Source organism: Megascapheus bottae, chromosome 10, assembly GCF_031878675.1.
Source record: "Megascapheus bottae isolate mThoBot1 chromosome 10, mThoBot2.hap1, whole genome shotgun sequence".
Lineage (NCBI taxonomy): Eukaryota > Metazoa > Chordata > Mammalia > Rodentia > Geomyidae > Megascapheus > Megascapheus bottae.
Window position 1 is genome coordinate 7,217,101 of NC_143518.1, and position 72,089 is coordinate 7,289,189.

Below are 72,089 nucleotides of genomic sequence, written 5' to 3' on the forward strand. Positions count from 1 at the left end.
GGACTGGCAAAAAAGAAAAATAAACCCACTTTAAAATAAAAAAAAATATCATCTCCTTTGCTGTCCCTTGGTTATCTCATATTGGTATAGTATCTCACTTTGTTATCTGATAAATTGAATTTATTTGTATTTGGATATTTGAAATTTGATAGGGAAGGGGGGAAAACCAAGACGGATGGGGGGGGGGAGGGAAACGGGTACCAAGACATGTGAAAGGGTATCAATGTATGTGAATTAATGCACCTTCTATCTGGCAAATATCATGTAACCCTTTTACTAATTACAATAAAAAAAATAAATAAAAGTCAGACACTGCAATCCAAAAAAAAAAAAAGAAAAGATTTCATAGGTGAGCAGCTGTCTTGAGGTCACAATCTCTGAAAATAAAATAAAATAAAATAAAATAAAATAATAAACCCTGTTTCTCTGACCTCAAGAAGCAAAAGCCTTTATTGTAAAAGGAGAACATGTCTGGCAACATGAATGTACGTTGGAGTGAGAAGGACACTGTGTACATTACCCTCTGCCAGGAACCAGAGCAACAGTATTTGTTTCCAAGGGATCATTTTTGTTTGTTGATGGTCTGGGGGGAATTGAACTCAGGACCTTGGGCTTGCTAAGCAGATGCTCTTACATTTGAGTCATGCCTCCAGCCACTCTGTGCATTGGTAGTTACCCAGGTAGGGTCTGGCTTTATGCTCTGCTGTCCCGGGCTGTGATATTCCTGTTTGTGCTTCCAGTCATGGCTGGGGATGACAAAGCATGAGAATTACCACACCCAGCCTGTGTCTGAGATGGAATCTCAACAATTTTTTGTTTCCTGTTAGTTCTCAGGAGCTCTTTCTCTCACTTGTTTTTTTTGTTTGTTTGTTTGGTTGGTTGGTTGGTTGAGGTTTTTTTTGTTGTTTTGTTTTGTTTTTTGCTCAAACTGGTGCTCGACCTCTTGTGCCACCGCTCCACTTCCAACTTCTGATGATTAATAGGAGACAAGAATCTCATGGATTTTTCTGCCCAGGCTGTCTTGGAACATCCACCCTCAGTTCCCAGAGTAGCTAGGATTATAAATGTGAGCTACCAGATCTGTCTTTACCAACTTCTATGATGAGGATAGCTTTGATGCAGAATCTCCTAATCTCTGTCTCCCAAATAGCTAGGATTTGGCCATACCCAACTTCCTAGAACTTTATAGTGCTATAGACCTCACTGCAGCCACTCAAAGCACCATTCTTCCATTTCTCATGTCTGATTTTCCAGCCCTTTGGGGTATTTTTCCCCTGTTTAAACCTGACAAAGTATAAATTATTTTTCTCTTTTGTAAGCAATTGTAATTGTAATTCACTGTATCTGACTATAATGAATGGTAATCAATTTCCCTGAGGTTTAACTGATTGCTAGGGCTCTACATTGTTTATACTGAAGAAGGTCATCTGGGCAATTTCTTGCAAAATGTACACTGAAAGCTCTCAAAGGGAGGACAGAGGAACCAGAAAGCTGAGCATTTGGGTGGAAAGTTAGTGGTTAGTGATTGCTGTGAAATAGTAAGTAGGGGAAATTCATCTTGGCTCTTTGTAATTTTTAAACTTTCTCATTCTTTCCCTTCTGTCAAAAACTCTTTGGGGGACAAGAAAAGACTGACCAACAGGGAGAGGGGTGGCAGTGACAGACAACAAACGGAAGGACCGCTGTTCACATCACTGAAGAATAAACACAGTCACATGCTTCCGGGCTTCACCTTCCCTTGTGAGACTCCAGTCCTGATTTACATAAGGGAAGGATGTGCACAACAAATGTGCATCTGAATCCCTGAGAAGCTCTCGGGCCAGTCATTTTTGGCAGCTGAGCTCTATAGTTTTAACTACTCACGAGGCTGAATTCTGAGGACTGGGGTTCAAAGCCAGCCAGCACAGAGAAGTCTGTGACTCTAATTTCCAGAAACTGAAAGAAAAAAAAAACTGGGGCTCAAGTAGTGGATTGCCAGCCTTGGTCAAAAAAGCTAAGGAATGGTACCCAGGTCCTAAGCACACAGAGACAGACAGACAGACAGACAGACAGACAGACAGACACACACACACACACACACACACACACACACACACACATACTGGATTCCTTTACTCAAGACTGTAATCCTAGCTACTTAGGAGGCAGAGATAAGAAAATCCTAGCTTCAACAGTCATCTGAGACCAGAGAAAGAGACATGTATTTTTCCTCCTAAACCTCATTCTCATCAATACTTGCCAGTAGACTAAGATCTAGTTTGATTATTTCCAGTGAATTTCAATAGACTATCATTTGGCTATATCAGTATAAATTCTCTGTGTTGATTCATCCAGATGGCGTCTTCCTTGTTGTTTGATGTACAATTCATAGGATTGAAAGGAGGGAGTCCTCAAATACACAGATGAAGGACTGGTACAGGCAATCCATGCCACTTCTTTATAGCTTTCCTCTTTGGAACATTATTTTGACTTTTCAACTAATTGCACAAGAGACAAATAAAAGCATTTAGACAGCTTGGTATATAAATCCCATACAGATATATTGTATGCTCTCACCCAGAATATAGCCAGCCAGTTTACCAAATCTGCACTGAATTAGCACACACATGTAAATATCGTGACTCTGTGCCTGCTGCTAAGCAAGGGGACAAATACATCATGCTAGCAACTAAGAACTTGTGAAATATTTAATGAAACAAACATGAACCATAATAAGTTAACAAAAAAAAGCCAAAATAAGAGATTTCACAAATAATTTTATTCATGTCAATGTATGTATCTGACACAGTATCCATGTAAATACAATCAGCATCAATTAAATTGATTTAAAAAATTAAACATTAGGCCGGGAGTTTGGCCTAGTGGTAGATTGCTTGCCTAGCATGCATGAAGACCCGGGTTCAATTCCTTGGTACCATATACATAGAAAAAAAGCCAGAAGTAGTGCTGAGGCTCAAGTGGTAGAGCTCTAGCCTTGAGAAAGTCCAAGGACAGTGCTCAGGCCCTGAGCTCAAGCCTAGGACTGGCAAAAAAAAAAAATTAAACATTAAATAATTTATTATTTGTTATTAGGTTTTTATAATTTATAATAATATTTATATTGCTAATTCTTTTTGTAACTGTCAATATAACTATTCATACATGGTTAATAATTAAATGCCAGATAAGTAAATGTCCACTTTATTTTAAAAATCTTTACAAAAGTATTGTTTAGTCACATTGATGTCATGAAATTCCATTGGAAAACACAAACTCAGAAACTTCTCTTAGAAGTATTTTTTCTTAAATAGTACTGTGATTACAAGAAGAAATGAACAGATGTTGGTATGCATTCTTGTGTGGTACTGATTTTAAGTAATAGGAGTCAATATTCAGAAGGCATTGCTTGTTAGGCCAGACTTGACCACGAAGGAAGCAGGGCCACCTACATTGCTGGGGTTCTGAAACCGGAAGTGAAAAGCTCTTAAGGAGAGCCATCAACGACGTGGGTGCTGCTGGCTCACACCTGTCATCCTAGCTACTCGGGAGGCTGAGATCCAGAGGATTGTGACCAGCCTGGGCCAAAAAGCCTGTGAAACTGCAGCATCTTCAAAATAACCAGCCAAAAATGCCACGCTGTAGACATTATTCAAGTGGCATAGCACCAGCTGAGCAAGTGTGAGGGCCTGAGTTTGAATCTGAGTACTGGCAATCATCATCATCATCATCATCATCATCATCATCATCACCATCACCATCATCATCATCACCATCATCATCATTATCATCATCATCATTCTTCCTCACAAATTGAATGCTAACATCAGTCTGCAGAAATTATTATTTAAAATACAAATTTTAAAGTTAGGATAAATAGTTTTAATCACAGACTCAATCAGTCAAGGGAACAAACAATTAGCACAATATGAGTGAAAATATTGTGAAGATTTTACTACCATGTTGATTTTATCATATATTTTCTAAGTGCCATCTTCTTTAGAAATAATAAATCCAGAACCTAACTAAGCATGTTTAGAAAAAAGGAAAATGGAAGGCAAAATGAACTCTATTTCCAGAAGAATCATAAATTAACTTTGGAAATTATTTCTTGGGTGTCTGTGGCCAGCCACCTCTGGATATGCTTGTCTTCATTGGCAGGTCTGGAGCCAGATGGACCCCCCCTCATTCTAGGCTTGAGTGAGTGACTCATTCTGGACTGCGTGGAGGAAAAAGAAGAATGGACGCCTTTATCACCAACCCAGTGAAGCCTAGGTGAGATTCCTCAGCCTCACCTCGATTCTTTGATATGAGAGAATCTGGAAGAACTCATCTTCCCGAAAACTTTCTCTGACTCTCTTGTGCAACTCAATAATTCTTTATCTTGGCTGCTGAATGGTCTGTTCCATCTATAAACAATTGTGCTGGTCAGAACCAACAAGGAGAGACACGGTGTTGGGAACAGGTGCTACAGGTGTTCAACAGGCTAGCAGGCACATTCCTTTCTTATTGCTCCCAAGATACACACACAGATTTAATGGCTTAAAATAGCGCAGTTTATTGAGTGAAGTCTGGGAGGTCAGGGCTCAGAAAGTGGCTTCCTGGCTTCTGCATAGTCAAATCAGTGTTTTCTATTAGCAAGCATCAGACATCCCTTGTTTATAGGCTTTAGGTATTAAATTGATTTTTTTCATTATGTATCTTGTGGGTATCATTGAGTCAATGAGCCAAATTTTGTATTGCCTCCTACAACAGATCATAGCACACATTCTTCTAATTGTTTAGAGACAAAAACTCCTGAAGTGTGTGGCATGGATATTGAGCTTGTGCTCTTCCCCCACTGCACATCTCTGATAAGATCTGTTTAGCTTGTGCTTTAGTTTTCTTCATTTGCTATAAAATGAATATGGAAAATGTAGTATGACAAAAAAGATAAAATGCATATCGAACTTGAGTCACTTTCATACCCAGTAAGCTGAAATATTGTATAAGCAGGAAAATTTTAACATAATAGATTACAGAACCAACTTTAAAATCTGGCAATATTAGTTTGTTGTAGTCTCTGGCTTTTCCTTCCAGGTTATAGTATTCAGTGCTGTTTGAAAGTTTTCTAGTCAAACTTGAAAACTCTGAATCAGAAACGGACGCTTTAACCATCTAAGTTTGCCTACTGTCCTAAACCTCTGAGGTTATTTAAACCAAGCCCATAGTATTTTTGTCAGGAGTGAATTCCATCACAAGAAACAACTTCCCTAGTTCATTCATAGGAAGCAATTCATTGTCTGTGGAGGTTCTTATCATAAGACAGTAGAACTCTATTCTCATCTGAAAACTCCACTTCCAGAGCCCTAGACGTGTTGATACTTTTACCTCTTCCCATGAGTCATGCAAATTCTTATTGGTGTCTAAAGCTATGTAGGTTTTCAACTTTCTTGGGTCAGATATATCAACTGAATCCCTATTTGTAATTCTATAAATTTACTTCTTAAATAATAGTACCAGAAATATGAAATTACTCACCCACCAATGGCTAGAAAATAAATATCTTAGTAGGTGATAAAACAACATTACTTCTATTGCAGAGCTACCTTTGAACTGTTGAGGAACCAGCCATATAATCAATGAGAAGTACTATTCTAAAGGGATTTTTTTTTCTCTGAAAAAATAAGTCTCAACAGGAATAAAACACAGTGAATCATGTTACAAACAGATGCCATCCAACTTTGCTGTATTTATAGGGAACAGAAAGTATAGCTTTAATATCTTAAGATTCTTGATCACTAGAATGGTAAGTAAGTATTGCCTTCAACTCAGGGACTAGCAGCATTTATTCTTAATGTGACAGCCAGAATCTGTAAACTTTGAAACCAGGCATAGACATTACCTCTATATGACATCTTCCAGTCTAAAGTAGCTTTTGTCTGTGCTATAAATCTGTTGTTTTATGTTATCCCCTTTGTCTATTATCTTAGCTATGTCTAGATAACAAAGCAGTCTCTAATTATTTACTGCTTCCTGTTGAACTTCGAGGCATGATGAGAGATTTTTTTTTTTCCTTCACAAACAGCTTCTGCTTGTCTCAAATTCTTGCACAGATTCCTTTTCTTGCCCAGCCTTCCCAGAGTTCCAGAGAGCTATGACCTTGCTGTGGAAATGGATCACCCAAATTTTCTCCATATCACCAGGAAGGATATTTCCTTTTCTCATTATTAGTGATGAGAAATTAGCACATTGATCAAAGTAGCACATTCAATTTCCTTCAGTAACTTTTCTTGTGCATTTACAATTTGGATAACTTATTGCAAGAGATTTAGTTTTCAGACTATTTCAGTTTTTGTTGCTTTTCTTTTTCTTTTCTTTTGTAACTAGAGCTGGAACTCAAGGTCTGGGCTATCCTTTAGATTTTCTGCTTACAGCTGGCATCCTATCACTTGAGCCACAGCTCCATTCTTGCTTTCTGGAGGTTAATCAGAGATGAGATAAGCTATCCTGTTCAGGATAGCTTCCAAGTCTTCAGATTTTCACCTCCCGAGTACCCAGTTTTTGATACAGCTTCTACATTAAGTTCAGTCACTTGTAACTTTTGGTTTCAGTGGAGAAACATTGTTCTTCCTCTTATTTGAACACTTTGTTTCACGGTATTAGTTGGCCTAAATCCAAATTGTTGTAGCTCAGGTAACAAGAAGGCCTAAGGGAAGAGAAAAATGGAGAAATAGGTATTTGGTGGACAATCAGAACCATACAACATTTCTATGTTCAGTTTGCTGTCTTACATAAAGGTAACTCATGGCAACTCCAAAACAGTTGCAATAGTAATATCCAAGATCACTAGTCATAGCTCATCACAATATAGAAATAATGAAAACAACTTGAAATATTACAAAGACTATGAAAATGTGACACAACATGAGCAGAGGCTGTTGGGAAGTAATACTTGTAGATTGATTTAATACAAGGCTATCATGAATCTTTGGTTTCACACATACACACACATACACACACACACACACACACACACACACACACACAAATTACTATCTGCAAAGTGCAGTTAAGCCAAGTGCAGTAAAATATGGTATACCCATACTTATTTCAGGAGCATTATATATGCATCCTAGTGTTTACAATTTAGTGAAAAGTAGTCTTAGAGGTTTATTTTGTGCTTCCTCAATAGTTTCATAAACTGATAGTGAGTCTGCCAATGGTACAACTAAGGCAAAGAGGATATGAATTTTATCCACAGCAATTACAGATTGAACTCAGTAGTCGCAGGCTAGGATGCTATCCTAAATTTACAATCACAAAAGTATTTAACAAGTGTAGTATTATTAATTGTGATATTACTTATAATAGTGAATGGCTATAAATAAGCCTAATTCCAATCAGTAGAGATCAAGTTGATAAATTATGATACTGTCATACTATGCTACATGTGTCCATAAGGAAAATGAAGAGGATCTCTACATTACAATAGGCTGTACTCATCAGGGTTTATTAAGTGAAAAAAGGAAAATGAATGTACACAGCAAAGTGTGCTGCCAGAGTGTTCCTTTGATTAATTTCGCTAATGATCACATGACCTGCCTCCATGCAGGTGACTTATAAACTAGAAATAAAGCTGCCCTGAGAACTGTCAGTGATAAACATTTCCATAAATTCCTTTTCTATATAGTCAATTTCACCAGCATGCAGAAGAGGAAGCTGTCACAACCAAAGGTATCTGGATATATAAGAAGGCTTCTTGCAAATACCATGAATAAAAAAACCTGTGTAAAAATACTTTCTTGACAGGATCCACCCTGGCATAAGTTTCTAATTATATCTTATAATTAGTGGTAAAAAATGATAGTTAAACATTTCATTGCTCTAAGATCTGCTTCAAGGCTATTATTATAGGATCCCTTATTGGATGTGGTAAAATTTTTATATTTTAAAAAGTGTTTGATGTGCCTATGACATGTAGTAATGTTAATAGCTCCTGAGTCTAACAGCTTTAATGTTGAGTTTGTTTCACAGTCCTTGTATGGAATTATAATCTGACCAATGATTATTCATTAATACCAATAAACATTTGATTACAGGAACAGTATGCTTCTCGTCAAAGTTCAACTTGGTACCACAGTCTAAAAGCAGTGATTAAAATCTCTACAGAATTCTGTTTCTGAGTAGAATCATGAGATAGATTAATCCTGAATTAAGGACTTCCATTCCTATTTTTTTTGCTCCTTGTGAAGAGTAGTTGTAATGGGAGATAGCATGTTTATGCCCTTACCTCTGTGATAATAAGGTGTCTGACTTCTCCACTAGTGCCTTGATCCAAATGAAAAACTACTATGCCATGTGGAGAGGAGAAATGCTACCTTTCCTTTGGATAAAATCAATTAGCAGATATCGATCACTTTCCATCCCTCCCCAAGGCCATCCATAGGGAAAGATGACTATGTAGGTAAGGAGCCTACCTTAGGATGTCACAGTCATGGGCTCTCTGAAGGAAGTGTGGTCATGGCTCACGCATGGCTATGCTGAGGAAACAGAGCATTCGTAGTTCATTAAGGATTTGAGTTTCAGAGAGCTAAGCAAAGCATTCTTTTATCATTGTCGTCATCATCATCATCATCATCTTTAACTAGTTGTCAAACGGGTTTCAGTTCTACATGTCAGTTTGTAAGTACAACGAATCTCAGTCAATGTTACCCCTTGCCATATGGCCCCCATGATTTTCTTTGCCTTGTAGGTTCAGAGATCAGCTCCTCCATGGTTCTTATAGGTCCTTATTCTTTTTTTGCCAGTCCTGGGGCTTGCACTCGGAGCCTGAGCTCTGTTCTTGGGCTTTCTCAAGCTAGAGCTCTACCACTTGAGCCACAGCAACATGTCCAGCTTTTTTCTTTCTGTGTATGATGGTACTGAGGAATCCAATCTAGGTCTTCATGCATGCTAGGCAAGCACTCTACCACTAGGCTAAACTCCAAGCCCTAGGTCTTTATTCTTAAGAAGAAATTTAGGTATGTCAGCATTTTGGAGAGATCAAAATTCTTAACATATTTCACCCCACCACTCACTCCTTTCCAAACAAAGTCAAGCTAGTCGGCCTCTAAGATTTTCACAAGCACCAATCGTGGTGCTGTGGATGAGTGTAGCATCATTTGAGATCTTTCTGAACCTCTTGCCTCTCATCAATTTCCCCATAATCCAAATGGTGATTGCTTCAGTATTTCATTACTAGACTTCAGGAGACAAATGGTTTGAAAGCCCAAACTCAGAATTCTTAGGTTACAATGGGGGAAAACCATCCTGGGCATAGGTACTTACTTATATTAATTTGATCTACTCATCAAACAACTCTTCCTCAACACAGCTGAAGTTTAGTATGGCCTGGAAGAGGGTTAGAAAGGAAATTTCAATCAGGAATGAGCAAGAATAGAAAAGAACTTATACATAGATTCAGTCACAATATTCTTTATTTTCAAACTACACACTTTTTAGTTCAAAAACTAACATTTCTAAAATTCTTTTTTCTTTTAAAGGTTTGTTTATTTTTTTATCTTCTCTGGTTGATGTACAGAGGGGCTACAGTTAATTTATCAGGTAGCGGGTATATTACTTCTTGAACATTGTTACCCCTTCCCATGTTTTTCTACCCTTTCCCTCCCCCCACCCTCATACCCCCATCTTGTTTTTCCCTTACCTTCCCTTTTTCAAATAAAAAAATAAACATATATACAATATTTCTATATTTCCTAAGAAGAAACTGATAAGTAATACTGCATTCAATTAAGAGGAATATTTGTATGTACCCATTTGTTATTTTGCTATACTAAGGTTTCAACTCAGAACCTCATGCTTGCTCAGCTGGCATTTTACCACATGAGAAATGGCTCCAGGCCAGCTTTTGGCTGGTTGTTTCAGAAAGGAAATCTCACAGACTTTTCTTCCAGGCAGAGTGAATTCCTATGATCCTTCAGAGCTGAGCAATGGCACTGAACAGAATATACTCATTGCTCTTTATTTTAGCTAATGATGCATTCTTTAACTTGTAATATTACTGTCTCTCATTGGACAATATTATTGGTTATTGTCACTGAGTGCATATCCATTTTTACTCAGCTATCTTTGGTAGTAATTAAAATTAATACAAAAATTCTAGACAAAATAGAAAGACAGTCATGGGTGGCACTGAGGAAGGCACACAGTACTCTTAACAGTCTCTGACTTCCTCTTTAAGATGAATTGCAGATCTTCTATCCATCTATCTATCTATCTATCTATCTATCTATCTATCTATATCTATATATATATATAAATGGCATCCACATATGCTCAGTAAGTTAAACCATGTCATATTTATGGTTGTAACTTATTCAGTATTGCTAAAATGTTAATTTCAAGCATTGGGATGATGTTAGAAAGTCCTTGTTTTTTTTTAAACCAACAATGTAGTATAATGAAGTTTTCATGGTTAATTTTATTCATTTTAGAAGCCTGTCCTTATTTTAGCAGTAGTACCTTTTCTTTGGAATATTGGAAAATCTTTTTTAGGAAGCAATGAGAGATAGTAATTATTATATGTACTTAGTGCTTTTAATTTGACAAAGCAAAAAGCTGGCAAGACAATGCTTCCTCCCCTGATTCTTCTATTATAGTTTACTCTTATTAAAGATCTAAAGGCCTAAGACTAACTAAATTCTTTTTCTATTTTGTAACTCAGAGACAGTCAGATTCAAGCCAAGACAGAAAACAATACAGTTTCAAAGACAATTTTCAACTTGTACCTAATTTTGAAATAAAATACTCAATAATGAGACCTTTCTCCTTTTAACTCACAAGATATTTATTAAGTGGAAAGATTTGCATTTCTGAGGAAAATTCAAAAGGATTTTTTTATTTTAACATTTTATTGTAATTAATAGAAGGGTTACATTATATTCACCAGATAGAAAGTGCATTACTGCACAAACATTGCTACCCTTTCTCATATTTTTGTCCCCATTTCCCTCCTCCCACTCCCTCCCCTTATCTTGTTTTCCCCCCTTCCCTATCCTAACAAAAGGATTTTTTTTAATCACCTATAGGAAAGAATTTTGGGGTTGGGAGTTTTTCCTGGTGGTAGAGTGTTTGCCTATCAAGCACGGAGACCCAGGTTCAATTCCTCAGTATCACATACATAAAAAAAGCCCTAAGTGGTGCTGATGCTCAAGTGGTAGTAGAGCTCTAGCCTTAAGAAAGCCCAGGGAGAGTGCTCAGGCCCTGAGTTCAAGTCCCAAACTGGCAAAAAAAATTTTTGGTGTTTGTGTTACTTTAGAATTCTTTACAGCACTTTCAGAGGAGCAAGCTCAATAATCTATGGTCTTGTCTTTGGAGGGTTTTTTGTTTTGTTTGTTTGTTTGTTTGTCAATCCCAGGGCTTAACCTCAGGGTCTGGGAACTGTCCTTGGACACTTTTTGCTCAAGGCTAGCACTCTACCATTTGAACCAAAGCACCACCTTCAGCTTTATCTGAGTATGTAGTTGGGTGGAATCAAACCCAGGGCTTCGTGCATGCCAGGTGAGCTCTACCACAAGGTTACACTCCAGGCCCTGTCCTTGGAGATTTTTCTGTGAATCAGTAGTTGGGATTAACCAGATGTCCTGTTATGTAAGGAAATAATCCAAGGTCCAAGAGGCAAAGTTTATTGTTTCAATCCATACAACTAAGTATTCATGTGCACTTAAAATGTGCGCTTAAAGGAAGAGCATTGGGGATAGGGGGGATGCTGCCATGAAAGTGTAATTAAGTGCTCTACAATGTTTCACCTTTAGATCTTTAGTGGAATACATGTTATCTTTTCCTTTACATGCTTTCTCAATACACAAGCCTTTAGAATCTTTAAAAGTGTTCACAAACTTTAAATGGCCAAACTGAGAAAAACCTTGAGTTATTTTTTGTTTGTGTATATGTTAGTCCTGGAGCTTGAACCCAGGGCCTTGTCCCTTAGCTTATTTTGCTCAAGGAAAACCACATCTCTACTTCCACGTGTGCGTGTGTGTGTGTGTGTGTGTGTGTGTGTGTGTGTGTGTGTGTGGTTAGTTAGAGATAAGTCATGGCTGACACTGAACTCAGAGATTCTCAGATCTTAGACTTATGAGTAGCTTCATGTTATTTTCTGAGATAGAAAATAGGCAACATTTATACTTTCTTATTTTGAAATATAGATGTAAATATCAACTTAAGCTCCCACATCAATATTATTCAAAACTTTTTGGTAAAACATCAAGGCTTTCTAAGAATAGAGAGCTTCAAAACAGAAGTATTAATATACATGTGTGTACATGATAGATTAGCCAGACAGATACACACACACACACACACACACACACACACACACACACACACACACACACACAAATCCAGAGATACACAGTGGCCAGTCCTGGGGGTGAACTCAGGGCCTGAGCTCTATGCCTGAGCTTTCATGCCAAAGGCTAGCACTCTACCTTGGAGCCTCAGCTCCCTTCACTTTCAGCTTTTTGGTGGTTAACTGAAGTCTCATGAACTTTTCTGCCTGGGCTGGCTTAGAAAGGAGCCTGCCGGACAGGATTTACAGGTGTGAGCCTCCAGCTCCTGGCTCCACCTGACAAAATTTGGAAAATACTTCGTTTAAAATAAAACAATTTATTTTTTATGTCTCCTGAAGATACTTCAGATACACCCTGTCTTTCTCAGACTCTATTTTTGCTTTGTCCAATTCATAAATTCTCTCTTTATCCTGTGTCTCTCTCCACCATTTGGATTTGGTGGTGGTTTGCAGCGTTTCCTTGAGCAGCAGTATGCTCTGTTTCGTGGAGAAGGCCTGTTATGGGACATACTTCCACCTGGCACCTGACCATGTCTAGGGCGATGTGTCCCGCGTCCCTGTCCTGTCCAGTGGGGCTGTCCTGTCCCAGGTTCAGGCGTCCGCAGGCAGAGGGAACAGGCGCTGCACGCATCCCGATGGGGCGTGCGCGGGTGAATCCCAAGGGCTCTGGGCGCCTGCGCCTCCCGCTCCCCCAGGGCCAAGCTTGGCCCGGAGCCCGGAAAGCAGAGGGAGGCGGGCAGCAGAGACTGTGGGTTCTGCAAGAAAGTAGCAAGGGTCCCGGGGCTCTGAGCTGCCGGCGGTGGAAGCAGCGCGCAGTTGGCACCCACTGGCTTGGAAGCTGTGGACGGGCCGGGGCGGGACGGGCGGTGCTGCGGGGCCCAGGGGCCTTGCGTGACCGCGGGCGGGTGGAGACAGGAAGCAGCTACCTTTCTCCGCGCATAAAAACGTCCCAAAGGAACTCGAGGGCTTCCAGGACTTCTGCAGCCCATTGAAGGCAGGGACCAGAAGGCGTCCCAGGTAGATTCAGCTGGGCCGGGTTCCCTCCCAGAGGCGGAGGGTGGGGACGCCGGCAAAAGGCCGGGCTGGATCGGGTTGGGGAGCCCCGGCCCTGGGTGCCCGCGACTGTGGATTCGCAGAGGAACTCGTAGACGTGTTCCACAGCCGCCCTCCCTGTCTGAAACTTGGCCCCTGCATTCGTGGGGGCTGGACGGGGCGAACCTGGGTGACCACCTTTGATTCTCTTTCGCAGGTTATCTCTGCCCAGAGGCTGTGGGGCGCTGCAGGTGGCAGTGGTGAGGAGTGAGTGAGGAGGACGGGGGCCTTCGCCCGCGGGGAAGCCGGCAGAGGAAGGCACCTGGTACCCCAGGCCCGCCGCACCCATGCTGCTGTCTTGGCTCTCGGGACTCGGGGCCGGGGTGATCTTCCTGCGCTTTGTGCAGGGACGGCTGTTCCCCTACTTTTGGGATGATTTCTGGTTCCTGCTGAAGGTGATCCGCCTGGGGGTGAGGTTGGGCATGTACAAAAGGAGAGGAGAGCTGGTCACCGTGTTGGATAAATTCCTGATCCAGGCCAAAAAGCGACCCGAGAAGCCTTTCCTCATCTACGAGGGAGCCATCTACACCTATCAGGATGTGGACCGAAGAAGTAGCCGAGTAGCCAATGTGTTCCTGAGCCATTCCTCCCTGAAAAAGGGGGACACCGTGGCTCTGCTGATGAGCAACGAGCCCGACTTCGTTCACGTGTGGTTCGGACTGGCCAAACTGGGCTGCGTGGTGGCCTTCCTTAACTCCAACCTCCGCGCCCACTCGCTGCTGCACTGCGTCCGCACCTGCCAGCCCGCCGCGCTGGTGGTGGGAGCAGGTAGAGTACCTCCGGCTCTGGGTCTGCACGCGGCCAACCCATCCGTCTTCTCCTGTCTCCTCCCCCTGGTTCATATCGAATCCTTGGCAGGTGGATGAGAAATGGCTTTTACAATTCTAGGGCCCGTGGGGTCGTATCTTCCATCATTCCTTATGTAGATTAGCAAATGATTAAGGTACAGATCAGAAAATTTACGAAATCTCTGCCTTCTCCACTGAGGAGAGGCGAGTTTATCTCTTCTCCATTCCATGCGCAAAGAACTCAGAGAGACAGACAGGAGCCGGTTCTCTAGCAGTATGTTTTGGGTTTAGTCAGAAAGTTATCTTGATTTCATTACAGAATAATTTCCTGCTTCTAGTAATAACGTTATCAAGGATGATTGCAAAACAGATATTTTCATCTGAAGTGCATAAATTCTTATCTTCATGTGGGATCTTACTTTATCAAGCTCAGCCTCTGTCTGCCAGCCAGTGGATACGTTCCTGCAGACGCTGGGATCTTTTTTCTCTCTTCTCTTACTCCCATCCGTGGGTTAGCCAATGTCTTGGGGTTGTGGTTTTGATTACACTGAACTATGAGTAGGAGTCTCTGGGTTAGTGACTAATTAACCAAGTAACTAGGAATATGGGCTGCTCAACAAAATGGAATTGAAGCATGAGAAATGATACTTTTTGGGAAATACAATCTGACTGATTCATAGTCATTCTTCTTCCTTGAGAGGGGAGAAAACATGAGGAAGAGGATCCCTGGTGAGAACTTTCATCAAATATTTAAGCACTTTAGATGAATAACTATATGCTAGTTTCTCTTAACGAGTCTCAGATTAAGAGAAGTATGGAAAATAATGTACATTTATACTCAATGATATGTACAACATAGTCTTTCCCCAATGTTCAGGAAAGGGCTATCGCTCTTTCTAGTTCTCTTTGTCTTCCATCTCAGCACAAGGCTGATAAAGTGGAAAAGTTTCACGCCAGAAGCACTGACTTCATCTAAGGAACCAGGCAGTGTCCCTTTTGAATTCTTTGTTCATTTTTTTCCCCACTCCTGTCTTCCAAGATTGCAAAAAGACTAATTATACGCTTATTTTAGTGCTCTGTTAGTAATTAGTAGGGGGAAACACCAGTCATACAGAATCTTGATGCTGTGGTGTGAATGCAACAGGAAAAATTAGCAAGGTTCACTGATGAGCCATACTCTGCCCTTTCATGCTACTCAGAGAGATTTCTGAGTAGCTAGGATTACAGTCCTGAGCCATTGGCATCTGCTTTTTATATCCTCTTTATCCACTCATTTCCACATACAAAAGAAAACATGTGAGCCAGGCGTTAGTGGCTCAATCATGTAATCCTAACTACTCAGAAGGCTGAGATCTGAAGATCATGCTTCAAAGCCAGCCAGGAAAGAAATTCTATGAGACTCTGATTTCCAGTTAACCACCAGAAAACCCCAAGTAGAGCTGTGGCTCAGTGCTAGCCTTAAGCACAAATTTTCAGGGACAATTTCCAGACCCTGAGTTCAAGCCCCACAAGTGATGAAAGAAAAGAAAAACTGTGATATTTATCTTTGTTAGACTTATTTCATATAACATGATTATCACTATTTCCATATATTTTCATGTAAATAACATTTTATTTATGGTTGAATGAAACTCCATATTATATATGTATACACATATATAGATGTATATATGGATATGTATATATACATTGTTCTATCTAATGTGCATCTGGACTGATTCCATAGTTTGACTATTTTGAACAGTTTTGGGACAGACACGGATGTAAAGATGTCTGTAAGGTGAGCTGTTTCTTTTGGATATATTCTCAGAAGTTCCATACCTGGATCTTGTGATAGTTGTACCTTTCATTAACATTAATTAACACTGATTAGCATTCCCACCTACAGTGAAGTTGTGTCTGGCCTTGCCTGCACACCCACTCCAGCATCCCACCTTCTCCAATATTTGTTTTGATTGGTTTTGTTTTTTCACCTTGATAATAACCATTCTGACTAGAGTGAGTTAGATACTACAGGTCTCATTTGCATTTCTCTCATGGCTAAGGTATGTATTTATTGGCCATTTGTACTTCTTCATTTGAAAAACATCTGTGTAGTTCCATTACCATTTGTTGATTGGATTATCTGCTACTTTGGTGTTTAATTATTTTGACACTTATATTCAAAGATAGCCTATTGGGTAGGAAAGTGAATCAAACCATCTAGACAGAGATAAGACTGAAAAATCTGAATTTCATCTGTGGTTTTCACAGTGTAATTATGAAGATTAAATGAAGTGGCATTGGCAGGCTGGCTGAATATTTTGGAAACAGTAGATCCTTGGTGAATGCAATTCACTCTTATTATCATGATAAAGACATCCTGGAGCCTTTTAAACTTTTTAAAATTATCTCTAAGTAGGTCTAAAGATCAGCTCAACATATATAGCACTTTATGAGCACAACGCATCTTGATCAAGGTCATTTCTCCATCACGCTCATCTTCCCCAACCCCACATTTCTCTACAAGTTCCCGAATTCATCCTGGATCTTTGAATAAGAGCTCTCATTTGAACGTTGCTAGTCCATCTTAACCTGATGGTACACATAATAAATACTACTACACAGCTTGTCTGAAATAGGGCCTTAAAAACCTTATGTTTCATGAAGTGTTTCCTTTCGGAAGTTATCTAGAATTGTTTTTAAAGAGATTATATAGGTAAGGCCATGTAATATCCTTTGTGACAGGTGAAGCTTCCCTCAGGGGTTGGTATCTGCTATCTGTTTCAGGACCAAGTCAGCGGAAAGGTATCGCTTAATCTACTAGGCATTACCATTATGATTTATGGCAATGCCAGCTGCCACCATTCAGTCAATGCAGCTTGTACGTAAGCCACTCCTAGTGGCTGTGAGAAGCACGTAGACATATTTTGGAAACTGATGGAAAGAAAGTAATTCGCTTGTTGAAGATAACAGCTTAGTAACTTATAGAACCAGAACAAAAAAAATGCAATGTCTGGTTTAAGGCTTTGTTGTACTTTGTAGTCTTAGCATTTGGAGGTTGTCAATGCCATTTTAATGTAATGGTGAAAAATAGGCACCCAGAAAATAATAAAAATAATGATAAATAATAATAATAATCAGGTATACTCAAGGGGTATACTTAAAATGATTCAAGTCACAAAGTTCCACAGCTAGTTGGCTAACAGATATTAATGTCACTTTGAAGAATAATCTAAGAACTAAGTTGTAAGCCAAGGATATTTGTTTGGTTCATCATTAGTTCTCAGGATATAGCACTAAAGAGGTATTTAATAACTATATACTGCTTGGATAAATGGATGAAGGAGCCATATGAACACTTGAGAACTTTTAGTTGCCTTGCAAACTTTTGCTGATAACTTGTGCACCCTCTCAAATTTGGTCACCAATTTTGAGGAAGGAGATCTGATATGATTTCTCTGTTTTTATTTGATATCAATATTAGATGCTAGGAATCTGCATATCTACTTTATTATCTCTACTTTCTCAGTGCCCCAGATATGAAATAATAGTTACAAACAGATACCTAAAAGTTATATATTTGCCTGAAATCTCTTGCTCTGGATTTGAAGGTATTTTATTTCTTCACTTAAAATATTTTAGATTTCCTTTCATGAGAACTATAAACTTGTGTGTATATACTCAGGAACGTATGCAGCTGTGTACTGAGTTTTTGTGAACTGTTAGATTCAGTCTGTGCAGAGTTTGGGTTAACAATCAAGCCATTATACTTCTCCAAGTCATTTTTAATCATAAAGGCAATTACTTTTTAAAGATAAAAATGAAAGATTAGATGAGAAATAAAGATCCTGTATTTTTTACAGAAAATATAGTGCATTGAGATACATAAAATAACTGGCTTCTGCAGAATGACCTGACCTTCTTAGATTCCTGTGATATCCTTACATAGTTTTCAGCAACTTTAAAATTTATACTTGCAGTAAGTATAAAATGGTCTCTGTGTGGTATCGTGTTTCCATCTTAAACTCCATAGGTTAGACTACTTTGACCCAGAAGGAGACAGTAGGTTTTACTAATTCAAAAGTATAGTCACAAAACTCGATAGAGGACTGAATAGTATACAGTGGCTTAGACCTATCCCATATTTATTTGATAGATCATACAGATAATTTCAAAGCAACTATAATGGACATTAATATAGAATAGGTTTTAAGTTTTAGTGAGTGGGGTTGGGATGGAAATAAAAGCTCTTATCAATTTTTAAATCAGTTTTCCTAATCTCCAATTGTCTAAAATGTTCTTAATGATTGTTTTTTTTCCTGAGTGGTGATAATCCATACATGCTACAGTTTTCATGATTATTAATCAACTAGTGTTTGCTTTCAATGAGGCTAACACATTCTTCATACAAAACTGAGCTCAGGGCCTGATGTAAAATATTAATATCTGTATCTCAATATGCATGGCTCTAGGATATTGCTTACTTAAGCATTAGTTTTCTTAGAAACCCTATGAACCTGCAATTGAGTGACAAATCTCAAGCTCTATGCCTAGGAGGGGGCGATAGTGATGTGATGAGATCTATAACTTCCCTCTGGATGCCTTGTATATGGTGGAACACCTGTAATCCCAATACTTAGGAAGCTGAGACAAGAGGATTGAGTGTACAAAGACAGATAGTGAAAGGACAGTAAAATCCTTCCTCAAAAATATTAATTCAATTATTCAGAAAATCACAGAAAAACTAGCAAAAACCCAAAACACTTTTCACATAGTTTATCAACCATTTTCTTTATCTCTTCTTAGCTTCAGATGGTTACCAGTAATTCCCAGCTTTCCTTAAATTAATTTCAAAACTTCAGTGAGGATGACTATTTAGCATCCCCATGTATGTTAATACAGATACTCAAATAGTATATCACTCCAAAGTTCCTTATACCTTAGGAAAATATGGAACATTATGGGAGGATGAAAAAAATTAACACTCATCTACAATGTACAAGTTGAAATCTGGTGTGAGTTAAAGCAAGGTAGTGTTTAATTTAGAAAAATACACCCACCATAGAGGGTATAAACAACTCGGGAGGGGGAATTATATATCACTTAGTTACACAAAACATTCTGAAGAAATGGAGGCTTGTTTCTTTTGTATCCCATTAGATGCTAGGTACCTTAATATGCAAAATTTCCACAGCAGGAACCTTGTGTCTCCCTTCTTTCTCATCAGTGTCATCCCCTGAGTGGCTGGCTTTTTATCCCACGTAGTGGCTGAATTGAGATCTGGCTCAACCTCTCAGAATAGCTTAACATGGTGTTGCCTCACCCCAATTATTGCACTTTTGTTATCATGACTGGCACAACTTTTCAAATTCTGACTCAGACTTTTCCCTCAGACTTTTGATCTTGTCTATCTTCCAAGTCCTTCCAATGAATTGCTTCTCTTCCTTTTTCCCTACTGCCAGACTTAGATTCTTCCTGAGCCTTTGGGTCTCCCAGCTGGAGGCTCCCTCAAGTTAGTCCGCTTATGCCTATCACCTGTCCTCTCTCCAGCACACAGAGGAGCTTCCTGTCCTACTGGAAGGCATTCTATTCCCCTCTGCTTCCTCATGATTCTGTCTTTAATTAGAATGATGTAGAGAAAAAGTTTTGTTTTTTTTTTTCCTGGTCAGTTCTGGGCCTGGGTGCTGTCCCTGAGCTCTTCAGCTCAAGGCTAGTGCTCTACCAGTTTGAGCCACAGCACCACCTCCAGTTTTCTGGTGGTTAATGGAGATAAGAATCTAATAGACTTCTGTGCTGGGGCTGGCTTTGAACCACGATCCTCAGATCTCAGCCTCTTGATTAGCTAGGATTACAGGCATGAGCCACTGGCACTTAGCTCATGACCACTTAGTTTATAATAACATGACCATGTGCTTCTGGAGAGATCCAGGGATTTTCCCTGTGAATTGCATTAGAAAAGTATACCTGGATACTCAGATGTCATTTAGGAATAGCTAGTTCTCAAATTACATTTAGAGAATAATGTCTACTGTAGTATCCTCTATTATGGTATCCTATAGTAGTTTGGATTCTAAGAGAACATAATAGTTTTATTTAAAAACTGTAAAAAGTCCGGGCCGGGAGTTTGGCCTAGTGGTAGAGTACTTGCCTAGCATGCTCAAAGACCTGGATTCTTGTCCTTGGTACCACATACATAGAAAAAAAAAAAGCCAGAAGTGTGCTGAGGCTCAAGTGGTAGAGCTCTAGCCTTGAGAAAGTCCAAGGGCAGTGCTCAGATCCTGAGCTCAAGTTCAGGACTGGCAAAAAAAAATTGTAAAAAGTCATAATTTGTACAGTGGAATCTTCACATTTCTGTCTGCGTCAGTCTGTGGGTTCAATCATGTGAAGCCCTTCAGTTGATACTGCTGAAGGGCAAGAAAAGGTGTCAGTCTGCTGTGAGTCAGGATGAAATTGGGTTGTTTTGAAGAAAAATAGATGGAACTGGAAAGCATTTTGGTAAGTGAAATTAGCCAGGCAGATAAAGACACTATTAAATGTACCCTTCCATGTGTGGAGTCTGCATCTGAAAATAATAAACCACAAAAGTATAAATGGGAATTGTTTGAGGGGAATTCAGTAGGGTGGGAAGGGATGAGAAATGGGGTGAATCTGATTAAAGTACTTTACATACACATATGGAAGTGAAACTTTTTCCTATGATTAATACATGCTTCTAAAAAGCAAAGAAATAGAGCCATAAATCTAGGTATGATGGTGTATGCCTGTCTGTAACCCAAGCATTCAGGAGGCTGAGATAAGAGCTTGGGAGGTGTGTGTGTATGTGTGTGTGTGTATGTGTGTGTGTGTATGTGTGTGTGTGTATGTTTGTGCACGCACCAGTACCAGAGCTTAAACTCAGAGCTTAAACTCAAGGCTTCATGCTCTTGCTCAGCTTCTTGTTCACCACCCACTTCCACTAGAGCTCTGGCTCCTGTACAGTGTTTTACTGAAGATAGAGTCCTACAGATTTTCCTGTATGGACTGGTTTTGAACCTTGATCCTCCAAGTTTTAGCCTCCGGAGTAGCTAGCTAGCATCACAGATAGGAGTCTCAGGCATTGGCCTGATCACTGCAAGCTTAAAGCTGACCTGTGCTACATAGTAAAACTCTGTCTCAGAGAGGAGAGATGGAGAGAGAGAGAGAGAGAGAGAGAGAGAGAGAGAGAGAGAGAGAGAGAGAGAGAGAGAGAGAGAGAGAGAGAGAGAGAGAGAGATGGAGAGAGAGAGAGAGAGAGAGAGAGAGAGAGAGGGGGGGGGGGGAGGGAGGGAGGGAGGGAGGGAGGGAGCAGGAAAGAGACAGACAAACAGAGACAGAGTAGAGAGACAGAGAAAGAGAGGGACAGAGAGACAGAGACAGAAACAGAGAAGGCAGGCAGGCAGACAGGAATCAGGAAGGCAGGGAGATAAGAAGGAGGGAAGGAAAAAAGGAAGGAAAGAAGAAAAATGCTGTCACATTCAAGTTTCATTTACCTATTTCTCATCCTTGGCTTTTTAGATTTGCTGGGGAATGTGGAGGAAATTCTCCCAAGCATCCCCAAAGAGGTCAGTGTCTGGGGCATGAAGGATTCCATTCCACATGGCATGGCTTCCCTCCAACAGAAACTGAGCGCAGCCTCCGAAGACCCTGTGCCACGCAGCCACCACGTCACCTCAGAGCTCCAGTCCACTTGTCTTTACATTTTTACCTCTGGAACAACAGGTATGTTTCGATTCTTTCTAAAGCGTCAGAGGAGTACAACTTATTTTCTACCATGTTTCACAATTGAAAGCAACCTGAGAACACAGCCCTGCAAGATGGAGGTTCGCAGACCGCAGAGCCTTCAGTTATGAATGGAAAGTTTTCTCTGGCAAATGACCATAGCCACCATCTTGTTTGGAAAGATTTTCTTATTGTGTTAGAACAATGGGTTCTCTTAACCTCTAAAGAACTCAATTCAGCCTCCTTACGGCAGCCCTCAATATCTGCTCAGGTTCTTTGGCAAGATTTTTGCTAGTTTCTCTGATTTTCAACTTCTCATATCTAAAATGGAGATATTAATTTAGACAGTTCCTAATTCTCATGTATTAAAAACAAATCTGTTCATCTACTTGAAAGAAAAATAAAAAGACCACTTTATTCCCTATGTAAAATCCAGCCATACTACATTTTAAACACAAGTGGCCGGCTCTCCTGTTTTTTTCCTGGAGTGATTAGATCATATGACTAAAAAAAACACTGAAGATATCCTGGCTTTGGATGAAAATACAAAATAACCTTCCTTTTCTTTTGAGGGGCAAACAACCAATATTAATTACAACAAAAGAATACTGAAACTGAAAATTCAAAAGACATGTTTTAACTTCAGCGATTTTTAGAAGAAACTGAACAGTATTCGTAGTAAGCTAAATAGTCTTTGGTAATCAGCTTGAAGATGATTGTGAAGATGATTTAGGCATATTACAATATTTTATTGATATTTTTGTGCGTAGGTAATTTTGTAAAGAAACCTAACCTATAAGTAAAATTGAACTACTAGGGTTTAAACTCAAGATCTTGTGCTTGCTCCATCGGTCCTCTACCAGTTGAGCCATACCTCTATCCCAGTTCTCTGCTGGTTAATTGGAAATTAAGTCTTTAAGACTTTTCTTCCTAGGGTTAACCTTAAACTACAATCTCCTGAATATCCATGAGGACAGGGGTGAGCAGTCAGTGCCCAGCTCTGTGAGAAAAGCTTTCCTTATCTTTAAAACAAACAAAGGAAAACTGTGATTGCTCACTGTGATCTCTTTTAAGCAAGAAAATAGACTATATTTTAAAAATATGACTAGAACAGCATTAATAGATGGATTTGAAATGATAATATATATGGAATTGTCAACATAAATTTAGTTGCCAACATAAATTGACATTTGAAAGACAATATTTTTTGTGTGTGTATGTGTGCCAGTCCCGGGTTTGAACTCAGGGCTTGAGAGCTGTCCCTGATCTTTTGTGCTCAAGGTTAGCATACTATCACTTTGCTGCACAGCTTCATTTCCCATTTTTTTGGAAGCTAATCGGAGATAAGAATCTTATGGAGCTTCCTTCCTGGGCTGGCTTTGAACTTCAATCTTCAGATCTCAGCCTCCTGAGTAATTACAAGTGTGAACCACCAGTTCCCTAACTGAGAATAAAAATTTTAAAATAATATTCTTTGAAAACTTTCACCCAAAGATACTCTGCCAGTTTGTCTTTACCATTCTCTTTTCGTTAAAAGTCAAAAAGTTCAATAACACAGTCTTCATTCTCCACAAACAAGAGAACAGGCCGGAAGAGATCTAAAGCTACAGGGATTTAAGCTTTTGAACAATAATCAGAAAGCCATGGTTTACAAACTTTATTGGTATTAAAGTTATGCAGCACAAAGTTGAAAAAAATTGACAATTTTGGTCATTTTAGAGAAAAGTATCATATTCATCCTCTTTTGCTATTTTAAAGCAACAGCATAAGTATGCTTGGTCTTTCTGTTTTCTATGCCCCTTCCCATTTCTAAAGAGAATGAGTAACTTGCTAGCTATTTAGTACTTACTAAAAATTATCTACTGACTTCCAGTATCTACTGATTTTTGTGTTTCATGGTCCCCTCTCTAGTCCCCCACTATGTTAATAGTTGCCCTCAGCCACAACCACAATTATTCTCTAGGAGACCTTGGCTGTAAGAAGGTTTGGAGTGTGTGGCAGGTGAGATACAACCATGCGGTGACATCCAGTTGCAAGGAACAGGAGGAATTTATTATCTTCAAGTCCTGGTGGGGTGAGGATATGGGGTGCAAAGATCAAAGGAAGTCAGCCAGTGAGTGGGTGGTGCTCTGGTGGACTGTGGAACTATGCTATTTACTGAGAGCCATGTGCATTGTTTCTCAGGGTGTCCTGGGACATTATGAGGTTGGAGATGGGTTAGGCTAAAGCAAACACCCATTACTTGCAGGACTCTGGAGTTGACAATGAGGTTGATTACAGTCGGCAACTGTGAACTATTAGACAGTCTGATGATGTCTCTTTTCCTGGTCTTACACAAGAATGACAGTTGATAGGTTTGTAGGATTGGGATTCTTTTTATGTGGGATTCAAAGGCATACTTTATTATTCTTGGATTTCCACTATACATGCTAACAATTTTTCTTGTGTTTCTGATTGTGTGTCCTTTCTTCAAAGTGGTTTTTTTCCTCCTTTTAGAACTTTTTAACATTTCATGACTCTTTGGAAATTTAATCACGTCATGATGAGTGCTGATGGAATAGTCTTTTTCTAGGAAATTTGCAAGCCAGTCTAGAGCATCCTGCAATTCTAGATACTTTGTAAGTTTTTTTTAAAAAAAAGTGCATCTCTTCTTCTTTGTTATTATTCTTTTGATTCATTTTCCTTTATTACATTTGCTGGTTTGTTCACTATTTCATCCTCAGTATCTCTATCTTTTTTAAGACTGGGTCTCCTAGACTGAGTCATTAAAATTTTATTAGGACTTCTTATTAAATTTCTCTTCCAAATCTGCATATTACTCCTTTGGAAGTATTTTTTAATAATAATACTTTTCTAAATTTGTTAATCTTTTTTGTCATGGAGTTTGAACTCTGGGGCTGTGGGTTGTCCCTGAGCTCTTCAGCTCCAGACTAGCACTCTACCACTTGAGCCACAGTACCACTTCCTAGTAATTTTTTTCTAAAACCTTTTTGTCTCTATCATAGCTGTTTTCTTCAATATTCTTTTGTATCTTTTAGTGTATGTTGATCTCTGTCTTTGATGCTGGAGAATTTTCTAAATAACAGATAATCTTTGTTAGTTCATCTTTTAAAGTGAAGATAGGTACCAGATGCATAGCTCAACTGGTAAACAACTGCTCTCAGCAGAAAAAAAAATAACTTGATCAAGAGCATAAGGCCGAGTGCAAACCTTAGTATGGCACCTAAAACAAAAACAAAAACAAATCAGTGAAGCCAATAACACATAAAACAAACAAAATTGTGACTAGAAACCTTATGTACCTAGGTAGAACTTACATACTACTTGATTTCATCACCTAGAATGTCTTTTGAGGCACCATCAATGTCTTTTAGGTTTTAACCTGGAAGCTATATGGGTTCCTCTGGTAAGAAATTGAAAAAAAAAAAAAAGAAAACCAGCTTTTTTCTTCTCTTTGTTTTTTTAAACCTGTTTTTCCTGATGTTTCTAGGAGTTAATATTTTCCCAGAAAGCAAACATCACTACAACTAAGGTTGAGAAAATAATCCTTGACTAAATTTCTTCTTAAACAGAGCTTCCTATGAAACTACTTGTTTACTATTCTTTGGTGTCCTGGTTTCCCCATGTCTGGATCTCTCTAAGTGGAACATGTATTATAGGGGTATGAGGTCAGGAAGAGAAGCTTAGATGAATGAGAGAGTGGAAGGGTGAGTGAATATAGCCATGATATTCAATGTACAAAGAGAAAACAGAACTAGGTAAGAACTTAAGGTAACTAGGTAACCTAGGGTTGGGAGATAGGAGAATGAGGAGATGCTTGACATTGAGCAGTATGCAATGTACTTACAAACTTACATGTTGCATTGTGATCCTTTCACAGCTACTTAAGGGTAATGTTTTCTAATGTTAATTGGAAAGAGAACATTAGGACTGAGAGGTAGCCTCAAGTCGTAGAGGACCTGCCTAGCACATTCACAGCCATGAGTTTAAGACCGAATATTGCCAAAATTAGAACATAAAAATAATTGATGGGGAGAGTGTTAAGACAAGTAAATAATAATAATGAGTGGAAAGGAGCTCCAACAGGAAATACCAGCAACAGGAAACCACATGGACTGGGGCATAAACATAGAAACAGGTGTAATAAGTAGGGAAGGAGACTTTATAAAACTGAGACATTAGACACAAGTATATCTACACACACACACACACACACACACACACACACACTTGCCAGTCCTGAGTCTTGAACTCAGGGCCTGGCTTTCTCAAGGTTAGCTAGCGCTCTACCACTTGAGCCACAGCACCACTTCTGGCTTTTTCTATGAATGTAGTTCCAAGGAATAAAACCTAGGGCTCCATACATGCTAGGCAAGCATTCTCCCACTAGGCCACATTCTCAGCCTAAATATCTATTTTCTACATCGCATTATTCATCATGCTTCCATTTGCTTGCTTCCTGTTGCTTCTATTGCATTGGTATCAGGAAATCTTAATGATAATCCTTGCTCCTATAGCATTTTTTCTAAAGCCAGGCAATTTCACTGATGAAGTAGATTTGTTTGGTTTTGTTATATTTTGGGCTGGAGTCTAAACCTTGTGCTTAGCAATACTAAGCGGGTGTCCCACCAGGGCTCCAGTGAGGGAGCTATGAGAGCTACGCTGTGGATGCCTCTGCATGGAGATATACTAGAATCCATCCATTCAGCTCACAAACAGAACATAGCTAAACCTAATAATCGATGATATGTATCAATGTGAACATAAATTGTGTTCCATGGTAAGGAACCATCAGTTAAAATGTGTATAACCGTAAGCACGCCAATGTCATATGAAGTCAGCTTATCAAATTATGTCTAAATGCGATGGATTTGTTGCACTGATCCTATAAAGCCAGAAGACTATATGACAATATGGAAATATCTGGGCTACAAATGGTAAGTAGCATCAGCAGGATGCAAACACTTTCTATATTAATTACAGCTATAAATTGTTATAGCAAATTGTGTGTTGAAGATGAGATGGAAAAGGGCAAACTGCTTGGCTCAAACATGTGGAACGCTTTCAACATTGTATTTTATGAATCCTTTTTTCTGTAAAGATGCTATTTTAAGACATACTAACCAGACAAAAAGAATGTCTCACAGTGAACAGTCTTACTCAGAGCAGAACTTGTTCTCTGGAAAACTTATTTCAGAGATAACTGAAATATAACTGTATAGTTCATTTCCAACTTCACTGCTGAATTGATTCACTCTTTGTCCTACCATTTCTATGCTTCCCCTCAATTACCCCAAATCAGACAAACATATATAAGACAAGGGGTACAGAAATCAATAACAGTGACCAAAGGGTGAAAAAAAACAAAGATAAAAAGAAAAGAAGAAGAATGACAAACAGTACAATTTAAAAAAATCTTGTTTCCATTTCTTGGAGTTCATTTTGATAAGCATCATTTTATATGATCATATGTTCTCCTTTTTAAAAAGCCCATAGCATACTTTGATATATGCTGTCTCAATTGCTTGTGTAGTTGATTCTGACATAGCTGTTCTTTCTGTACATTCACCCATTTATGACATAGTATAACAACTGTGCTTTCGAGAAATAATAAATTTATTCTGAGTCAAGTATGAGTGACTATGGCCTGTGAACAGACTGAAGTTACCACAAATGGCATGTTCTGCCATGGAGAGATTATGTGAAATTTTGTAGCCACAAAGCATCCTTAGGCAAAAGGTAGGAAGCTATGTGGGGAAATCTTTTCTGTAGGTTCTAGATGTTATCATGCTCCTTTTTAGTTGCACATCAGGTTGGTAGAGGCCAAGAAGCTTGCTAAACTTAACGCTAGATTTCAAGTTTTGCCTAATAGTCATGAGAATGTTAGCTTAGATTAAAAGGAGAAAACAAGCCACTGTTTTTTTTTTTTGAAGAGTTTGAGAGCCCAAGGTAATTTTGATTCTCTAGATACAACTTTCAATTTCTCCGTAATTGTGCCAGTTCACTAGCCCGAGGTCAGATAGCTTGCAGGATCTATAATGGTGTTGTAACTACATCAGAACACTTCCATTTCACATTGTAGTCGCTGCTGGTGGTGGTGATGGTGGTATGTGTGTGTGCACGTGTGTGTGTGTGCACGTGTGTGTGTGTGTGTGTGTGTGTGTGTGTGTGTGTGTGTGTGTGTAACCTTTTCTCCTGTTTCCCTCCAGGTCTACCAAAAGCAGCTGTGATTACTCACTTGCAAGCTTTGAAGGGTTCTGCTGGATTGTGGGCTTTTGGTTGCACATCTGAGGACATCATTTATATAACCCTGCCTCTCTATCACAGCTCAGGGGCTCTTCTAGGAATAAGTGGGTGCGTTGAGCTGGGTAAGTTCTTCTTTTCTTTTTGCTAAGTTTCTTTTTTTAATCATTTATATTAGAATCTATGCTCATCAAGCTTCAAAACTGCCAGTAGTTTCATGAATGTGAGCATTGTGTAATTATAGCATAGTAGTTGCACAAGAAAAACAATCATGAACTGGTGAGGTAAAAAAGATTGAATCCTGGTAGTGGAGGGATTTGTTGTAACATTTCTAAACATATATTCAACATGTCCCATCAACCTCACCATTTTATCATTTTCCCTTTCCTTTCCCACTTCTTAAAACAGTTTGTCTCCATAGGCTTCATTATTCTATTTGCATTTATGCATATTAAGTATTTTGGCCACAATTCACCTGCACCCCTTCTCTGCCAGTCCTCGCCTCTCCTGCTAGCATCTCTAATACTTGTAAATCTCCTACTTATTTTGGCTCTTACATCCATCTCATGTATTATAAAAGGCAGATTTGCTGTGAAAGTATGTATTTGCAGCACCAATATCTTTTTTATTACCAATATCTTTTATTGGACCATAAAACCTGTACTTTCAAGTCAGTGTGGTATAAACATAAGTTGCTAATAAATTCTGAAAGCTCAGTGTTTAGACAAGAGCAACACGATTTGGATTTTATGTTCATTCTCATGAGGTTTTCCCCTACTCTGTTTTTGCCTTTTCTCAAGGTGCCACTTGTGTGTTAAAGAAGAAATTCTCAGCAAGCCAGTTCTGGCTTGACTGCAAGAAGTATAACGTGACCGTGTTTCAGTATATTGGAGAACTGTGTCGCTACCTGTGCAAACAACCTAAGGTAAGCGAGAACGCTGCAAGAACTAAAAGCCATTTTGAAGAATGAGTCTTGAAGAGTATATTTTATTTCTTACATTTCATAACCTTCCAGAAAATAATTTCTGAGATACAAAGACGTCTAAATAAAAATAAATATAAAACAATCAGAGAAAATGTAGAGGGAAGTCTCCAGGAAAGTTCTTGATGGTATATTTTGTCTTATGGTAGCAGGATAGAACAGTCCATTTCAATTTGAGACCTGTTATTTTCTTTTGTGAAATCAGATGCATGTTGTGTTTACTTAAATCAACTATTGTAAGTGTAAGATAATCTTTCTTAAAGCAACATATGGCACTGGTTATTTTTCTTTGATATAAATGATTGTATTAAAATATCTTCCTGTTCTAGTTTAAGAAGAAATTTAGCTTTGATTCATCCTTGTTTTCCCACTTAAAGTGGTCATTTGTTTGATTGATTGCCACAACCCAAGAAATAGACAATCAAAGAATTTCAAGAGCTTGTAGTTTATCTTTATTGATTTGTTTGCTTTTCTGTCTTTGGCAGCTATTTTCCTTCCCTGGTCTCATTTATCTTCTCAAATGCTCATTTTTCCCCACTTCCTGATTTTATAAACATTCTTGAAGTTGCAAAGAAGTTATTCAAATCAATGTTAGTCCCTTCAAAAATGATAATCTCGGGCCGGGAGTTTGGCCTAGTGGTAAGAGTGCTTGCCTAGCATGCACAAAGACCCGGGTTCGATTCCTCAGTACCACATGCATAGAAAAAGCTGGAAGTGATAATGTGGCTCAAGTGATAGAGTGCTAGCCTTGAGAAAGCCCAAGGATAGTGCTCAGGCCCTGAGTTCAAGGCCCAGATCTGGCAAAAAAAAAAAAATGATAGTCTAGGCTATCACTCCACTCAAGACTCCACAGCAGTGTTGGTCTTTGAGAGGCTTCTTCCTAGGCTGGGGCAGCCCTCCCTCACCCATGTACTACCCTCCCCTGTCCCCCACCCCTCTACAGCCTTAGTCCTAAGGGACTAAGGATTGACTGCCATATCTTCTGTTGCCTTTTGTTAAAATGTAGGCAGGTTTAATTCTTCTACTGCTTATCCGCAGCACAACTGAGACTAGGTTGGAAACATTTACATAAAATTTTATACTAAAGATTTTAAATTGCACAGAAAGAAGAAAACATAGAAAACTGGAGAATCTCATTTACAGAATGCCTTTATTTCTCTTCTCTTGGCAACATCAAGGTGGGAACTCAGAGCCTAAAGCTTGACGGGCAGACCCTCTACCACTGAGCTGTTTTCTCCTTTGCTTTAGTTACTTTTCAATTAAGGTCTTGCTTTTTTTTTCTCCTGTGCTAATCCTAGAGCTTGACCTCAGAGCCTAGCCCTAGCCCTGGCCCTGGCCTTTCCTGCTTTAGGCTAATGCTCTGCCACTTGAATCACAACTCCCCTCCCTGCTCTTTTGGTGGTTAATTGGAGAGAAGAGTTACAGGTATTCTTGCCCAGCATGGAGTTGAACTCCATTTCTCAGATATCAGCCTCTCGTGTATCTAGGGTCACAGGCTTAAACCCTGGTGCCCAGGTTTCATTATGATATGGCTTCCTTAACCATTTTGGTCTGGCAGCAGAGTTCTCCTCATCTTCATCGCCCAACAGCTCAGATTACAGAAATAAATCACCACAGCCAGGCTGCTTTGGTACAGTTTGAGGTTGAGGTCTACCACAGGAAATTTCCTATTTCTTCATTTCCTCTTTTGATAGGAACCAGGCCTACTCATTACTTTTTTGGTCATGGGAGTTCCAAATGACTATAGTTTCCATAAATCAATATGTCAGGAGGTTTACTGTATCTTGAACATTCTTCTCAAGGAGACTGGGAGACTCTTAATTGAAGAATGTTGTAAAACAACCAACAATTCTAATAATACAACTTCATATATTTTCTGCTCTAGCTTCCAGTGTGTTTTTTGGTAGTGAGTTAAGTGGACTAAGTTAATTTAGGAAATTAATGTTCTCAACTAAGGTTAAGGATATTTTTAATGAGGTTCCATGATGAAAAATAGCACAATAATAAGTAGATGCTAGCTAACAATTTCCTACAGTCCCTAACCTTTGACAGTATCATGAGTTCTTGCAAGATAATTCATTCAGTTATTTTTTTTTGCCAACTTGGAAATGCTATGGTCAGCCTTCATGCAATATGGGCAGTAGAGGCTCTCAGAAGTCAAAGGAAATAGTCAATGGCTAATAGATATTTTTTGCAGATATTTTACAGTGCATTTCAAGATTGCTCCTCAAAGTAGTTGGAGCGATTTAGAATTCTGCTTACCGTGTGGAAGTATGGGTGTTAGTTCTTTGTCGGTTCTGGGTGCTGGAATCAATGGCGGCCTTTTGCCTGCGATTCAAGAACAGGAAGCCATGAAGTATCCTGAAGAGACTCCGTGAAATAGAGACTAGGACACATGCAGGCCAATGTCCCAGCTCCCATTGCTATGCACTGGAATGAAACCCAATTCGAGTAGGCTTCTCATTCATATTTTATCTGAACAAAGAAAGCCAAAACTTGGCGAACGCTCCTTTCTGGTTGTTTGTTGGCAGCCCCGGGGGTTCAATTTAGGGCCTTTCCTTTGAGAATCTGATGCTCTACCTGGTAAGCCATGTAGGTGGTCCCTTTGCTAGTTTCTTAAGTCTGTCTTACAAGTTAGGTTTGCATGTTTTTTCCCACACTGTGATCTACCTATCTCTACTTCCTTAGTAGTTAGGATTAAGTTATCTTCTTTCTTAAATTGAGGAAACAATTTTTTTATTTTACTTATAACTTCACAGACTAGAACCATACATTAATAATCTCTGCTTACATTATTGGCAAAGTAGGATTATTTTTGTTTCTTTAAAATCCCTCTTCTGGGTCTTTTAACTCGTTTATCTCATTGGCAGATAATATTTTCTTACATCAGTTTAGACTCTCACTTCACAAAATAAAGCTGTTAATAGTTCATCATATTGGCTATATCTTACTTGCAGTGCTTCCCTTTGAAATGTTTTATGAAATGTAATACTTTTTGTGTCTCCTTGAGTTTATCTCATACCAGTTTTGGGGAACTACTATAGCTACAGAGAACTTAAGAGAATTAAGACCTGAAAATAGAATTCCTGAATGCCTTGTAAATTAAGTTTAACGTGCATTTTTTAATTTTTCCTAAACTTCCTTGAAGAAAAGACTGTTTTTGAAATAATCGCTAAATCTTTAACTTACCTGATTGTAGAAATAAATATAGCTTTCCCAAAGGAGAAGTTGATCAGTTTTTTTAGGCAGAGAAGCATTACTTTACTGAATACCCCTCTGGTGGTTTGCATAGAATTCATGTAAACAGTTCTTGCCACTGAAGCTGAGGAAAGAAGAAAGCCGTTGATTAGGACATATTCATTCATGGTGGCCTTGCTTTTGTGCTGCTTAATAATCTTTTCCATAGCCGTCTCTTTGAGTGAAAAACCGGTGTCTGCTGGGTAGTCAGCTCAACAGTGGGTCTGGGAAAGGCCAAAGAGTGACTAAGTGACACAAGTCTCACCTCACACAGGTAAAACAGAGTATCTCATAAACCATGGTGTGAAACTTCGCACGCATTTCTTTGGGAGACATCCTTTCCTAGCACAGTGGCTCACATCTGGAAACTTAGCCATTCAGGAAGAAGGTGAAGATTGGGAGATCACAATTCAAAGCCAAAAAATCCACAATAACTCCATCTTAGTTAATAAAAAGCTAGGTGCAGGCTGAGTGCTGGTAGCTCACACCTGTAATCCTAGCTACTCAGGAAGCTGAGATCTGAGGATTGTGGTTTGAAGCCAGCCTGAGCAGGAGATTCTTATCTCCAATAAGCTACTCAAAAAAGCTGAAAGTGGTGCTATGGCCCAAATGATAGAGCACTAGCCTTGAGCACAGAGAGGATCACAGACAGTGCACAGGGCCTGGATTCAAGCCCCAGAACCAGCAAAAAGTAAATAAATAAACATATCTGGGTGCAGCAGCACATGTCTGCCATCTAAATTGTGTGGGAAGTGTAAATAGAATTATGATTTAGGCTGGCCAGAGCAAAAAGCAAGAACCTATTTCAAAACCAATGAATGAAAGGTGAAAGGTAGCACGGCTTGAGTGATAGAGTGCCTTCAAAGCCCTGGATTCAACCTCAGGCCTATCTGTCCCACCCCAGGGTAGTAAGAGGGAAATCCTTAAACAAAAGAAAGCAAAATCATATGTCTACATGTTCTTGAAATAAATCCCAAGTTTCACAAGAAATAATATATTTGAAAGGAGATTTATCTGCAGGCAAAACTACCAGTCTGAAGTAAACATTTATGGAAAGTTGTTTTAGAGAGCCGGGAGTTTGGCCTAGTGGTAGAGTGCTTGCCTAGCATGCATGAAGACCCGGGTTCGATTCCTCGGTACCATATACAAAGCAAAAAGCCAGAAGTGGTGCTAAGGCTCAAGTGGTACAGTGCTAGCCTTGAGAAAGTTCAAGGACAGTGCTCAAGCCCTGAGCCTAAGCCCAGGACTGGCAAAAAAAAAAAAAAAAACAAAAAAACACCTACTTTAAGCATCTATTATATACTCTTAAGATTAGGGAAGCAGTTTTCATATTTTCTGTCTGGTAAGTTTTTTATATGACTAAAAATACCACCATGTAATGCTTGATTGGACTAGTTATGTTTCCCTACTATTGATAAGGCCTTTATTATAAACAAACAAGAAGAGGTGGCACTCCAGACCTCACACTCCTAAGGGAGTCCTGCTACAAATCTTGTTATATACTGATCCCTTCCCAGTGGGCTCATCTCTCAGATCAAACAGACTCTGTCTAGGTATTGGAAAACATGTGTCACCCATTCATGTGTTCATTCTTTCAGTAATATAAGACAAATTAGGACACACTTCTCATGGAACTTGCACTCTGTAGAAGAAGATACATGAAGGTAGGAATGAGGAGAGGAAAGAGCAACAAAACAGTTGATCTAGATGGTGATGAGTATTGGGAAACAGGATAAGGAGAGAACTGATTCCCACCATGAATGTATGCTTTTACTGTCTTCCCATGTTGTAACAGCAAACATTCTCAATTCCTCAAAATCTGAGATTAAAAAATTACCTAAATTTAGACAAAAATTCAGTTCCACTTCTCTTGGGCATGGAAACAGGCCTGGTTCAGCCTGCATATGACAAAGCTTCCCAAAGTAGCTTGGAGCCTGAGTTCTAGAAGAAAGAAACTTTGTTTCTGTGGAGCCATTGTTGAACAGGGAGGTGGTGATTTCCTTTCAACCCCCACTTGACCAGATAGCAGCACAGCACAGAACTTTGTCAAGAAGCCAGAGCCTTGCTTTAAGTCAATGCCCCTTTCTTTTTGAAATTTTCTAGTCAATTTGGTACATGGTACTGAAAGCCAGGAAAGGACTTATCTACTGAAATCCAGGAGCTTGAGGTTTCTGTTGAACAAGTTCTGACTCATTCAGCAAATTCTTTTAAAGGGATTTTAAATGGCTGAGATGTGATTACTCTCTCTCTCCCTCCTTCCATCTATCTTTCCTTCCCTCGCTCTTTTCCCTCCTTCCCTCTCTCCTCATTTATTTTCTCCTTCCTTCCCTGTGTTCTCTGTCTCTGTCTCTCTCTCTGTCTCTGTCTCTCTCTCTGTGTCTGTCTCTCTCTGTGTCTGTCTCTCTCTCTGTCTGTCTCTCTCTCTGTCTCTCTCTCTCTGTCTCTCTCTCTGTCTCTCTCTCTCTCTCTCTCTCTGTCTCTCTCTCTCTCTCTCTCTCTCTCTCTCTCTCTCTCTCTCTCTCTCTCTCTCTCTCTCTCTCTCTCTGCTGAAGATAGATATTGGGAAGTTATTACTCTTCCTTCGCCTTCTTCCCCCTCCAACTTTCAGAGATGGGGGCACACACAGGTAAGCATGAAATAGAAAAATTATAAAGGACTCCGCATACTTTTCAAATTGATCATGTAAAGTGTAAAATAACTATTAGAAGCTGGGTGGCTTCCTATTGCTGAAATCATGAGGATTCTCAGTAAAATAAAGCATGTATTTTTGAGTCAAGTTAGAGCTGGTTTACTCTCTGCTTCTTTTACACACACACACACACACACACACACACACACACACACACACACACACATATACTCCTCTTAGTGTCAGGATCTGTATTATTGTCACTGCTCTGGTCACTAATCCCAGGAAGTGAAAGAAATCTCAGAGGTCTTTTCAACCCATTATTTATGTTTTGAGCCAAATAGCAAAGGAATAGACAGGCACCAGCCCTTTCCCTCAAGGGGTCTATGTTTAATTAGTTCAAATTATATTTAATATGTGACCTTTCCTCCCCCCATTTTTCTTCCTCTGTTGGTCTTTTTGTTTGCTGTTTCTGTCTTTGCTTTTGCTCTTTGTGAGATCCTCATTTTCTTTCCCTTTTCCTGTTTTGCTGCTCGATCTGTTCTAGTTCTCTGTCTATCTGTCTGTCTGTCTGTCTGTCTGTCTACCTGCCTGCCTGCCTGCTTGCCCTTCCTTTGTGTGGATGCATGCATGTAGTTATTCTGTACCTGTTCATTCATTTCATTGTGCTCTTTTTATATTCTGCTATGGTCACAGCTTAGACAATAACTGATGTTTAATAGCAAGCTCATACTAGGAAGAATAAGATGGAAAAGAAATTTATTTTAGAGGCTTTTAGAGGTCAGGAGTTTGGCCTAGTGGTAGAGTGCTTGCCTAGCATGCACAAAGACCCTGGTTCAATTCCTCAGTACCACATACATAGAAAAGGCTGGAAGTGGTGCTGGGGCTCAAGTGGTAAAGCTCTAGCCTTGAGACTGTCCAACGATAATGCCAGGACTAGCAAAAGAAAAAAATTAAAAGAATAAAGAGAAAAAGAAATTTATTTTAAAGAAGGCTTGGTGGAGGCCTAGAGAGAAGGAATTTCAAATTGTAAATGGACATGAAGAGATCTGGAAGTGCACCATGGATGACATAGACACTGGTTTCACAGCCTCTCCCAGCCACTTCCTTTAAAACTAAACACAATTAGCAACCAGCAATTCCTTTCTTAATGTTCAGAAATCCCAGGGTGACTTTTCAAGGCGCCCTGTGACAGTTCTGATAATTAATTCAGTCTTTTCTTCTGCTTGACATTCTTTTGACTCTACTTTTCCCTTCTGTAATGGATACTTTAACAGACTATTCACTCGGCTTTGCAAATGAAGCCAACCCTTCGGGCCCACCCCCTCCCTCTGTGGGATAAGGACTTTTCAAAGAAGGACATCTTAAATGAACATGCATGAGACCTGGGACTCTGGATGAAAAACTTTAATGAGCTATAATTAATACAGCCTCCTAATTGATAGGACAATTAACCACATGCTACCTAACTAAGTGTTACTATTAAAAGGTTTTCATTATGTAGACTTTACTGATAATGTAGGACAGAGTTCAGCCCCAGGACAATAAATATTGTGGACTCTTTTTGGTTATAGTGTGTTCCTCAAAACTACTTAATTCTGCTCCCATATCTCCAAAACAGCCATAGATTATTTTCAAATACATAGACATGGCTATTTTTAATGAAGTTTATTTATAAACAAGGGAAAAGGAGGTGGATGGGCTGTGGTACTTTCGGGCTGTGGTGCACTAAGCTCCTACCCAATTAGAGCGGCTAGCCTGCAGATGGGAAGACCTCGTGAGATTATAGCAGCTCTTTCTAAAGCAGAGGGTGATTTTTCTACCACTTAATGCAACCTAAGCAGTTCTGACCTCATTCCTACCTCCTACTCCTACAGGCATGTTGCATATTGTTTACCTGGAATGGAACTAACCTTGGATTTTTTATTAATATTTTTCTGAATAAAACCAGGGCATTAAAAAAAAAGTAGGAACCAGGTGACAATGGCTCACACCTATAACCCTAGCTATTCAGGAGGCTGAGCTCTGAGGATTGTGGTTCAAAGCCAGCCCAGGCAGAAAAGTCCATGAGACTTTTATCTCTATTTTTTTTTAAAAAAAGGTGGAAATGTAGCTCAAGTGGTAGAGCATCAGCCTTGAGACAAAAAGTTCAGGGATAGTGCCCAGTTCCTGACTTCAAGCCCAGAACCAGCCAGAAGAAGGAGAAGAAGAAGGAGAAGGAGAAGTCTTAGGATTTATTTTGTTTGAAGAAAGAGCAATATCTTATGACATAACTCTTGGATGCTTTTCAGGTGAGGGATGAGTTTTAGCAAGTCTCAATATATGTGGAATGTATTGGCAAGAACCACTGGAAAGATAGTTTCTAGACCAAATTCTAAAAACTTGTATATACCATAGTTATATAAGATGAACAGATAAGACAATCATCCTAATAATCCTACTGAAATAGAAAAATTAAAGGATTAAAATGAGAACCACGTCTTTTTCCACAAATGTCAAATGTATTTCTCTCCCTCCCTAGATAGCATCAATCTCTTGTCCTCTCCTTTACAAGAAAATCCACAATATGCTTGAGGAGCATGAGCAAACATGAACTGACTCATGATACATTGTGTGTGAAGAGAAAATTTGTATCATCAGAAAAAAGGGAAAAATGAAAAAAATCTATAATCCCACTATACTAATAGTATCACTAGTTTAAAAATCTGAATATGTATATTGCAAATTACAGCCATAAATAATGCAAATATATTATAGTTTATTAGTACATTCAGAATATTGTCCTCAACTATTGACAATTATTCCTCAAACACAATATTCTATGGTTATATGATCCATACAACAATCTGTTTACTCATCCTCCATTTTTGGATTGTCATAGTTGTAATTATCTACCATTATAAACAGTACTGAGTTAATATCTTGTCTATGGATCTTTATGCTTCCTGTGGAACAAGTTCCTGGAAAAAACAGACATAAATAACTTCATGACTTTATTACCTGTTTAAAATATGTATTCTAGGGCCAGATGTGTGGCCTGGTGGTAGAGTGCTTACCTAGCATGCATGAAGCTCTGGGTTTGATTCCACGGTACCACGGTACCACATACACAGAAAAAAATGAAAATAGCACTGTGACTCAAGTGTCAGACTGCTAGCCTTGAACAAAAAAGTGTAGAAGGAGAGTTCCCAGGCTCTGAGTTGAAGCCCCAGGATTGGCAAAAAAAAAAACACCTCTATATCTATATTGATATCAATATTTATATAGAGAGATATATAGATATAGATATCGATATAGATATAGATATAGATATAGATATTCTAATCTATCTCTTATGGGAACATCCAAGCTGGCTACCTTTTTCACCAATTTACCAAGCTATGAGTTTTCCTTTCAATCTAATAAGAAAGTATGATGTCTTTTGTAGATTTAATTGACTTTAAACTCATCAAAATATTTTATTATTTTAATTGTTCTGAGTGGCAAAATCGAGGGAAGGAAAAGAAAGGTTTGTTAGATAGCACTCAAAACTCTCCCACTTCCACAAATACTTTAATAATACAAGTATTTATATGAAAAAAGAAAATAAAAAGCCTAAAAATTAAAATAAAAGCCTAAATATTTAAAACATCTTCCAGTTGACTTGAAGTTAATTGATTGGAACACAAAATACGCAGATGTTTCCTAAATCTTTCTTTGAAAGTTGACAAAGAATCCAACTATAAGTACTTCTGAAGAGATAAACCATTGTGACTTACATCACAAATTTCACAGATTACCCATATAATTACTGAAAGTTATTCATACTATTATCAGCAGTTTTTAGCATCTAGGGGTATTTGCTACACAAAACATTGAAAAGATAAGTTCATGATAATTGCGTTAAAAATATAATTAATTACAATTAGCAATCATATTCTATATAGTTCAAATTATATTTATTCACATATACACATACATATATTTTATATTCATGAATATGGTTTTTTTTGTTTTTTTTGCCATTCCTGGGCTTGAGCTCAGGGCCTAAGCACTGTCCTTGGACTTTTCTCAAGGCTAGAGTTCTACCACTTGAGCCTCAGCACCACTTCTGGCTTTTTTCTATGTATGTGGTACCGAGGAATTGAACCTGGGTCTTCATGCATGCTAGGCAAGCACTCTACCACTAGGCCAAACTCCCAACCCCTCATGAATATGTTTTATAAATATGCTTGTGTATATCAGACTACTGTTTATGTGTAACATACAATTTCAAAATTACATCTTAATTGTTGTATACTATAGGTCAGACTATCTATGACCTATATATAGGCACACATTAATTTTAATTTAGAGAATCCAGGGTCATTCCTGTGTAATGATACATTACATTTTCTGGCCCCTTCATTTCCCCCTGCTTTTGTTTGTTTGCTCCTGTATTATGTTATTTTTGTTTGGTGTTAAAGAGTATTCGTATCATTCTACTAAAATCCTTAGTTTTCATTTTCATTTGTCTGGAAATGTCTCTTGAGTTTATTTTTCTGTGTGTACTGGTCTTGGTGCTCTACCATGGTAGCCACTGGCTTTTTGGTGGTTAATTGAAGGTAAGAGTCTCATAAGCTTTCCTGTCTGGGCTGGCTTCAAATCACAGTCCTCATGTCTCAGCCTCCTGAGGAGCTAAGATTATAGTTGTCAACATCTTTTTGAAATTTTTATTTCTAATAAATGATCACACAAGAATATACATAAATATTTTATAACATCACAAAATGAATGCTTGTTTTCCCTTGAAATATACTTTCATTTGTCCCTGGCACTTGCAAAAAAAAAAGATTGTCAATAATCTACAATACCTAGAATTTAAAAAGTACTTTTTGTAGATGTGTAGATAGAAGCACTATTAATCGTGGTCATTGGTAATTTCACAACCTATTAGATTCACTTGTACACAAGCTATTTTTTTATCTCTCTCCTTCAGATACATGTATGTAGCTTCCATGCAGCTTTCAGGATCTTTTCCTGTTTAAGTAATAATGATGAAAGAAAGAATTGGGATTTGGAATTCATTACAGCAAAATCTTTCCTCCCACAGAGAGAAGAAGAAAAGGGTCATCAAGTGCGACTGGCGGTTGGAAATGGTATCCGGAGTGATGTCTGGAGAGAATTCGTCGACAGATTTGGGGATATCAAGATGTGTGAACTTTATGGAGCTACTGAAGGGAACATTTGTTTCATGAATCACACTGGCAAGATTGGAGCTGTGGGAAGAACAAACTTTTTTTACAAAGTAAGTGTATTATTTTATTCATGGAGATGTGTTAAGATCTGCTAATTCTCTTTTCTAACTCTGAAGTTTGTGCTTACACAGTAGGGTAAATGCAGTTGCAATTTCTTAGTATATAGGTGAGTATGTAAATGTGTATGCATGTAAATATGTATGTACATATGTATGTTTGGCTGTGGTACTTGGATTGGAACTCAAGGCTTTATGCTTTCTTAGGTTCTCTATTGTCCTTGGTGCTCTGGCTATTTTTTTATGTCTAGTTTTTTTTTATTAAAGAATTTATTAACACTGATTTTTACATCATATTTTAAATGGCATGTTTAACAAACAAGTGTTTAAGAAGGGAATCTCTATATACAATCACTGGCACTTAGTTTTTAGAAAACAAGCTCTGGCTATTTTTGAGATAAGGTCTCCCTTTTTAACTTCGGCTGGCCTGGACCACAGTTTTCTTATTTGCTCTTCACGAGTACCTGGGGTGATAACTACATGCCACCACACTCAGCTTCTTCTGTTGAGATAGGGTCTTGTCAACGTTTTGCCAGGGATGACTGCAAACCTCTATTGTCATGACTTCAGCCTCCTAAATTCCATGAGCCACTGTTCCTGCTTACAATTTTGAGTAAACACAAGTTGTGTGTGGAGGGCTTGATGGCTGCAATCAGTTACTCAAACTCCTCATCTCCCAAATTTTTCTGCTAAAAAAGAGAGAGATTTAATTTTGTTCAGTGTTCAAGTTTACTGTTTCAATGTGTAGATAATGAACATAAGTCCCATTATATACTAATTCAACCCTTTCCATTTTCCTTGGTTGTTTTCTTTACTAATTCCAACCTTCCCCATTTACATCATTTGAACTTATGTATACACTTCTAAGAAATGATTTATTTAGAAATTATGCCAGGAAACCAGTAAAATCATAAAGGCAGATGAATAAGTCACCTTTGTAGGGGTAGAATGTTAACAGCTGGTTGCTTTATAGCAACAATGAAAATAGCAAAGACTGTAGGCATATATCTTCAACTGCTTTGGATAAAATAATTGTCAAGGTCCAGTTTATACACAACAGTAGTTCTTTTCAGAATAAATATAAAATTTTACTGATATAACATGTAAATAGTGAACATAAGTCCCATTATCTACTAATTCAACCCTTTCCATTTTCCTTGGTTGCTTTCTTCACTAATTCCTATCTTTTACCATTTACATCATTTGAACTTATGTATACACTTCTAAGAAATGATTTATTTAGAAATTATGCCAAGATACCAGTAAAATCATAAAGGCAGATGAAAAAGTCACCTTTATAGGGGTAAAATATTAACAGTTGGTTGCTTTATAGCAACAATGAAAACAGTAAAAAAAAATGTAGGCAAATGTCTTCAACTGCTTTGGACAAAATAATTGTCAAAGTCCAGTTTATACACAGCAGTAGTACTTTTTAGAATAAATGTGAAAGTAAACTTTCAAAATGTGCAAAGCAAAATGGACCAAAAGGTATTCAGTGGGGAAACCAACAAATTTTCAATGACAGAGAATATTTGAACTGTATACACATGACCAAGAATATCCATTTTTTGAACACTAAAGAAACAACAATAACAACAATCCTGGATGACCTATAGGATTCTCAGACATCAAAGAATTGATTACTTATGAATACATTCCCTAGTTATTTAAGTTGAAAATAAACTTTCAAAGGACAAGTTGGTAATCTCTGCACTTGAAATTAAGACATTTCTAAATTGCCAAGTCAAAGGAGAAAATTCATGTAGAAATTGGAAGATGTTATTAATTGCAATGGAATATTGCATTAAAAATTCATCGACCTATGAAATAGCTGAAAATTAGCTGAATTGTGTTAATATCTATATTGCTAATTATTAAGCACAGGTAATGTCAAATGAACCAAAAAAGACTGAAATGATAAAGAGCAAAATTAATGAAACAGAAAAAATATTGAATAATGTCAAAGGAAATACAAATATGACTTTTTAAAATATAGAAATAGACTTTTAAAGCTGGATGGAGGGAAAGCCATTAGAAATGCAAAAGGGACATATCTCTAGCTATTGTCTTCATGTTTAAGACAATAAGAGGCTACTTTGAAGGAGTCCATATCAGTAAATTTGACATTTTATTGAAAGAATTAGAAAATTTTCTAGAAAGCACGTAACTTAATGTTCTGCCTCAAGAACGATCTCATCATACTCAATTAAATGAAATTGTAGTCCAAATGTTGCTCTTTGCACTGGGTCTTGCTTCAAAGAGCAAATAAGTCCATACTTAACATTCTAGAGACTAGGCAAGGAGAAAAGAGCCTTCCAGCTCACTTTCTAACTCGCAAATTGACTGACACGAGTAGTGTAAGAGCTAAAATTGACAGGCTGGAGCCAGTTAAGAGCCAATAGTCAATGGTCCCTCTCCTCCAGTTGATTTTCTTAGTGGGGAAACCTGTTCTCAGGAGATCGTCAAGCTGCTAACTCAAGCCATCATTGGCTTAAAAAAAAAAAACCTGTAAGCATTCCATTGTGCCAACTTTGTTATACCTGCATTACTTGCATCCCTTCATGAACTGCCTCCCATCGAAGAACAACTGGGAGCAGCATCCATGGCGCTTGGCTTGCTAGTCTGGGGATTGAAGTAGCTGACACACAGATGATACCCATATGCACTTGCTCATCTTTTCAGTCGTTTCCCATTCAAAGCCAGCATATGTCTGTCTCATCAGTGTTTTAAATCTAACAGAATGGTGTAGCAAACTATGTTTATAGTGGGGTTTTTGAATGTCAGAAGTCTCGCTGAAGATCAGAAATACATTCTGAACAAAAAGTAAATGTTGATATTATTAACTTTTATACGAAGTGCTGTTAAATTTCAGAACTTGCTGCACTGCTTGCTTGCTAGGTTTAGTCTTCCTAAGCCCCTTTGGGAGTCTGGATTACTGTATAACAACATCCAGCACACATGATGATCAGACACTCATACATAGGGAAACCAAAGGCTGATGTGCTTAAGGGAGAAACACAAAGTCTTGGTGCCTGTGTGCCTCTGATCATATAAAAGAAATATTTATCAAAATGAATTCCAGGAAATGGAAACAAGTGGGTGTTTTTGCTGTTGTTAAAAACATCTAATGCAGGGCCAGGAGTTTGGTGTAGTGTTAGAATGCTTGCCTAGCATACACAAAGACCCAGGTTTGGTTCCTCGGTACCACATATATAGAAAAAAAGCCAGAAGTGGTGCTGAGGCTCAAGTGGTAGAGCTCTAACCTTGAGAAAGTCCAAGGACAGTGCTCAGGCCCTGAGCTCAAGTCAGGACTGGCAAAAAAAAAATGTGTAATGTAGGGGCCGGGAGTTTGACCAAATGGTAGAGTCCTTGCCTAGCATGCACAAAGACCCAGGTTCAGTTCCTTGGTACAACATACATAGAAAATCCGGAAGAGGTGCTGTGGCTCAAGTGGTAGCGTGCTAGCTTTGAGGAAAGCCCAAGAACAGTGCTCAGGCCCAGAGTTCAAGCCCAGGACTGGCAAAAAAAATAGTCTAATGCAGATAACTTGTGGTTAGTCTGACTTGACTAATCTATAATATTCTAGTTTTCACCAGTCAGACTATACTTATGTCAATGAAATGTCATGATTGTCTCCAATTTGGAAAACTTCTGTGTTCAACTCATTTTGGTTCCTAATTCAGAACTTAAAAACAGAATTGCCCCTTGTACTATATGGATTCTTGTTTGTCTGTTATCATTTCACCCACATGTTGATCTATTACCTGTCAGGCAAGCTGAAAACGTAGCCATAGTAATTGCATTATCATTCAATAAGGATATGTGATAGATAGGGCTATCAACAATGTTAAACTTGGGGTTGGAGGATGGCTCAGGTAGTAAGGCACCTGCCAAATAAATATAAAGCATCAGATATGGAATTGAGTCCTAACCTCAGACCAAAAAAGTACACTGAATGGAGGATAGTGCTTACTAGTTCAGAGGGAAATCAGCCTCCAAAACAGATCATTTTCTTAGTGAAGAACAGAGGTTAGACAGCAAAGGAGAGTTCTTTAGCCCATATATCCTTTTAAATTTGTTCTAGTTACATGCATATTACTTCAGGGATACTATTGTACACCTGCCGGGAAGATGACCAATATAGGAAATTTGGTGACAGCATAGTTGATAGACAAACTTAAGTAAATATCATAGATAAGTCTCTCCTTTCCCAAGATATTTTTGATTGGAAAAAAATAATTAGGAAGTGATAAATATGAAATCCATTGAGGATATAAACCATGATAAAGGAGGAAAATAAATCCACTTAACAGGCAGCTGAAAACATAAATGCATACCCAAATAGGAAGTTCCTCAGAATAACTAAGAAATGTTTGAAAAAATATATTTTTTAGCCTTTAAATCTTAACATATTTATCTTTAAAAGCAACAGTTGAAAGGATGAAAAGTTTCAAGGAAATTAAAAATCTACAAAAGAAATGAAAAGTAAACACTAAATACTATAGAAATGAGCATCACATTGAATGATTTAAAAATGAAACGGGTAAGAGGAGTCAAATACACTAGCACACATATACACTAGTCCCATACACACTCGCAATATTGCTACACAACAATAATATAAAAGAGAAAAATTGTTAAATGTAGACACAGTGATCTTGCATACACTTAATTTTTGTTTCTGCAAAATTTTAAAAAGGGGGGGCCAGGAGAAAAATAATTTATTTAAATCCTAGTAGAAGCAAACTTCATTTAAAAACTTCAGTGATTCAGTAATTGGCAAGTGAGAAGTCTGCATTCCAGGAAAGGACACAGTACACAATGACCATCAGCAAAGGATATACTGATGAACTCACTCAACAGAACATTTAAGAATCAGAACAAGTTAAAGCACAAAGGTTTTATTCTTCATACTGTGCACAATGTAATACAGTGAAGTGTGAGAAATAGCTCGGATCTCTCTAAAGGCATAAAATGCTCACAGTTTCATACAAAAACTGAAGAAGAAAAAAGTCTTTGCCTAAGGAGCTTAATTCTGTCTAGGTTGTTCAACTATAAAGAAAACAAAGAAGCTTCTCAAACTCTTTAAAAAGAAGAAAAGAAAAGAAAATAGCCATGACTTTATAAGGAATCTAATACTTCTCTATAAATTCACTGAATTTAAAGTTTTGACCAACCTAGGAGAAAAATAGAACTTAAAATCACCTTTAGTTAAAGGTTTTGTTGTCAGTTTTGAATATACTGAAACCTAGAAGATTTGGATGGATCCCAATTATATCTGTCAGTGGAATGGGAATAAAAAACTTGGTAATACAAAATAATTGTAACATTTAGAAAACTCACAGATATATCATAAAGGTCAAATATGAAATTAAAATGACTCATTTTCTTACTTCTTTGTATTGAGATGGTGATAGTGGGGACTGAACTCAGAGCCTTGGACTTGCTAGGCAGATTTTCTACCACTGGAGACATACCTCAAGCTGCTTTCTGCCTTGGTTTTTCTCTAAGCCATGACTTATTCTATGCTTATGCAATCTGGGCTGCTATGCCCCTGTGTATGCTTCCCAATGTTGCTGAGGACGTCAGGTGAGGACCACAGTGCCCCCCCCATTGGTTGAAATGAAGTCAGAAACATTTTTAACTAGGCTAGCCTCAAATCTCCATTCCCTGATCTTTATTCCGCTGCCCCAAGTAGCTAGGATTAACCTTTTCATGTGCTCCTTTTTGTAAGCATCTTAAAATTGAGCATCTTTTAGACATCATGAACAATAGGAAGCATTCTGCAAGGGACTGCAGTCACCTCCAGTATGAATGGCAATTTCAGGAATCGATAAGCCTTCCTCATTTGCAACAGGAACTCCAGACCCTTACTGAAAATTATAATACTCATAATTACAGATTATCACAGTTAAATAATGTGAATCAAAATGAGTTAAGGAAGAAACAACTAGGTCAGAATGTAGGAGAGTAGCAAGGGGACAAATCTTCCAGATGTGGTGTCGTGTGGAACAGCCCTTCTGCCGTGGGATCTACATCCATTTTTTGCTTCTAAGGAAGTGAGGCTGGATGGTTAAAGCTCCTACCTGGATCTTGTGGTGCAGGTAGCATAGAAACCCCCTTCTAAATCCTAATACCGCCTATGGTTGCCCTCCAATAAGTACCATTCTTTGAAATGTGATGTTATGAGGATTTGCTTAGAGCTTGCTCTCAGAACTTGTAGGGGGAGGCTAGACATCTTTACAGCAAAGTTAAATTCACTATCAGATGAGCATCGACATCCTAGTTCTGACACTGACTTGTAACTATGACAAGTTACTTCTCTCTGGGTTCACAGTCTCCTTGTATCTTCCTGGAGGAAATGACTTTTGGGTCCCTTCCCCAATCTATAAATCCATGAATCTGAGTGTGCAGAGGCATATTGGGGAAGGACTCTCACAGGGCTGCACTGGTCACGAATGTATGGACTGCACAGCTCTGGGGAGTCCATTCAGTCCTTCATGAATGGAACCTCTGGAAGATGTGTGCTGGAAGCACACACACACACACACACACACACACACACACACACACACACATATGTGTATATATATATATATATACCATATATAACATGGTATCTCCTTTTACTTGTGTTATTAAAACATAGCCACTGATTTAATATCATGGAGACCCTTTTGAATGTAGGAAGAATACCTGTACTTCTAACTAACGGAACTTATTGCTAGAAACTGTATTATGTCTGTTTCATTTGAGTTACACGATTACCCAATTTTTGGACCGCTATGCCCAGTGCATCTGCCAACAGACACATTGAACAGTAATTGCATATGGAATGGCTCCCACGTGTCTATCCTTGCCAAATTAATCTAAAAGAAATAACAGGCTGATATCATTCATTGTTGGGAAATGTTTCAACATGAATCATGTTTTAAAACGAATTAAAAAACAAGGAGTCATGAGCAAGGCTTTGTTCCTGCTATACCAAGATGATAAAAGTCTGGTCCAAAAATGGAATCTTTCTTCCCACCAGCCACCAGGCAAGTAGCCAATATCCTGTTATCCCAATTACACACAAAACCTAACAAGATACAAGCTAGCATTCTAATAAAGAATCTTTGTGTCTAGAATAATGTGTCTATTCTTTTGCTTCTTCCATTGACCCTAACCTTAAAATAGGGTAACATTAATTTATACCTCACACATGGTGCTTAGATTAAATGTAGAAGCTTAAATTAAATAGAACTCTTAAACTCGTAGCAATATATTTGGAATAAGTGCTCAATTGATATTTGCTTCTGTAAGTTATATGTTAACACAAATGATTTTTCTAAGATTAAAAGCCAAAGGTGTTTGTGTGTCATCTTTGATACTACATGTCTATGTTTACGATTCATAGTCACCTTTTCCCATTTCTTTATTCATTTCTCTTCTGCTCTCTCCTTTCTCTCATTTGTCTTCCTTGCCTATTTTTACTCACTTCATTTTATCATTTGATACTTTCTAAATCAGTTTAGTAAAATTCCTCAATTCCGTGGTGCTGTGGCTCAAGGGGTAGGGTAGTAGCCTTGAGCTGAAGAGCTCAAGGACAATGCCCAACAATCCCAGAGTTCAAGACCCACCCCCCAAAAAAATTCAAATCACTGTTCTGTAAAAGTTTATATATGTATATATATGTATGTGTATGTGTGTGAGTATGTATATATGTATATGTATGCACGCATTGCTTAGATGGAACCAATTTCTTCAGGTCAGAATGTGGGGATCTATGTGTCATCCCAGCATGGTGAAGTAGTCACTGCAGAGGTGGCAGAGCAACACAAATATTGGGGTTTTAAAAGGAAACTTCCAATCAGCTTGGTTGTGATGTGGATGCTTAAATGACTTTGTCATTTCACATTGAAGTGGAGTGGTAAATGAGAGCCACACACCATGACCTGGTAAAAGATGACAGAGTCTTTATTAGCCAGTCAGTAACTGCCCTCACCTTGACTCTAACGTCTCAGACAATGGTACAGACCCCAGCCTCAGACAGACAGGATTTTCTGAGGGCAAAAAACACACATAGGTGACAATTTCACAAGCAAGCCAGCAAACATGATTACAGAAGTTCAGTTTCCATTTGAGCCTTGCTAATGCAAGAATAGGGCCGTTTGAAAACTCACACCCTGGGACTTTATTTCTCCTGGACTGTTTTTGTTTACAGAATTCTGAAGAATTTTTCTTCCCTGCAGGCCACTCACATGGCTAACTGTCATTATACCTAAACCAGCCCCATTCCGTGTTAATTGTGCCTTTACACCGTAATGGCATATGGAAGTGCTACTGGATGTTAGCTTGAGCACACTAATGTGACTAGCAAAGGAAACAGCCCAAAGTAGCCTTGGTTTTTAGACATTCTAAGAAAATAAGAACAAAAAGTTCTGATACTTACATGGTAAATATTTTGGTTCCATTAAAACTTTATCAAGGGCTTGGAATGTAGCTTAGTGGTGGAGTTCTTGCTTAACATATATGAGTTCCTGGGTTCAATTCCTTGGTGTCACATAAACAAAAAAATGAATAATGAAAATTAAAAGAAAAAACATAGAAATTTTAAAATATATTGAAAAGAGAACTTTATCAACAAAGTTTTAAATGATTGCACAAATGGAGTGCCTTCCTATAGGTATGCGAATATGTATATAATTGAATGATAGGTTGCTTCTGTACCTTCATATCACTTATTCATGATTAAGAATGAGTAGCGTTGGCTAACGTGAAAGGCAACATAAAAAAAAATGAATGTGCTAGCCACCAGTGGCTCATACCTACAATCCTAGATACTCAGAAGGTTGAGGAATGAGTATTGCAATTCAAAGCCAGCCCAAGCACATAAATCAGAAAGACTCTTACCTGCAATGAACCTGCAAAAAGCCAGATGTGAAGGTGTGGCTCAAGTGGTAGGGACCAGGCTTAAGGAAAAGAAAAGAGAAAGGGAGGCTAGGAATGTGACTTAGTGGTAGAGTGCTTGCCTAGCATGCATGAAGCCCTGGGTTTAGTTCCTCAGAAAGGCTGGAAGTGGAGCTGTAGCTCAAGTGGTAGAGTGCAATGCTAGTCTTGAGCAAAAGAAGCTCAGTGCCTTGGTCCAGAGTTCAAGCCCCAGGACTGGCAAAAAAAGGAAGGAAGGAAGGAAGGAAGGAAGGAAGGAAGGAAGGAAGGAAGGAAGGAAGGAAGGAAGGAAGGAAGGAAGGAAAAAGTAAATGCAAGCAAGGGAGTGCTACTCACTAGTACATTCTTTTATGATTCTCATATACATATTCACCTTTTCATCAACAAAGTAATTTTTTGTTGGTTAATGAAGATTTTCACTCATGCAAGATAAAAAATTCAGGAAATCTTTTACTCAATGATCTAACATTACAGTTAACACTAAAGTACCTTTAATTCTGAAGGGATGAGATGGCATATTTTCTGCTGTGTTTTATGTATTTACAATATAAAAGTTAATTTGGAAATTCATTTTTAAAATGTTGCTTGAATTCATTTCATGAACTAATTAATTTCATGAAGCCATTTCAATGTGATTTTTACCGGCAAGCATATAAATCAGATCAAATTCACTGCATCATATATTATTTATTTTCATGAAGCCATATTCTAATCATGCATTTCAATTGAGTATAAAATCAGTAAGTAGATGCCATCACACAAATAGCTAAATGTTTGTCATTTTTTAATCTTTCTTTTGCAGCTTTTTTTCACTTTTCACTTGATAAAGTATGATTTTCAGAAAGATGAACCTATGAGAAATAAACAGAACTGGTGTAGCACTGTGAAAAAAGGTAAGAGAAACATTTGAAGCTGTTTCCTTAGGCAAGATGTCTGGAGTTGCTGAGTTCCTTAGGAAAGAAAAACTAATGAGCCCTTGGTTATCTCATATTGTTACAGCATTTTACCTTGTTATCTGATATATTGTGTATATGTTTATTTGGTTATTTGAAATAGGGTAAGGAAGGGGGGAAAACAAGATGAGGGGTGGGGGTGGGGGGAGGGAACTGAGGACCAAGACATGAAAAAGGGTATCAATATTTGTGAAGTAATGTCCCTTCTATCTGGTGAAGATAATGTAACGCTTCTATTAATTACAATAAAAATATATGGGAAAAAAGAAAAACTAATGAGCTTTAATATGCAATTTGACTTGTTGGAATTTTAATGCTGCTGATATCATCAGTATCTTCCAATTACATTTCTCTCAGTTAACTTCACAGACACTGTCCAAGAAGAGGGTAGTTTCTGAGGAGTTTCCACAGAATTTAAAACCCCAGTGTGTTATTACTATTTCAGTTATTGCTGACATTGGACCGAGAATCTCAGAGCTATGTTGATTATGCAATCACAGAGTTGCTTATAAAGTAATTGATCACAAAGACCTACTTTACTCCTTTACAAGGCAGTTTCAATATCCAAATGATCACAGTACCATAACTAGAATTAAATCCCACCCCAATGCAAATTTAAGAAAAGCAAATTGAAGAATAATATCAAGCTACCAAAATTTAGTCAGATACTGGTATTTGATATGCCTACTTCTTAATTATCTGTCCATTATCTTCTTGTCTTGTCTTAGAAATAATCTTTACCCTGCAGATTTCAAAGAAAAACTTTGATTCATCAAATTTCTTTGGAAAAAATGATTTCAATTAATGTGTTCAAACATAAGTGGCCCTAGTTCAGTATAAGATGGGAAATCTGTTCATTCAACCTTTCATCCATTCAACCGCTCATTTCTCATTTGTCAAGGATTTCTAGAATCACATTTCAGGGGAACAATTAATTTTCTTAAATTTTCAACAACATTTTAATCAGATCAGAGATAGTGTTTTATAAAAACTTTCTCATAAAATCATAAGACTTGAGTTTAAATTCTAGGCCTATTTCTTTCACACGTTTTTGGCAATGAACTTCACCCTTCTGGACCTTAATTCTTTTGTTGTGAAACATAATTGTAGTATCAGCTTCAGAATATTTCTGTCGAAGACAAATGAGATGACACTTACAAAGTGGAAAACGTGTATCAATAGTATCATTTTATGTAAATAATAGTTGCTCTGAACCAAAAATAGTCATTAATCTAAAAGTATACCTTTTCCTCAAACAATTCCTTTTGGTTGTTTTGTTTTTGGTAATGTTTTTTTTCATATATTTTTATTGTAATTAATAGAAGGGTTACATTATATTCACAGATAGAAGGTGCATTACTTCACATATATTGATACCCCTTCTCATCCCTCCCCCTACCCCCTGCCCCTCATCTTGTTTTCCCCCTTTCCTATCTGATTTCAAATGACCAAATACATATATATATATATATATACAATATATCAAATAACAAGGTGAAATACTGTAAAAATATGAGATACCCAAGGGACAGCAAAAGAGATGAGAGATAACATAGTACATTAAGGACAACAATCACTCATTATATGGCTTTTGTTTCTATATCCTGGAGGTCCTTTCATTTAGCGGCATTCTATATGGCCTTATGTGTCTAGGTTTTGTTCTATTGTAAATCTCTGCTAGGAGAGCCCAAGGTTTCTACTGATCATGACAAATGAGGGAAACCTGGTTGTTTTTATTCTAAAGCAGTTCCTATGTTTGAGTTCATCTGTAAAAAAGATGGACCAGATGTAGGTACACAGAGTAAGTGACTTCAAATACAATAGAAATAATACTGAAGGAAAGTAGACAAGCCACAGTGATTATGTTCACAGGATATTGTCTATTTATTTTTGACATTTTGTCAGTCCTGGGGCTTTAACTCAGAGCCTGGGCACCGTCCATGAGCTTCTTTTGCTCAAGGCTAGCACTTTATTACTTGAGCCACATCACTACTTCTAGCTTTTTCTGTTTATATGGTGCTGAGGAATTGAACCCAGGGCTTCATTCATGTTAGGTAAGCACTCTACTACTAAGCCACATTCTCTGCCCCACAGAGTATAATTTAGATCCCTTCATACTGTGTTTAACAATAGTTGTGTTCAGATGACTAAAAATAATGTTTGTTTCTATTACAGGAGAGCCGGGACTTCTTATTTCTCCTGTAAATACAAAGAATCCTTTCTTTGGCTATGCTGGTTCTTACAAACATACAAAAAATAAACTGATTTTCGATGTTTTCAAGAAAGGAGATGTTTACTTTAACACAGGAGACTTGATGGTTCAAGATCAGGACAATTTCATTTACTTTTGGGACCGGATTGGAGACACTTTCAGGTATGAGCTCCTATTGTTTGCCTGGCTTATTTTGTAATTGTGATCCACTAGTCCATGGAAATATCAGACTCCAGTCTCACTACTTTCAGGAGACAACTGGCCTTTGACTCCACAATGCCCCCTTATTTACAAATAGATTCTCTTGTTTCTAGGAACTATAAGTTGAATTTTGATATGTTTTGTCATTATTTTAATAGGTGAGTTTGGTTCAAATTTGTGTACTTCTTTGTATATATATTAAAAAGGAGTTTGTGAATTTGAACCAAATTTAACCATAACACTTGGACACATACACACACACACACACACACACACACACACACACACGTATACCACTTAGACTTACACACATAGAAAATAGAAATGAGGTATAATCGGTAGTTTGGTCAAATATAAGGCAATTTTTTTACATAATGATAAAAATCAAAGCAGAAAAAATTATCACTTTATCTTCTTTTCTGTTTCCTAATATTAATTTAGGTGTAGTAAATTCTCTTGCATTAGTAAGTAGTCAGTACCCATAGAAGACAGACAGTACATGGTAAATAAGCAAGGCATACATCCGCACATTCTCTTTCTGTTCCAGGGATACATAGTCTCTCAAGCATCAGAGGCAAAGATGGTCTTAAGCCATCTTTTTAGTTTCCTTATTAAGGGTTTGGTTTTTTTTAAATAATAATATCATTGTCATTTTAATGAATTAAAATAATACATTTAATACTTGTAATACATTTATACTTGTAAAACTTAAAAGTTATTTTAAATAAAAATCTGATGCTTGGGCCACAAGTGTGGCCTAGTGGTAGAGTGCTTGCCTAGCATTCATGAAGGCCTGGGTTCAGTTCCTCAGTACCACATACTCAGAAAAAGCCAGAGTGGTGCTTTGGCTCACGTGGTAGAGCACTAGCCTTAAGAAAGCTCAGGACAGTGTTAAGGCCCTGAGTACAAGCCCCAGGACTGGCGAAAAATAAAAAATAAAAAAAAGATTTTATTAAATGCTATCAAAATTGTTACCAAAATATAAAAATGTCTTTAGTTATTTTTGGTGCTTTCACAGAACCAGATCCTAGGCACTAGAGCTAAAAGCTGATCCCTAAATTTTCAAATAAGGATGCTTTAACTGGTATTTGTGTTTATTTAGGTGGAAAGGAGAAAACGTTGCAACCACAGAGGTCGCTGATGCTATTGGAATGCTGGATTTCATACAGGAAACCAACGTGTATGGTGTAGCTGTGACAGGTAGGTGCGTTGTTCAGACTTTGAAGGATTCTCAGAAACCAAATGTGAAATGCGGTGTTTTTTTCCATGTATTTTCCTAATTAAATTTATTAATAAATACCCTTGTCTTTTCCTGGCATCTAATGTCTTTAATTCAACTAACAGACATCATGCACAGGGAAGAAACCAACTAAATTTGAATGTATGCCTGTACTTCTAAGCAGCGTTTGCAAATCTGGTTAGTGACTTGCTGAAAATAGGAGAAGCGTTATCTTTCTTGTGATGCCCAGGGATACACACCTTGAAGAAGAACTTGTTGCAGTTCAAGCATTTAGAAACTAGTTTATATTTGATGTTACATTTAATTATTTAAAAGACTTTATGACCCTTTTAAAAAATATGTGTATGAAGATCAGTTCACGATGGTGCAAATGGTAGAGAAAATGACCAATGTGTAGGCACTGTGTGTGTGTGTGTGTGTGTGTGTGTGTGTGTGTGTGTGTGTGTGTAGGATACAGGAGAAGCAGAGGAGAGAATATTTCATTAGTAAGTAACCACTAGGTACTGGATAAAACTTCCATTCCTTCTAGACTAAAGTCTGTAAATGGCACAATAAGTAATACCTAATTATGGAAACACCAGTTTCAAGTTGAAACAAGAAATATGTCCTTTATATTTTGGGTTAATACAGAAAATATATATTCCACAGGAATATAATTTGTTTCAAGTAAGTGTTTTCTTTCATATTATGGATCAATTATGAACATGCTTTTGAAGAAGCAAATCATATTCTTCCTAGGAATATTACCACTGCAATAGATTTCATATCTCTGTGATGGTGAGAATGTAAGTTTTAAAAATGTTCATCTGAGACTTATTCAAAATGACTCCGCTTAAACTTTTTTCCAGGTTATGAAGGAAAAGCAGGAATGGCTTCCATTATTTTAAAACCAAATAAGTCTCTAGATTTAGAAGAAATTTATGAACAAGTTGTGACATCTCTCCCAGCATATGCCTGTCCACGATTTTTAAGAATTCGGGTAATTTTTCTATCTCAATGTACTATTATATTTAATACCAGGAAACCAGAAGTTCGTTTACTAGCAAACTCACCTTGTATCCTTAAAATAATAATGTACATTTTACCCATATGAGAAAATGTAAGAGTAACAAAAAATATACAGATGTAGAGTTCGTGCTAATTGGTACCACATTTGAAGCCTAAGTAAGATGAAACAACTAGGGTATATATGTCTTTGTCCTGCTGAGAGAATGGCTCTTTTCTTGACAGATAGGACCACAACAAAGTGATGGTCCCAGAGATGATGGTGAGGCAAACCTCATCTTACAAAGATGCCTCAGAGGCTTCTTCACAAGACACTTGACCCTGCTCATCTAGAATTAGATTCCACTAAGCAGACATCAGAGGGCTAGCAGGAAGTGTGCAGAATCTGAGGCACTTGGCTTTAAGGAAACCTGCTGTTAATTTACTTTGAGAATGAAGGTTCTCTCAAAAGTAAAGAATTAGTATAAAGAATTTACTCAACTGCTAGGTAATTTAACTTCATTTTTATTTAAGCATTCTTTTATTGAATGCTGTATATCAAATATAATTTCCTAACATTAACAAAAATTGTTAACATGAAATCACATGGATATTTTTTTTGGATATAATTGTTTTATCATAAGTAGATCCACTAATGGTCAAAATATTGTGCCCTATTCATTTAAAAGCATTTATAAAACAATCTTTATGGCCAAGTCACACTGCCTAATTGGACAAAAATATATATTACCTCTGTATATTTTACTTTTAAGAATTTTATGTAATCTTTGATTATTTTCACAAAAACCTTCTGAAATACTAATAGTAAATATAAAACAAAAGTAATGTATTTTATTTGAATTGTTGAGATAGTTGTGGATTTTCAACTACTTTTTTGGGGGGAGGGGGTGGGTCATGTGGCTTGAACTCGGCCTGGGCGCTGGCCCTGAGCTCTTCAGCTCAAGACTACTACCCTACCCTTGAGCCAAGCCTCACTTCCCATTTTTCTAGAGGTTAATTGGAGATAAGAGTCTCAGGTCCTTTTGTGCTCAGGCTGTCTCTGAACTTTGATCCTCAGATCTGAGCCTCCTGAATATCTAGGATTACATGCATAAGCCACTGTACCCGGCTGATTTCCAGCTATTTTTAAGAATTAATATATATACCAGGTAGCAGTTGCACATACCTGTAATCCTAGATAGTCAAGAGACTATCTGAGGATCACAGTTCAAAGCCAGCCTACACAGGAAGGTCCATAACATTTGTTTCCAACAAAGTAAAAACAAAAAGCTGAAAGTGGAGCTCTGGCTCAAGTATTAGAGCACTAGCTTTGAACAAAAGAAGCTCTGGGACAGTGCCCAGGCTCTGAGTACAAGCCCAGGACTGGCATAAAAATAAATAAATAAATAAAATTAATATATAGAACCAGGCACCAGCGTTTCATGCCCATAATCATAGCTACTCAGAAGGCTGAGATCTAAGAACATGGTTCAAAGTCATCCTGGCAGGTAGGTCTGTGAGAGTGTTATCTCCAGTGAACTACTAAAAGGTCAGAAGTGAAGTGACAGGTCAAGCTGTAGAGAGCAAGCCTGGAGCAAAGCTCAGCAACAGTGCTGGGCCCAGAATTCAAGCTCCAGGACGAGTATGTGCATGGACATGAAAGAAAGCCTACATAGAGTCTGTCCAGTTTACTCCAAATTACATTTATCACCAACGTATCAACATAATCTAGTCTGTTAAAATTTGTACTAGTTTACATATGCATAGGCATGTTATTTGTGTATTTTTATACATTCTTCTGTATAGCTTCATGTGTCTATGACACCAACAGGCATGAACAATTCCCACTCTGAAAGGATGTTATTCGTGTCCTTCTGTAACCATAGCAGTCTTCTGCCCACCCGCTCCCCAATCCTCTTAAACAGCACACTCAGATGGAATGAGGAGTTGACAGAGCCAATTGTATTTAAGAAGGGTCTTTTGTGTATGGTAACTCAAAATTTACCTTCATTAAGCATTAAACCTGGCATTGGATAATTCCAGAACACTAGAGCAGCTTGGTAAAAGTTTTTTGTAATGTTTCAGTGTCATTAAATATCTATAAATTACATGGGCCATTACTGTTATATTTATTGCAGCATTTGCTCTAGCTAGCACAAAGCCTGACACTTAGCAGTCAAATTGTTTATTTAATAAATGAATTGTAGTAATACATGACTTGAAATGCCTTTTGGCTAGGTGAGTAAAACAGCTACCTTAATAAAAATCCAACAGATTGGTAAGGGCTTGTTTGCCAGTTAACCTACCAAATTTGTATAATGCACAGGGGACAGAACAGTTACAATAAAATTGACTTTGTCCTTTTATTTTTCTTGGGAAAACACAAATTTTTATAACCTTTATAAAAAAAATCTTGTATCAAGCTGGGCACCAGTGGCTCTGTAATCCTAGCCACTCAGGAGGCTGATATCTGAGGATCACAGATTTTGACTCATCTCCAATCAACCACCAGAAGACCAGAACTGATGCTGTGGCTCAAGTGACAGAGCACTAGCCTTGAGCTGAAGAGGTCAGGGATAATGCCCAAGCCCAGAGTTTAAGCCCCATGACAAAAAAATCTTATATCACAATGTTTTGTCTTGAATAACTTAACTCCTACTAGTTTTCTCTGTATATAATGCTGTGTTGGCATTATGTGTTGGCATCAGGTATGTATTTCAAACATACTTATAATCTGTTTATTGATTATATTCATAATCTTGTATGTCTAATGACTTAGTTTTTTAAATAAAATTTAGATATAAATCAAAGTCTTAAAGTTTCTAAGTTCCTTTTAAGTTCCTTATGTTAAATTAGAAGTATATAGAAAGAATATTAGACAGAAATGTTAAAATATATGATCTATAATGTTATTATAATATGACATATAATATTAAATATTTTATTTATCTGTAATAAATATTGTAGATAATAAATAATTCCATTCATCCTGGTGATTGTTTCCTAGGAAAAAATGGAGACAACAGGGACATACAAACTACAGAAATTTCAGCTGATAGAAGAAGGATTTGATCCACTGAATATTTCTGAGCCACTTTACTTTATGGATAACTTGAAAAAATCTTATGTTCCATTGACCAAAGAACTTTATGATCAGATAATGCAGGGGGAGATAAAATTGTAAGACTTTAAGTAGATATTTTTCACAGGCTTTTCTAGGAAGAGAGGACAGATTTTCCTTCAATTATGGTTAGTTTTCTTCTCAATAAACCCACCATAAGCTCATAAAGTCAGAATCTCAACATTTGCCTATCAAAAAACACAATTTAGCAACCATGTATTCTGTGTTTGCCCTCTTGATCTGATGTGCCTTGAATGGCCAACATGCCAGTAAAAGATCATAGTGCATGTCCCTAGCTGGGAAAATGATCAGCTTAAAGCACACACTTTACTGAATGCTTACAGACAAGTAAAATTTGAAATTTGTAGGTTTATCCTCCATAAATTGGAAACCAAATGTGATTCTTTACTATAAAATGTGAAAATGGAAATATTATTAATCATGGGCTCTATTTTCTTGATATGCAAGAGTATTTCATAATGTAGTAAAGCTTAAATTTGCTGTAATTGATTTGAACAGTGTATGATTGTTCTTTTCTCTTACTTGAAGATCTGGTTTATAACTAAATATTTGCCTTAAATAATACATAAGCACTTAACAGTTCAGTTGGTTGCTTTAAAATACTTTGTTAATATGTAAAGTTTCTAGTTTTCAGTGAGTGATTAAATTTTACTCATGTATTTTGTTTTTATAAGTGCTGCCTCTATAAAATTGTCTTCACTAATGTGGCACTCCTGTCTTTATTTTGATGTTAGTTGTAAACAACAGAAGCTGGTAGATTAAATGTATACCCTCATATCTCTCCTTTCTCTTAAAAATCTGAAACAACAAAATAAATCACCAGTTAAGCCTAAGGCCTTTAGAAACTTTGACAGATATATAAATGGAATTAAATCAAACTGAAATTGACAAAAGAACTCTGGTATGATTGCCAAGATTAAAGACAAAATGGGCTGCAAGTTTGAGCAGGTTTGTAAGAAATTACTCAGAAAATGTGTTACAAGAATGAAGAGTAAAATAGTCATAGCTGTAATTGCCTAAACTGGAAGCACTGGGCTCTATGTTTGGAGGTTTTTTTATTATGTTTTATCTTAAGCAAGATTGACTTCTAATAAAGTGAGGAAAGGTTTGAATCAAGCGCAAATGTAGCAACAAAGGCTCACACACAGGAAGCTTGATCCACAATGCGGCAGTGTTAAGGTGGTAGAATCTTTAATAGTGTGGGGTACAGAAATGCTACTGATTTTTGTGGGTTGATTTTATATCCTGCTACCTCAGCCAAGTCTTGACTCAGCTCTAGTAGCTTGGGGGAGGAGTCTATAGGATCCTTTAAGTACAGGGTCATGTCACTACAAAAAGGGATAATTTTACTTCTTCCTTCTCTATTTGGATCCCTGTTATGCTTTTCACTTGCCTTATTGCTCTTGCTAGGATTCCCAGTAAGACAAAAAAAAACCCCTACAAAATGGGAAAGTGTTGCCAGCTACACATCAATTGCCTAATATCTAGAATGTACAGAGAACTTAAACAAATACTCCCTCATGAAGCCAACCCAATTGATAAATGTGCTGATGAGTTAAAAAGAGTCTTCTCACAAGAAGTAAAAAAATGGCCAATAGACACAGGAAGAAATGCTCAACATCTTTGGCCATAAAGGAAATGCAACTCAAAACAACACTGAGATTCTACTTCACCACAGTTAAAATGACTATTGTCAAAAAAACAAATAATAGCATGTTGGTGAGAATGCAGTCAAAAAGAACCCTAATGCACTGTTGGTGGGAATGTAAGCTTGTTCAACCACACTGGATGGCAGTGGGGAGGTTCCTCAAAAAAATTAAACCTACAGCTGGACACCAGTGGATCCTTCCTAGAATCCTGGCTACTCAAGAGGCTGAGATTTGAGGATCATGGCTCAAAGCCAACCCAGGTAGGAAAGTCTGGGAGTGCCTTATCTCCACTAACCTACCAAAAAGGCCTGAAATGGAGCTGTGGCTCAAGAGATAGAGCACCAGTCTTGAATGGAAAAAGCTAAGAGACAGTGTCCTGAGTTTAAGCCCCAGAACCAGCACCAAACAAACAAACAAACAAAAAGCTACTATAGATCTACCTGAGGACCCAGCAATACTATTCCTGGCATTTACCTAAAAGATTACAAAACAGAGGCCAGAAGTTTGGCCTAGTGCTAGAGTGCTTGTCTAGCATGCATGAAGACCCAGGTTCGATTAGTCAGAAGACCCGGGTTCAATTAGTTGGTACCACATATATAGAAAAAAGCCAGAAGTGGCACTGTGGATCAAGTGGTAGAGCTCTAGCCTTGAGAAAAGTCCAAGGACAGTGCTCAGGCCGTGAGCTCAAGCCCAGGACTGGCAAAAAAAAAAAAAAAATACAAAACAAGGATACAATAAAACCAGCAGCATAACCATGTTCACTAGAACACTATTCACTATAGATAAGGTGTGGAATCAGACCAGATGTCCTTCAGTTGCTGCATAAATCAAGAACATGTGGTATATGTACTCAATGGAATTTTACTCATCCATTAGAATGATTCTGTATCATTTATAAAGCAATGAAAAGACGGGGAAAAAATTACATTAAGTCAGACCCAGAGAGACAAAGGATGCATGTTTCCCTTCTATGTAGAATATAGATTTAGCTTATAAACTCATAAGTAAATAGTTTGAGTGGTATAAGAGTGTATACAGTCGGGTGCGGTGGCTCACACCTGTAATCCTAGCTACTCAGGAGGCTGAGATCTGAGGATCAAGATTCAAAGCCAGGCCTGGGCATAAAAGGACCTGAGAAACCCTGATTTTCAATTCACCTCTAGAAAAAATCAGGAAGTGGGGCTTGGCTCAATGCTGGGGCCTACTGGCAGCAAATTGGGGTTCCTGAAATAGGGGGCAGGGACTGGAAAAAATAGAAGAGAGACAAACACATCGCCCCGGAGGTCTGCCTCCCAGGTAAAAACTGCAGCCTTGTTTATTGTCAACTCCAGGCTTATATCCCTTCTTGAAACCAGGGAACTTCCAGCTGTTACATTCATATGGTAAATCTCAGGTCATTTAAACAGAATAAGGCCATAAAACAATAAGACAATAAAGCCATTGTCTGATGCAAATCAAGGTACAATTTCATTCCACTCTGGCTCCCAACAGCTCAAGAGTAGGGCAGTAGCCTTGAGCTGAAGAGCTCAGGGACAGCGCTCAAGCCAAGTTCAATCCCTATGACCCCCCCCCCAAAAAAAAGTGTATACAAATGTAGCAACAAAATAAAATACCAGGAAGCAGACACTCAAAAAGAGCGGAATGGAATCAAGGGGAAAGGACAGACAAATGAAGAGAAGAGGGGGAAATGCAGACAAGAATCCAATGTACATTCTAAAATATTCTAGAGGAAGGATGGGTAAGAATGTTGAAAGAAATGATATTGATCAAGATATAATGCATTAATAAACTGCTTTGCTAACTGGCAACTGTTTTATACAACTACTCAAAGATAATAATTAAAAGATAAAACAAATATTTTGCAAGGGAGGATGGCCCATAGCATAGTTCTATGCTTTAGTCTTGTGTGGAAATGTCCACATTGCTTTTCAGAGTGGTTGAACAATCGTACATTCCCACCAACAGTATAATAGAATTCCATTTTGGCTGCATCCTCACCATCATTTGTTATTATCCATGATTAGTTGGCTTGTTGCTTTTAGTTGTGTGACAAACAGAACAAAATGGCAGGGTGGGTGGAAGCAAGCTCTTACCTCATGGCTTCCAGGAAGGGTCAAAGACAAGATGAACCTTGAAAAGAAGAGCCCCAGTGACTTAATTTTACCAACCAGGCTCTACCTCCTACTAGCCAATTCAGATTGACATATGAATGAAACAGGAGGCTTCACAATCACCTCCCAACATCACCAGAAAAACATTTCAGAATACCTCTATTAGAACTATAGAGATAAGCCTAAACATATATATCCATGCATCTCTATGTGACAGGAGGATGAAAAGAAATGGATATTCAATGGTTTCCTTTCAAAAGTCCATGTAATTACTGAAATTTGTCAAGTATTAAGTGAAAAGAAAATATCTAAAATGACCAACTCTAGGAATCCCAGAAGAAAGGTTAATAGGCATTGGTAGAATCCATTCTACAAAGGAAGTCTGAATGTCAGCATGTACTAATGTTGCTATGGTTTGGATCTGAAATGCAAAGAACTTATATGCTAAAAAAAAAACTTATTTTCCAGTTGATGGCATTATTGAGGAATCTTTAGGAGGTAGAGTATAGTGGAAGGAAGTTAGGTTATTGGGGCATGTCCTTGAAGGAAACAGTGAGACTCTGGTCTGTCTCTCGTCCTCTCTGTGCCTCTCTTTTTCTCTCTCCTCCCTCTCTCTGTTTCTCCCTCTCTCTCTTCCCTCCCTCTTCCCCACTCTTCCCATTTCTCCTTGCATCCTGATTGCTATTAATTGAACAGCTGCTCCTTCTCAGGATATTCCACCTTGCTATAGGAAACGAGGGAACCAGCCAAAAGCTGATTGAAATCTCTGATGCTGTGACCTAAAATAAATTCTTGGCCTTTTAAGTTGATTTTTTTCAACTATTTTGTTACAGTCATAGAAACCAACCCCTGAAATCTCATTAAAAGTTAAAGAATAAGGCCAGGAGTTTGGCCTAGTGGTAGAGTGCTTGCCTAGCATGCATGAAGACCCGGGTTCGATTCCTCAGTACCACATACATAGAAAAAAAGCTGGAAGTGGTGCTGAGGCTCATGTGGTAGAGCTCTAACCTTGAGAAAGTCCAAGGACAGTGCTCAGGCCCTGAGCCCAAGCCCAGGACTGGCAAAAAAAAAAAAAGTCGAAGAATACAGAAGGCATTTACAATGAGAAGCTGAGAAATGGTGGCTAACACCTGTAGTCCTAGCTGCTCAGCCGACTAAGATGTGGAGAATTATGGTCCAAGGCCAGGCAAGGTAGGAAAGTTCACTAGAAGCCATCTCTAAATTAACTAGGAAGAAAGCTGGCTTGGAGGCATGACTTAAGTGGCAGAGCCCCAGTCTTTACAGGCACAAGGCACTGAGATAAGACCTCAGTATTACCAAAAAATAAAAATACATTGAGAAATAGGACTATTTGGAAGGACAATTTTAACCAATTTGAATAAACTAAATACTTAACTAGAGAACATATTTATATAGAAATGGTGAATTTATACTTATTGTTCTAAACTTTCTGAATTATTTGTATTTTAAAATTGCTTTTTCTGACATTTTATTTTATTAAAATTGCTTTTACTGCCCCTTTCTACTTTTAAAACAATTAGAAAAGTGAGTACACTGCCTTCTTTAGGGAAATCACAAGACAAACACAAGAAATTGGGTGCTATAACAGAAGTAATTTAAGAAGCTCAACCACTTCACAATAGAGCTAAATTTTAGGTTGTCATTGTATCTCTCAACATGTATTTAATTCCCTGTATAGTCTATCACTTTTTGACATTCTTACAAAGCATTATTTTGAGACCATTAAAAAGTAAAATGCATTTGCATTTTTCTAAGGATATTTACAGTAGTGTAAACATGTTGAAGACAAACACCTTGCTTACTAGTTTCCCAAAAATTTTAGCAAGTTTTTAAGTATCATTGTGAACAAAAACCAGGTTGGACTGACTTTCAAGATGTTCTTTCTTTGAGGTGCTTGTCATATCGGTGGCTCCTTTACTGGTAAGAGGATTTAATGCTGGAACTCTTAACTTTCAAAAAAGAAGTTCTGGGTAATGTCAGTAAATTAAAAGCTAAATTTAACATGCAGTACTAACAATGTCAATGAAATTTAAGTTTATTTTATGAGCCGCCGCCTTCCTCCTCCTCCTCCTCCTCCTCCTCCTCCTCCTCCTCCTCTTCTTCTTCTTCTTCTTCTTCTTCTTCTTCTTCTTCTTCTTCTTCTTCTTTTTCTTCTCCTTCTTATTCTTCCGTTTGGTTGCTCATGAGGCTTGGACTCTGGCGCTGTCCACTTCCAGTTTTCTGGTGGTTAATTGAAGATAAGAGTCTCACAGACTTTAGTGTCCAGGCGAGCCTTGAACTGCAATCCTCAGATCTCAGCCTCCTGAGTAGCTAAGATTACAGGCATGAGCCACTGTGCCAGGCTTTGTCAGCTTCCTTGCAGAGCTTTGTTGCAGAGCTTTCTTATTCAGAATAATGGTTCTTAATTTAATTTAACTATGTTTGGGGCCAGGAGTTTGGCCTAGTGGTAGAGTGCTTGCCTAGCATGCACGAAGACCCAGGATCTATTCGTTGGTACCACATTCATAGAAAAAAAAAAAACTGTGTCTCAAGTGGTAGAGCTCTAGTGTTGAGAAAGCCCAAGGACAGTGCTCAGGCCCTAAGCTCAAGCCTAGGACTTGCAAAATAATAATAATAATAATAATAACATAACTATGCAAAAATTTTAATTCTAATCCTTTTAGGGCTAGAAGCACAGCTATCTAGGGATTCTGTCACATTTCAAGGATTGAGGCAAGACCTGACAATTTGAATGGCTTTCTTAGTTAACACATCCGGCCTTATATACAGTAATGCCCCTTTTCCATCAAATCGCTGCATGAAGTCTCCAATGTCCAACAACCACAAAAACAGACTCTCAAAGCTAGAAGACATGACAAGTATTTGTGTGAAGTCTAAAATGCAGATTTCTGGAGCGAGGTCATTCATGGTTGTCATCTTAGTTACTTGGCAGGACTGAAATCTGAAGATAATCTGAGCAAAATTGACTCTGTCTCAAAGACAGCATAAACAAAATGACTGGAACTTGGATCGATCTGTAGAGCATTCAAGCATGAGGCACTATGTTTAATCCTCTGTACAGAAAAACAAAATCTAGTCTGAAGACATGGTTCAAGTGGTAAAGTACCAGCTCTGAGCAAACAAGCTTATCAAGAGCATGGGTCAGAGAATTCAAGCCCCAGAATTATCATCAGCATCATCATCAACATCATCATCTTCATCATCATCAATAATGATAATAATTTTTAACATTGATTCTAAATTTGCCATTAGACTAAAGTATGGTTCAAGTGATAAAGCACCAGCCAAGGGCAAGAAAACCAAATGAGAGTGCAAGGCTGAGTTTAAGCACTAGTAATGAAGTAACTCCCACACTCAACTATCCTGTGGGTTAGCAGAATGGGAAACGTAGCTTGTATATTTTCTTTGAGGCTGAACATGTGGCTCAAGTGGCAGAGTACCTGCTTAACAACCATAAGGCTTAAATTTAATTCCCAGGACCACTACTACTACTACTATAAAAAATAAAATAAAGGCCGGGAGTTTGGCCTAGTGGTTAAAGTGCTTGCCTAGCATGCACGAAGACCCGGGTTCGACTCCTTGGTACCACATACATACAAAAAAAAGCTGGAAGTGGTGCTGAGGCTCAAGTGTTAGAGCTCTAGCCTTGAGAAAGTCCAAGGACAGTACTCAGGCCCTGAGCTCAAGCCCAGGACTGGCAAAAAAAATAAAATAAAAACACCATTTTTGTTTCATTTTGTCTGTAAGTGTAGCTCAAGTAGTAGATTATGAACCAGCCATGAACAATGATACATGTATTATATAATATATCAAATGATATATTATATGATATATGATATATATGATACAACATATGATATATGATTTGATATATTATATGATATGTATGATATGATATAACATGACATATTATACATGTTTCCTATGTAATACACATGCATGTGAAGATATATACATATAGAGTATATAGCATAGCACATAGTATATGCTATAAAGATAGTGTATAATATAAATATATATATATATTCACTCTGTATTCTTCTTGCCAAGGAATGAATAAAACTTTTCTATTAAATGCATTATCATCATATATACATATGTATACACACACATATATATATATATATATATATATATATATATTCTGGAATGATTCTTTCTTTATCTTATGAATTGTTTCTGTGCACCAGCAACACAATGGAGCAGAAGGCTCAGGCTTATCCCTCCATCCAGCATGCCAAGTACAAAGCTATATATGTACCAATTCTCCAGGAACTGCTTTAGAGACTCACAGCCTGGCACCTGAAAAAATGGAGCTGTTGAAGTACATTTTTCCCATAAATCCCAGAATAGCATCATAAGACCAAGAGACAACACTCTTCCATGAGCTTCTTGAAGAATATAGTCTTAAGTGACTAGCTCCTAACCTATTTTGGGGAGCTTCTTGGCTAGAGAATTGAGTGCTTTCCCAGGACCACAGAAAGTAGAGGAGATTTTAAGCAGGTTTGCAGATACTCTCCATGCCACTTCTATCTGACTTAGTGCAGACTGCACAGACAATAAAGCCCAGGAGCAAGCTAAAGTTCTGACTTTCCCAGCTGCAACCCATGGGTCTGAATTCTAACTCATCTACAACTATTAGCTGATGGGTCAGGATTTGGCATCCCCTGGGAGCTTGTACAGGTGTCTTCACTCTGCCTTAGATGTAAAACCGAGCCTCCAGCTTCTCCCTGAGCGGGGATAAACCATACATTAGTGTGAGGGCTTTTCCAGCTTGTAGCAGAGGACTTGTTTCTGACATGCCCTAACACACGAAGCCTGGAATTTTGGCCCCTCCCAATGATAGAGAGTAAAGCATGGTATCAGTATGTACCCCTGGAAAGCTATGTATGTACCAGGAATCCTAGATGGTTGGCACCTATACAACTCAATACCAAGAAAGTAGACAATACATTCCAATTCCTAGCCTCTCTCTGAGAAGAAAAGAAGTTAGACCACAATGCAGCATGTCAGCTACCTGAGGGACTGACTTTTATCTCTCATGTCTCTGGGCCCTGCTGAGACTGAGCATACTCCAGATGCCTGTGGCCTGCTAAGAATGAAGGTTGCAGTATGGGTGAAATCTTTCACGTAGTCCAGAAGACTCATTTTTCAAGTAAGGGCAATCTGAAAGGTAGGAGGGGTTACTGTTTTACTGAATACATGGAAAGCTTAGGAAACTATAGGCACAAATATATTCCAAACAGAAGAACAGATCTCCATAAGCCAGCCTGGAGTAATGGAGACACGTGATTATCTAATAGACAATTAACTAACAGTCATAAAAGTTACTTATCATGGCCCAAAAAGGAATGGATAAACAAAAATGAGATTTCAAGATAGAGATTTTATTAAAAGATGCCAAAGAGAAATCATATAGCTGAAGAATATAATAATCAAACTGTACAATTTGGTACAGTATATCAATGGCAAAATAGATTTAGTTGAAAGAAGGAACCACAAGCTCAAATTGGAATGTAATTCAGACAAAAAGAATTTAAAAAACAGAAATAGCTTAAAGGACACCATAAACTCAAGCAAATATATGTAGTATATTAATTTTGTTTATTTATATACTTTACATTTGTAAATATTTTGTCTATATATTTATCATGACAGTCTATTGCTATATATAATAATATAAGATAAAGTAGATTTTATGACAATAACAAAAGAAAGTTGTGTAATAACTTTTTTTAGAATTTTTTATTATGATTAATAGAAGGGTTACATTATATTTACCAGGTAAAAGGTGCATAACTTCACAAGTGTAATAACTTTTTAATTACTTCAACAAATGACACCTGTGGCTCATGCCTGTAATCCTAGCTATTCAGGAGGTGGAGCTCTGAGGACGATGGTTCAAAGCCAGCCTAGGCAGGAGAGTCTGTGAGACTCTTATCTCCAATTAACCATCTAAAACCCAGAAGGAGAGATGTACTAGAGCACTAGCCTTGAGCACAAAAACTCAGGGATAGATCCTGAGTTCAAATCTCATAACCAAGAACAGCAACAACAAAAAACTTCAACAGAAAGATATAACATGTATAAATAGCAGAACACTTAACATTAAGACATCTACATAGTTTACAAAAAATAAAAAAGACTGACAGACCTGAAAGGAGAAATATAGTTAAATAAATGATAGGATTCTTCATTATCCCAACAAAGTATAGAGCCTAAAGTCAGAAAAATCAAAACAGAAGCAGCAGACTTGAACAACACCGCAGACAAGTAGATTTCAGAGACATATGCATAACTTCCTCACATCTGCAGAATCCAGATCCTTTTCAAGTATGTAGGAACTATTCTCTAGTACAGATCACATGTCATATTAGAAAACTGACCTTAAAAATTCCAAGAGCAAAAGTATACTTTATTTGGCCTGGAGCATAGCCTAGTGGTAGAGTGCTTGCCTAGCATGCGTGAAGACCGGGATTTAATTCCTTGGTACCACATACTCAGAAAAATCCAGAAGTGGTGCTGTAGCTCAAGTGGCAGAGTGCTAGCCTTGAGCAAAACAGTATCTAAGGACAGTGTCCAGGCCCTGAGTTTAAGCCCCAGGACTAGCACACAAAAAAATGATACTGTATCATTCAGGATTCTTCAGAGAAACAGAACCAATTCACATAAGAGATAATGGATACATTTTTCAACAAAAATCTCTTAGGTGTTATCAAGAAAAACTAATAAGTAACAGAGTAGAAAATGGGCAAAAGCCCACTCTCTCCACTCCTCTATAACATAGTATTAGAATTCCTAGCCAGAGCAATAAGGCAAGAAGCATCCAAGTAGGGAAAAAGGAAGTGAAACTTTCCCTCTTTGCAGATGACATGATCCTATATTTAAAGAACCCTATAGACTTCACTCCCAAGCTGCTTGAGCTGATCCAAACTTTGGCAAGGTATAAAATTAACTTTGGAGAAGGAAGATGGCGCCGAGACAATAGGGACGCTGCCTAGCTCTCTCTCACAAAAAGAGAGAACCAGGGAGTCCCACGAGCCAACTACCTTAAGAAATCCACAACAACAAACTCAAAAAGCAATGGAGAAGGACTCAAACCAGAAAAGAAATCCAGATAAAGCTCACATCCAACTTTCTCAAAGAATTCGGAACGCAAAAATTAACTTTGGCAAGAGTATAAAATTAACCCACAAAAATCAACTGCCTTTCTATGTGCCAAAAATGAGAGAAATGAGGAATTAATCAGGAAAGCAACTCTTTTTGCAATAGCCTCAAAGAAAATAAAGTACCTAGGAATTAACAACTAAGAATGTAAAGGACCTTTTTGAAGAAAACTTTAAAACCTTGAAAAAGGAAATTCAGGAAATGGAAAAACCTCCTATGCTCCTGCATTGGAAGAATCAACATCGTCAAAATGGCAATCTTGCCAAGGGCTATCTACAAATTCAACAGAATACCCATCAATATCCCAATGTCATTCTTTAAAGAAATAGAAGACGCAATCCAAAATTTCATATGGAATAATAAAAGACCCCATATTGCAAAAACAATTCTTAGCAGAAAGAACAGCGCGGGAGGAATTTCAATACCAAACTTTAGACTCTATTACAGAGCTGTAGTGACCAAAACAGCTTGGTACTGGCACAAGAACAGGCCTGAAGACCAATGGAATAGAACTGAGGACCCAGATATTAAACCACAGACCTATGGCTACCTAATCTTTGATAAGAGAGCCAAAAAAACAGAATGGAAGAAAGACAGCCTCTTCAACAAGTGGTACTGGCAGAACTGGTTAAGCACCAGAGCTTCTCTATGGCAAAGGACCTAGCTGGCAAATTAACTAGAAAGTCTATAGAGTGGAAGAAAATCTTCACTAACCATACAATTGACAAAGGCCTCATATCTGAAATGTATCAACAACTCAAAAAATTGAATCACTCCCAAACTAATCTCCAAAGAAACAACCTTCCCATTAAAATATGGGCCAAAGACGTAGAGAGTCTTCTCTGAAGAAAAAATAGAAATGGCCTATAGACACATGACATCTCTACATCTCTGGCCATAAAAGAAATGCAAATCAAAACAACTCTAAGATTCCACCTCACTCCAGTTAGAATGGCCATGATCAAGAAATCTAATAACAACAGATGCTGGAGGGGATGTGACCAGGAGGGATCACTACTACACTGTTAGTGGGAGTGCAAACTTGTTCAACCACTATAGAAAGCAATATGGCAGTTCCTAAAAAGACTAAACATAGGGCCTAGAGTTTGGCCTAGTGGTTAAAGTGCTTGCCTAGCATGCACGAAGACCCGGGTTCGATTCCACCGTACCACATACATAGAAAAAAGCCAGAAGTGGTGCTGAGGCTCAAGTGGTAGAGCTCTAGCCTTGAGAAAGTCCAAGGACAGTGCTCAAGCCCTGAGCTCAAGCCCAGGACTGGAAAAAAAAAAAGACTAAACATAGAACTTCCCTATGACCCAGCAATTCCACTACTTGGCATTTACCCAATCATCCAGAAACAAGGACATACTAAATCCACTAGCACATCGATGTTCTTAGCAGCACTATTTACCATAGCAAAGATATGGAACCAACCCAGATGCTCCTCAGTTGATGAGTGGATCAACAAGATGTGGTATTTATACACAATGGAATTCTATGCTGCTCTCAGAAAGAACAACATCTCCCCATTTGTAAGGAAATGGAAAGACTTAGAAAAAATCATATTAAGTGAAGTAAGCCAGACTCAAAAGAACATAGGCTCAATGGTTTCCCTCATTTGTCATAATCAGTAGAAACCTTGGGCTCTCCTAGCAGAGTTTTACAATAGAGCAAAACCTAGATACATAAGGCCATATAGTATGATGCTAAATGAAAGGACCTCCAGGATATAGAAACAAAAACCATATAATGAGTGATTGTTGTCCTTAATGTACTATGTTATCTCTCATCTCTTGTGCTGTCCCTTGGTTATCTCATATTGTTACAGTATTTCACCTTGTTATCTGATATACTGTATATATGTGTATTTGGTTATTTGAAATAGGATAGAGAATGGGGGAAAACAAGATGAGGAGTGGGAGTGGGGAGAGGGAAATGGGGACCAAGACAGGAGAAAGGATATCAATATTTGAGAAGTAATGCACCTTCTATTGGGTGAATATAATGTAACCCTCCTATTAATTACAATAAAAAAGAAAAGAAAAAAATAACCAATTAGGGAAATGTTTTGCAGTATTGGTGCATTTGTAGAAATGAAACAGGCAAAAATGAGGAAAAGAAAGAAAATGGGCAAAAGGTATGAAGGAGGCATGGTGACACACCCCTATGTTCCCAGCAACTCAGGAGGCAGAAGTAGTACGAAGTAGTAGAATCACATTCCCAGGCCTCTCCAGACAAATCGTGAAACTCGATCCTTGAGAAAGCCCAAGGACGGTGTTTAGGCCCTGAGTTCAAGCCCCAGGACTGGCAAAAAGTATGGATTAGCCATATATATCAACATTATATAATTGGTGAGCAATCCCAGTTCTAAGGGTTTATCCAACAGATACACATAGATTTCTACAGGAATAAATATTTAACAAATCATTAATTTGAGTTTGTTTTCACTAGAATAGTATTGGAAGCAATCCAAGAATCTGCTCATGGGGGTTGCCTCAATAAACTATGATTCATGCATTTAAGACCTCAATAAAACATAAGCAATTCTGTGTATAGTAATGTGGATAGTTCTCCCTATACATTGTCCAAAAATGCAATCCTTGGACCACAAGACATGCTATAGATAATGTAGGTATCTTGGCTTCTCATATTTCTAATCATCTCTTTTGCTCTAGGCCCTACACAAAATCAGAAACCTTTTTCATCACCTGATAAATAAGTCAGCAGTATTCACAACTATGGAATGTGTGCTTTTAAAGCCCTTGAAAAGAACATCACATAGCTTTGCCAGATAATGAGTGTAAGCAGAGGTCATCATGTCAAGCAAAATAAGTCAGACAGAAAAAGAAAAGCACACAGTATATAACTGTCCAACGATTGCATAGTTTTTCCTCTTGGAGGCTTAGTTTCTTCTCCAGTCAAAAGGGGACTTATGAAAATTTTCAGAGAAGGGAAGCAGCTAGAGGAAGAAAGAGCCGTGGCCTTCCTAAATGCTTCTTTGAGTAGTATGGGGAAAGAATGCAACAAAGGGGAGGATAATATAAGAATTTCTACCATGAAAATGCTACCTAGAATATGAATTCCCTACAAAGATCTGACTTAGAAGGACAATAAAAGTAGTTGGAAAAGGACAGAGGACTTTTCAATTTTAACTAAAAACAAACGAAATAGAATAAAACTTTTAGGAGGATTTTAAAAAGTGTCAAGAT

At 38.0% G+C, this 72,089-nt stretch overlaps 1 protein-coding gene across 1 annotated transcript; it reads left to right on the forward strand.

Moving 5' to 3' along the window:
- Nucleotides 1-13,222: 13,222 nt before the first annotated feature.
- Nucleotides 13,223-58,388, forward strand: Slc27a6 (solute carrier family 27 member 6). The gene is made up of 11 exons (XM_090339693.1): nt 13,223-13,324; nt 13,557-14,167; nt 21,703-21,906; nt 28,116-28,274; nt 28,950-29,074; nt 40,069-40,263; nt 50,003-50,093; nt 52,329-52,527; nt 53,669-53,766; nt 54,655-54,785; nt 57,798-58,388. The coding sequence occupies exons 2-11, from the start codon at nt 13,687-13,689 to the stop codon at nt 57,972-57,974; spliced, it is 1,860 nt and encodes a 619-aa protein (XP_090195819.1). The 5' UTR covers nt 13,223-13,324; nt 13,557-13,686; the 3' UTR covers nt 57,975-58,388.
- Nucleotides 58,389-72,089: the final 13,701 nt, after the last annotated feature.

What these genes read in the sequence shown, in the direction of transcription:
- Slc27a6 (XM_090339693.1), top strand. Translation starts at nt 13,687, where the DNA reads ATGCTGCTGTCTTGGCTCTCGGGACTCGGGGCCGGGGTGATCTTCCTG. An exon ending in CGCGCTGGTGGTGGGAGCAG is followed by an intron (nt 14,168 to 21,702) that starts GTAGAGTACCTC and finishes TTGGCTTTTTAG; the next exon opens with ATTTGCTGGGGAATGTGGAG. An exon ending in GTATGGTGTAGCTGTGACAG is followed by an intron (nt 53,767 to 54,654) that starts GTAGGTGCGTTG and finishes ACTTTTTTCCAG; the next exon opens with GTTATGAAGGAAAAGCAGGA.